This window comes from Vulpes lagopus, chromosome 6 (genome assembly GCF_018345385.1).
Source record: "Vulpes lagopus strain Blue_001 chromosome 6, ASM1834538v1, whole genome shotgun sequence".
Taxonomy (NCBI): Eukaryota; Metazoa; Chordata; class Mammalia; order Carnivora; family Canidae; genus Vulpes; species Vulpes lagopus.
In genome coordinates this window covers 25,055,824-25,127,059 of record NC_054829.1, presented here as the reverse complement: position 1 = coordinate 25,127,059, position 71,236 = coordinate 25,055,824, and the positions used below count along the sequence as shown (strand labels likewise).

General features: G+C 46.9%; 1 protein-coding gene and 2 non-coding genes across 3 annotated transcripts; 2 read left to right on the top strand and 1 right to left on the bottom strand.

Annotated features, from left to right (window-relative positions):
• Positions 1-37,126: 37,126 nt before the first annotated feature.
• FOS (Fos proto-oncogene, AP-1 transcription factor subunit) lies at positions 37,127-40,508 on the top strand. The gene is made up of 4 exons (XM_041760072.1): positions 37,127-37,470; positions 38,134-38,385; positions 38,828-38,935; positions 39,061-40,508. The coding sequence occupies exons 1-4, from the start codon at positions 37,330-37,332 to the stop codon at positions 39,700-39,702; spliced, it is 1,143 nt and encodes a 380-aa protein (XP_041616006.1). The 5' UTR covers positions 37,127-37,329; the 3' UTR covers positions 39,703-40,508.
• A 21,530-nt stretch (positions 40,509-62,038) lies between these two features.
• Positions 62,039-62,169, top strand: LOC121494106. The gene has a single exon (XR_005988743.1). It is a non-coding gene; the product is annotated as a small nucleolar RNA SNORA17 (small nucleolar RNA).
• Positions 62,170-67,550: 5,381 nt separating this feature from the next.
• LOC121494097 lies at positions 67,551-67,618 on the bottom strand. Its single transcript, XR_005988734.1, has one exon. It is a non-coding gene; the product is annotated as a small nucleolar RNA SNORD52 (small nucleolar RNA).
• Positions 67,619-71,236: the final 3,618 nt, after the last annotated feature.

The following is a 71,236-nucleotide window of genomic DNA, read 5'->3' as shown; positions in this document are numbered from 1 at the left end:
CCCATACAGGTTGGAACAATTACAGAGTATGAAGCTGGGAGGCAAAGAGCCTTTTCAGAAAGGGAGTGGTTGCAAGACTCCCAGGCAGAACAAGGGGAAGGGGGGAGCCCGCAGGACAACAGCCTGGGTGCCAGCTGCAGAGAGGAGATAGAAAGGAGAGCATCCAGTCAAGAGAGACTAGGGAAATAGGATTGACAGAAGTTGGGAACCATAATTGGAGGTTTGCTTAGGCTTCTGGGTTTGCACAGAGTGTCATTTGCTGGGGCCCAAAATATAGAAGAATTAAGGGAGTGTTGAGAGGATTGAGTCTGAGGGGCTGGAGAACCCTGTGGAAATGTGCCAGGGGCAGCTGTATATACATATCTGTGGTCAGAAAGGGAGTGTGAATGGGGCCGTGGATTAGATGGGGAGATGTGGTGGTGATGGCCCCTGGGTGAGATCACCCAGGGAACATGTGGAGGAGGATGAGAGGAGGGCTGAGGGTGGAACCCCAATTGCAACACTTAGATGTGCTGAGGAAGAGGAACTGCAGAGAATCCTAAAGAGAAGCCTGGGAACCACAAACATGGTGGAGGGAGGACCAAGCAGAGTATTTATACAGAGGTTGGAGCCTGGGCACTCAGGATTTTTCAAGGGGGTGTGTATTACAGGTACATGCATACATATACATTTTTAAAGCAATTCCTTCCCCAGGGCGCCTGGGTAGCTCAGTCAGTTAAGCGTCTGCCTTCAACTCAGATCATGATATCACGGTCCTAGGATCGAACCTCCCGTTGAGCCCTGAATTGGGCTTCCAGCTCAGCAGAGAACCTGCTTCTCTCTCTCTCCCTCTGCTCCTCCCCCCAGCTCATGCTCCCTCTTTCAAATAAATAAAAATCTCGAAAGTAGTTCCTTCCCATAAGTTTGGAGTATTAAGCAGAAACTTTTTCACATCAGTCCCGGTGCCACCATGCGACCTGGCCCAACCCTTCATCCTTGTCCAAGTGCAGCAGGAGAAGCCACCTGGCAGGAAGGAGCCAGGTGGAACAGAGAGCAGCAGGGTATTGCCGTCAATAACTGGTGATAAGGCCAGATGTGCAGCAATATCAAATAATCAAGAACTGGCGTCATCCTCGGTAGTAGGTAGTGGTCAACTGTCTTTAGCCAGGAGACAAGGAAGGGGTGGAGCAGTGTCCCAGACACCTGGGAGGGGTAGTGGGAGGGAGCACACATTTATGGAATGGGCCAGGCCCTGTGCTAGGCTCTTTGCATGTTATCTCAATTAATCTTCCCAAGGCCCTGCCTCTTTCAAAGATAAGGAAGCTGAGGCTCTGAGAGGTTGAATAATGAGCCCAAGGTCACATAATAACAGAGTGACCCAAGATCTGAACCCAGAAGGCAAAAGCCTGTGCTGTCTCAAATGAGCCCTTGGTCTCCAACTAAATCTATTTCCCTGGTGACCATGTTCTTTAACTTTTGGGCACTGATACAAACTTCCCGTTGAGGCTTGAGCCGAGTGATGGCTCAGTGCCCAATCAACGGCCTGAGTTGGGTATTCTCTATTCTCTGTGAGTGGTTTTCTGCTGGTACTTGCTTCCAAACCAGACTTCCTGTTTCATCATTCACACCTATTGTCTCACTCCTGGGTTTCTTGCCCAATGCCTTCCTTGCCACTCCCAGTGTGGGGGTGAGGTGACAGGGGAACAGCCTATAATGAGGTGTCCGTCAGACCTGCTCACCTTCCAGAGACCCTAAGAACCAACAAACAACCACTAACTCTGGGGGCAGGCCAATTACCACCCAATGTCTGAGACCCTAGAAGACTCCCTTTGAGACTGATGACAGGCCAAATGATGATAATAGCTAAAGGGCATTGGGTGGCTTTCTGTATGCCAGGCTTGTGGCTGTGTGCCTTAAGCACACTGTTTCATGCAATCCTTTGAACAATCCCGTGAAGTAAATGATTATTATGCCCATTTTGCATGCAAGGGAACTATTCAGAGAAAGGTGTGTAAGCATCAGGAATGTCTGAAATAAAGACGCAGAGTTTGCCTGCCATGCCACCCTCATTTCCCCTTCTGTCCCTGCCCCCAGAGTCCTTGGCTTGATTTCCCAATCCTGAGAAATCCTTCCTTCTTTTTCCTAAGGCCAAGGAATTTTTTTTTAAGATTTTATTTATTTATTTATTTATTTATTTATTTATTTATTTACTTATTAGAGAGAGCTCACATGCGCTTGTGCAAGAGTGTGAACAGGAGGGAGGGGTATAGGGAAAAGCAGACACCCTGCTGAGCAGGGAGCCCAATGGGGGGAGACTCAATCCCAGGACCCTGGGATCATGACCTGATTTGAAGGCAGACACTTAACTGCCTGAGCCACCCAGGTGCCCGGAAATTATTTTTTAAAAATTGTTTCATTTTTGGGAAGACTATTTATTTATTTATTTATTTATTTATTTATTTATTTAAGAAAGAGGGAGAGAGAGTGTGTGTGTGTGCGCACATGAGCAGGGGGAAGGACAGAGGGAGAGGGAGAGATTCTCAAGTAGATTCCACACTGAGTATGGAGCCCTGTGTGGGGCTTAGTCCCATAACCCTGAGATCACGACCTGAGCCAAAACCAAGAGTCAGACATTTAACCAACTGAGGCACTCAGGCACCCTGGCCAAAGAAAATTCTGGCCAGGATTGTAAAATGGTGGCAAAGGAAATGTGTGCCTTGGGTGTGCCCAGAGTCCCAGTGAAGAGCTTTTCACTCCATAAATCTTTTTATACAGAGAGAAATTTAAAGCTCTGTCTCCTGTTATAGGTATTTTATGTTATCAATGGAGCCAATAAAGAAGGGGTGTATGGGCATGCATGTCTGTCTGTGTTTACATGTGTTTAAGAGGCAGGGTAGGAATCAGGCAAATCAACCTCATAGATCTGTCCCTTATTTCTATAGTCATATGTGTCTTCCATGACTGTATTTTCAAAATCAAAGTTAGGATGCATTGATGGGCCAGTATAAGTGTCTTTTTGTAACAATGAGATCAATAACATGCACATGAGATACAGAGGCTGTTTGTTGGCTAACAGGTCAGCAGAGATGCTTTGGTGTGCTTTTGGGGATGTCCTAGAGGCCCTTGGGAGAGACGAGATTTGGCTAAGAGTTGAGACCTGAGTATTTAAGTATAATCTTGCCAGCTGCTCACAGCCCACTAAGGATTGGCACCATTATATGTGATTTTAAAGATGCTGTTATGGAGGATCTGATATTCCCAGTACACTTGAGAGAAACATGATAGCCTAAAAAACTACAGGGGAGCTCTGAGACAATAGATTGTTTTAGGGGCTATTACGAGATGCATTACATTAATAATTGAATCTTTATATACTTACAAAATGTCAAGGAGACTTGAGCCAGGCCTGCTCACACCTGAGGTATAAAAGATTGCCTCTGCTTCAAAGATTCGGTGAGTGGAGATAAAAGTGATCGGTTTTGTATGATGGGAATTCCACAAACATGTATTGCTTCCTACCACTACTACCTACTAGCTTCTAGATCCTGAGTGGGTGCCAGACCCAAAGAAGACTGAGACTAGGCTTATAGTGATAACAAAGATGACAGAAATGCAGGGAAGATCATGCTACAGTGTGAGGAGTGGTGATTCTAACAGTGGCGAGAGTGGAGTCCAGAGGGATGCCTTGGGTGGCTCAGTCAGTTGAGCATCTGCCTTCGACTCAGGTCACAATCTCAGGTTCCTGGGATTGAGCCCCACATTGGGCTCCCTGTTCAGCAAGGATTCTGCTTCTCCCTCTCCCTCTGTCCTTCTCCCCTGCTCCTGCTCTCTTTCTCTTGCTCATGCTCTCTCAAATAAATAAATAAAATCTTATATATTAAAAAAAGTGGAGGATGATTCATTCATTCTTGGGAGGGGACTGGTACTCGTTTTCTCCTAATTTGTCACCTAGCAAATTATTACAAACTTAGTAGCTTAAACAACAAACATTTATTACTTCATAGTTTGTGTGTGTTGGGAGTCCAGGCATTGCTTAGCTAGGTCCTCTACTTGGGGTCTCATTAGGCTGTAATCAAGGTGTACATCTTTTTTTTTTTTTAAATCAACGTGTACATCTTTCTGGAGCTTGGGTCCTCTTGCAAGTTCATGTAGTTGTTGGCAGAATTTATTTCCTTGTGCCTGTATGATTAAAGACACTCTTTTCTTTCTAGTTGTCAGTGGAGATCATCCTCAACAACCAGAGGCTGCCTTCAAATCCTTGTCACATGGTCCCTTCCATAGGCCCTCTCACAACATGGCAGCTTACTTCTTCAAGATGAGGTGGAGAATTTCTCTGATTTCAGGGAGTGTCCCAACCCCTCTTTTGAAGGGCTCACTCTAGGGGCACCTGGGTAGCTCAGTGTTGAGTGTCTGCCTTTGGCTCAGGTTGTGATCCAGGGTCCTGGGATCAAGTCCCAAATCTGGCTCCCTGCAGGAGCCTGCTTCTCCCTCTGCCTATGTCTCTGCCTCTCTCTGTGTGTCTCTCATGAAAAAATAAATAAAATCTTAAAAAAAAAAATGAAGGCCTCACTCAATTAGGTCAGACCTACCCAAGATGATCTCCCTTTTGATTAACTCAATATCAACTGGTTAGGGACCTTAATTACACTGGCAAAATCCTTTTTGTCAAAATCAAGGGGGTGATATTACATCATAGATCCTACCCACTGCACCCTCAAGGGTTAGGAAGCATGTTCACCAGAGGGCAGGAGTCTTGGGGGCAATCTTAAAATTCTGTCAACCAAGAGTGGGGGAGGGAGAAGGAAGAGGAAAGTGCCAGGGTGGGCAATCTTTACACCGAGTGCTAAAGAATAAATTTAAGGGCTGCAGGCTCTAATGCTTTAGTGATCCAAGGAAGGAAGGCTGTTGGGGAGGGCTGTGGGAGGGGTGGAAAGGACATTATAGAGATAGAAGACCACAAATAAAGGTACAAGTGTAGGAAGAAATCTGTTCAGTGGCAAAGGAATTGTCTAGTGGGGCCATAGATTGTGGTGTGGGGTGGGGTGGGATGTGGGGTGGAGAAAAGTAGATAGAATATTAAGTCATGAACACCATGTTCTTTCAATGAGTTCTTGGCCTCAATTCCTGAAACCAGACAAGATAGGCTAAAGATGAAAACTGTCAAAAAAACAAACAAACAAACAAACAAACACAAAAAACAAGTCTTTCCCTGGAGGTCTTTCCTCAGGGATCCCTGACCTCACTCATCAGTGTCTCATAGTCCTGTTGGTCTAACAAGTTGAATATCCACACTCTTCCTGAACTCTTATGCCCAGGCTTCTAAGGGGGCCAAATTCTTGCTTACTTGGTCAGTTTCTGGATGCTCCTTTTTATGTGTGTGGAGAAGCCAAATAGTGGGCATGTTGGAGAGGGCTAGAGGAAGCCCCAGAAGCTAGGCAGTCTACACGAAAATGAAGAACCGAGTGACAAGCAGCTGGGAGAAGAAGAGAAATACCCATGAGGGCTGGGTTTCTGGAGGTTTTAGGGGGCTCGGAGCAGCTCTGAGGTTTAGAGAGGAGAAGAAAGAGGATGTTCAGAAGTGTGGCTATGTTTACCGATCAGATCCCTTTTTCTCTTCTCAATATTTAAATCAAAATGGGAATGGATTTTTAAACCAGTTTTTAATTAGTTTAGATTATTTCTCCTGTGTATGTTCAGTTTTGTTTGGGGAGATGATACAGTGCAGATCCTGGGCCACGTAGGAGCTCCAGGATATATTCAGGTTACCTTAAGAGGAAAAGAATCTGACAAGTCACTGATACCTCAGTGTGAAATAGTTGAATACGTTACCTCTCTCTGTGAAGTATTTACTTAAAAGAGAGCGCAAAGGTCAGAAACACCCTTACCCCTCAGAAGTGAATGCATACTAGCAGAATTTCAGAGGTACTAGTAGGACAGGATGGTGACTTCCTTGAAAAAATCATAACCCAGTTTTATTCTATCTTATTCTTCTGTACTATTCATGTCATTTCTCTGGTCTCTGGTTCCTGGGGTCAGCTGCATTTCCTCCCTTGGAATTTATATATGATCCTCAGGGACCAAGATAACAAACCAGTAAATATATATATATATATATATTTTTTTTTTTTTTTGCGGGGATGGGGGAATCTTTTGCCCTGCCTTCCCCCAAGCAGAAAAAGAAAACAAATCGCTGAACTGCCTCAGTTGGGCAGTAGTTCTGCCCACCACACTTATTAGCAGTGATCACGGCTTCCATATGCAGTCAAGGCCCTGAAGAGGCCTACAGAAAAGGCAGCCAAATTCATTCAGCCTTGTCCCTTCTCTTGACTTCTTGGCACCACTTTTTTACCTCCAGATCATGTGTGTTTGGTGGAACTTACATAAACACAGTAGGATTTTGTTTTTGTCGTTTGTTTTGCAGAATGGGGCTCAACCAGGAGGGAATATCCTTGACCTCAGCCAATCTTGACCCTACACAGGCCAGACAAGAGGAGGTGTGGAAGGAAGCGAAGAGGTACCATGAAGTAAAAGAGGGTGTGGACAACGACTTCCTCCCCAAAGGCCTGGAACATCTTTCTGAAAGCCCCACATAGCCAAGCTCCTTGCACCAGCTCCTTGCCACTCTCTTGAAATGTTCTCTGAGTAGAGCTCCACATGGTGTGCATGTACAGCCCGTGCGCGCGCGCACACACACGCACCTCTCTGTCTGGTGACAGATGGGGCCTGAAGGATCTGGCAGTCTGCGTGGCCGATGGCAGAGAGTCGAGCCTGTTCTCACTGTCTCCCTGGAGTCCCACTTGCAGACGCAGGTGCGCGTCAGTGCCTGCTCTAATTTTATCCCTGGTTGATGGAGGAGACTAACCGAGCAGCAGGGAGGCTGCTATTTTGGGTCTCTCCATGGCTCTGGGTTATATAAAGCCTATTGCTGTGACCTGCATTGCTTTGTGGCTGTGCCTCACTCTTGCTCCTTCTGTCACAATATGTCATCAGTTCAGACATTCACACACACACCCCCGGGGCTCTTGGGGAATGAGGAGGGAGGTGTGTGCTGGCAGAGCATGTGTGCGTGTGCGTGTGCGCGCGCGCACACTCCTGCCAACTCCCTGGGGGAGGAGGGCTGCATATACTACTGGGAGGGGGGACTGTGCGTGAAGATGGTTTGTTTTGGAAGGAAATGGAGAGATCTTTCTGATGGAGGAGCATGAGCGTGTGTGCTCTGGGCTCTAGGACAGAGTGCATTTGTGAGATGATGTTATGGGTCTGCTGTTGGCACGGTGATGGGAATAACTTCTATTTCAGTAACTCTTTTCATTTTGAAGGAACCCAAGAGTTTCATAAATTATACACAAACAGCTCTGCCTCTGAATGGCAGGTTTTTTGTTTTTTGTTGTTGCTGTTTTTAAATTTTTTTTTATTTAAAAAAATTTTTTTTAATTTTTATTTATTTATGATAGTCACAGAGAGAGAAAGAGAGAGGCAGAGACATAGGCAGAGGGAGAAGCAGGCTCCATGCACCGGGAGCCCGATGTGGGATTCGATCCCAGGTCTCCAGGATCGCGCCGTGGGCCAAAGGCAGGCGCCAAACCGCTGCGCCACCCGGGGATCCCCTGTTGTTTTTTTAATCTGGAATTAGGAACAGCAGCTAGATGCACAAAAGTGAAAGCATGAATTTAGGGATGGGGTTGATGGCAGAAGATGATTATTTCCCACATCACTGGGGACACATTTTACCTGGAAAAAATATGCTTATAGATCTCCAAAATCCTTCCGGTGCTGGTAATGAGGCCATTGTATAAAGACAGGTGCTTGCAAAAGTTAGTCATGTATGATATCTAATCTACCTTTGCGTCTCCCAGTATTAAAACTTAATAAATATTTTTAGACATGTCGATTTTGAATAAGGAACATACAACGAAATTCTAATATAATATAGCATATTAGGCGATGATTTTGAAAGAGCCAGGTTTCCCAAAATATAAATTATTCACACAGAACAAGCCTAACAGAGCCCGATGACCTTATCACACAAGTGTTTGTCCTGTCCCCCAATAGAAGCCAGGGAGAGGAGATGTTCTGTACTCGGTGAGCTACGCGTTTCCCATATATAATCTCCAGGGTGTATTTTGGCTGACATGATGGGGCTCATCAGGCATTACCCAGGGGAGGGAAGCGCTGGCTTGTGTGCAGCTTGGCTCCTGGAGCCTGACAAAATGTGAGACCTCAGGCTGGCGCTGCTGCTTCTCATTCGGGTTTTCCTGTCACCAGCAGCTATCCTAGCAGGTGGGGCTCCCGGTACTAGCGACCTGACCGCCGCACTGTTTCTCAGCTGCTCTTCGAGAGGTGTTGAAGACCCTTCTGTTCCACTGGCCGAAGCACTTCTAGGGGTCTTTAGAGAGAAAAAGCTTAGGAGTTTTCCACGTAGAAGACTAGAAGGAGGTGGCAGCCTGCTGCCTGGGACCTGTACCTTGGAGTTTTCTGGCAAAGGGAGTGGCTAAGGAAACAGGAAAGGGAACTGGAGCAGAATCAGAGATGGGGATGGTAGGGGCCTGATGGGGAAATGAAGCCAGGAATGGGGAAGGTATAAATGAATCACTGTGTGTCTTGTTTGTTAATGATTGACTTAAGCAAAATTTCACCACTCGTGCCCCTCCTCTCTCTGCCCCTGGTCGGAGGCAGGAACTCACTACTTGGGCTCCTTGGTGGTCTCCTCACTGCGCCCCAACCTCCCCTACCTACCCCCGCCCCCATCCTCCACTGTCAAAGTGACCTTTCTAAAACCCGTATCTGGTCATCTTAGTGCACAAATCTCTTCAAAGCTTCTTCATTTCTCTCTCCAGAGAAAACACATATGAATTCACAGGCGGACAAGGTTCTCCATGATCTGGGCCTGCTTATCTGGCTTAGGTCACATAGCAACCCTCTCAACCCTATTGGAAGTGGGCCCCCTCTCACCTCCTTCATTCCACCCCTGACACCTGAAGCCTTACTGAACTGCTTGCAATCCCCTAAATGTGTGAAACTCTCTCATCTTCTGTGTGTTAGCATGGACCATTCCATCTACCTGGAATGCCCTTCCAGTCATTTTTTGCCCCCTGAGCTTCTTTCAGGCCTCAACTCCCGCATCCTCTTCTCTAGGAAGTTGTATTAACCCCTCCACACCTGGATCAGGCATCAGGCTCTGTCGTAGTGCTTAAACGCTCCACACTCTGCTCTGCCCAGACCAGGGGCTTCTAGAAGCCAGGGACTATACAGCTCCTGACCTGGCCCACTGCTCCACCTACAACAAGCATCTGTTAAAGGAATGACTGAATTTGGGCAGAAGCCACAGTTCAGAACTACAAGTTCCTCAAATGCCATGAGGTGGAGGGATAGAGGTAGTGTTGGTAGGAAATGTCAATAAAGTTGAAGAGAAAAGGATGGGTCCTGGGAAATCTGACCCAGAACACCACCAGCAGGCCTGCAGTGGTCTGTCTCCAAGGCCCAAGACAGAGGGTGGGTGGTGCTTCAGTGTCCGGGAAATGAGGTTGGGAGGTTGGGCTGCACTCAGGGCAGAGCCATCAGCACGCTGCCTCTGCTCTCAGTGCTTCTGGCCACACTCACCACCTATTTCAATAAATCTTAAAAAAAAAAAAAAAAAAAGGATGGTTAATTACCACCTAATTCATCTGTCTTAGTACTCACATTTGCATTTATTTGGCTTTCTTTCTTTCTTTTTTAAAGATTATTTATTTATTTATTTATTCATGAGAGACACACACACAGAGAGGCAGAGACATAAGCAGAGAGAAGCAGGCTTCCCATGGGGAACCTGATGCGGGACTTGATCCCTGGAGCCTGGGATCATGACCTGAGCGGGAGGTAGAAGCTCAACCACTGAGCCACCCTGGTGACCCTATTTTGGGCTTTCTTAAATCAGAGTCTACCTTTTCTATACTCTCAAGGCATCACTGCCCCAAATATTTTCATTTAATTCTGTGTTGGAAGCTGCCTACTGATCTTCCAATGACAGATCTGTGTGCGTGCACGTACATAGGTTCTCCTAAGTCCTTTGTCCCTGTTCTCAAAATTGTCCAGTGATAGAATAATAATGCTATTAATTCAGGAACAAGGTAGCAACATAACTGGCATTTTGGGGAAAACTTTTGGAATTTCAAACAGTGCCCTTTTTAGATTCCTGACACTCACCCTGCTGTGACAGAGGGTCAGCAAGAGCCTGCTCGAATGGGAGCCTGGGGAGTCAGAGAGAGAAGGCTGGCTGTTGGCATGCCCACAATTTTAGGACAGCTGCAGAGGTTTAGAGGAACTCCTCTGAATGAGACGATGCTGGGCCACTGAGGAGAAAGGGGGAACAGATTCTGCAGCTGATGACAAGGAGCAGAGGGGACTCAGTTTACATAGTGGGTGGGTAGGAAAGAGATTATCTGTTTTAGGCGCTATTATCATTACACAGAAAGGCATGTGCTTTCACTGCCAAGAAACAGATAATGAATTGGAACACCTTCCAGGGAGTAGACAAGTTAAAACAATATATTCTGTGTTCAGTATATAAGATATTTCAAAATCAGTAGCACATTGTGGTTTATGCAGGGCATGATAGGGAAAGATTGTAGAGGATCTCATATTTGTCATTTACTCTGGCTTCTTTTTAAGTCACATGACGGGCACACCTGGGTGGCTCAGAGGTTTAGTGCTGCCTTCAGCCCAGGGTCTGATCCTGGAGTCCTGGGATCGAGTCCCACATCGGGCCCTCTGCACGGAGCCTGCTTCTCCCTCTGCCTATGTCCCTGCCTCTCTCTCTCTGTGTCTCTCATGAATAAATAATTTTTTTTAAAAGTCACATGGTAAGGGCTCTCCAGAGTGACGATGCTAAGTTTATTGAGTGCTAACTGCATGTTTGTTGATCTTCTAAATGTTCTATATCCTTACAACTTCTTTCATTTTTAAAAATATTTGTTTATTTATTTATTTGAGAGAAAGAAAGTGAGAGAGAGAGAGTGGAGGGGGAGAAGGGAGAAGCAGACTCCGCCGAGCTTGGAGCCCAATGAGGAGCTCGATTCCATGCCCTGGAGACCATGACCTGAACCAAAATCAATAGTCAGATGCCCAAACAACTGAGCCACCCAGGGCCTCCCGTGATGGTTATTCTTTTTTTTTTTTAATGGTTATTCTTAATATCCCCATTTTACAGATGGGGAAGTGAAGCCACAGAGAGATTCAGTAACATGCCCAAGACCGCACTGCTAGTAAATGGAAGCGCTAAGATTTATTTTTAAAAATTTTTACTTAAGTAATCTCTATACCTAACATGGAGCTCAAACTCACCACCCTGAGACCAAGAGTTGCATGCTCCGTGGACTGAGCTGGCCAGGCACCCCTGGAAGAGCTAAGATTTAGACCTAAGCAGTTTAGCTCCAGCTCCCAGATTGGTAACCACTATCCTATACCACTGTGTGCCCTCATCAAATTGTCTTTGAAGACCTGCGAGGTGTGTGTTCTCGGTGCCTAAGAATGAGGGAAACTATGTGGAAATCCTGTATGAACATCAGCACAACATCATTATTAATAAAACTTATGGATCTAGGTCAGTTATGTTATTCAGGGCTCAGCAGCAACTCCACAGAGGACTCAGGGTGAGTCTTATTTCTAGATGCTGTGACCCAAAGTATTCAGCAAGTGATCCCTTTATGCACTCAGTATATGATTATCAAGCACTTATTCTGTGCCAGACATGCCACGCACACTGACGAGGCTCTGGAGATAAACTGGGCCTAAGGTCTAGTCCTTGCCTTCAAGGAACATGTCATGCATGGATGTCTCTCAGCTGATGGCCAATAGGTTAAAAGTATAACAGTATCCTAAAGGCTAATGATCACGTGTTGTCTACTTGCTACCTGCCCCAGATGTGTGGATATTTTCCTGTTTCCTGGAGACCTTCGGGCCAACTCAACATCTCCTCACTGGGCTGCCACACCTGAAAGTCACCCATGTCCAGAAGTATTCACTCAGCAGTTCTGAGAGTTTGAAGTTCTTCTCAGAGAAGTGACATGGAATGGTAGCGAAGGTGGTGGTTAAGACAGACAGTTTTGAAAAGAACCTGCAGCATGAACCCAGCATGGTTTATATATATAGACTAAATCTATAGAAAGGTTTAGGGCTGGTTTCTAGGGAGTAGTTCATGGAGCTGGAAAGTCCAGGGGCAAGCCTGTGTCAGGCAAGGTTTCATCTAGGAGTTCTAAGACCCAGCTATGGAGGGAGAGGTAGATTTAACTCCACAGAGGGCTCAGGGATTGGGAGTGGGGAAGGGGATTCTTGGCAGGGCAATGGGAGTGGGGTAGTGAGAGTGGTTGCCAGGAGAAGCAAGAATGAATGTTGGGTGGCCAAAGAAGAGGTCCACCCCATCAATTAAGGAAAATGTTACAGTTCAGAGGAAGATCTCCTCAACTGATTTGATCCTCCAGAATTTCCCTGTGGGTATCGATATGTCCCATCGAGACTTACCTTGGACTAGAGTGAAGAAATGACAAACTTCCTTATGATCTGGCTAGGGCAGATTATGAACAAGTGTCTATGTTGGGGTGAGGCAGGACTAGTGACCTGGAAGCAGAAGGAGCAAGGTGAGAATGAAGGGTTGCATATACTGGTGAGATTCAGGTGACAGAAACCTACTCCTGCCTCCCTGGGAGGGTCTCTGACTAACTGCCTTTCTACACAGGACAGAAGCCCCCTGGGCAAGCAGGGCAGGTAAGACATATGAGTGCAGTGGACTACCGCACAGAGCCAGAAACAAGTGCCCTTCTACAGGGGGCAGCTGTCCCCCGTTATCACCACTTCCCCCCCAAGGCGGGGCGTAAATCCAGATTGGGTGTGCATGCGACGAAACCTCTCCACGTTTAAACATTGCCAATGGGGCACATTTTAAAATACATGATGTGGGCTGAAACAGAAAAACATGTCCAGGGGTCAGATGTCCCATTGTGACATCTGGTAGGAGCCATATTGTCACAGAGCCAGTGAAAGTCCCATCTCCATTTGTGCAATTTCAAATCTGTGTGCGAATTTATGCCCAAATCAACAAATACCCGGTGACAGCCCCCTGCCCCTAGGTTCAGCCCTTTGATCTACACTATCTAACTAAAATCTGAAAAACACTGTGTGGGCCTTGAAAGGAGAGGGAACATCACTGTGAGAACTGTACTTTCATTTCCTGGCGGGGGTGTGGTTAAATTCACAACTTCGGTGTGACACTAACCGTCGGAGGGTTTTACATTCGATTTCCTGTTTCCTTTTCTTAATAAAGAAAGGAAAAGCAGCCCCCCCACCCTCCGCAGCAACCTTACCCTGAGTTCCATAGGAAGACACCACGGGGGTTCCGACTTGACCACAAGCAAAAACAAAACGTAACCGGTAACCCCGGAACCTGGTAAATAGCAATATGCAGAGGGCTGTGGGTCATAGCGTTGTTCAGGATTGTTTTGATCATCTCCTGCAGCAATTTTCCACCGCATACCCAGTAGACAAGTGACCAAAGTCCTTTATTTTTGAGTTACTGGAAACATTTCCTGTGGAAGGTTTAGTAAATTATCATAGTGGTGATGATAGACATGGGAGCTAAAGGCTCTGAAAGGACATGCCTCACTTGTCTCTGATCCAGTGTAAATGCTCTAAAAATTAGCCCCATTCTACAGGTAACGAAACTGAGACTTGGAGGAATTCAGGTAATTTGCCCAAGTCACTCCGTAGGTTTTTGTTGTATTCCCAAATATTTATTGGTCACCTATTTGTTGGGCCAGGCACTACAAAAGGATTGAGAGATGAAAGTAGCTGAGCTCAAAATGATTCTCACTTGCTGAAAATTATCTCTGGGAAGAAGCTCCATTTGGAATATTTACCTCGAGTTTTCTTTCATTTGCTCAGACACTTAGCAACTGCTGTGTCCACAAGTCTTAGGCTGAGTGTTGGGGGGAACAATGCAAAGCTTGTAATTTGGTTGGAGAGATGGAGCCTATGCAATACAGCACTTAAATAGTAACCAAGATAATGCATGTTTTAGGGTCAAAGTAAATGATCCAGATGAAATGTTCGGAGGGCGAGAGGCTGCTTTGGGCAGAATAGAGGAGGTCTTTGAGGGATGAAAAATTGCTGAGTGGACATGCCATTGCAGGTAGGTGTGCAGGAGAAAAGGGCAAAGCACAACATAAGTAAAGAGGTAGATGGGGGAAAGAATACGATGCCGCTGCCTAACTTGGTGTGTAAGGATGCAGTTTGGGCATGCAGTCACGTGGTATGGCCTCAGGTGTGAATCCAGGCTTGACACATTTCTCCTTGTATGACGCTGGGTTGATTATTTAACTTGTAGTAAGCCTCAGTTTCCTAAGCTGTGAAGGGGGCAACATGAATGAAATGAGGTAGATAAAGCAGTGTCTGGCATATGGTGAGCCCCTATATCTTTGGTCTCTTATGGTCTCTTTGTGGGGGTTCCTTGCTGGTGTTCCATCCGAATAGTGGAGAGAGATATGTGGCCAACCTGAAACCATAACGTAAGAGCCCTGAGAAGGACTGGAAACTCTACAGCCATGAACTAAATGCAGCAGGTATCAGCCCTAGAATCGGATAACACAACCAAACCACAGATGTGCTGCTCAGGTCTTTAAAGTTCTACGCCGGGGCAAGACCCACTGTAACTATGTGTGAGGGAGTCAAACCACACTTTTTTTTTTTTTTTTTTTTTTTTGTATTTTCTCATCAGACCTCACAGGAAATATACTCCTTGGTTTAGATTTGAGATAAGGTACCCCTTCACCTTGACTCTGCTTTGTGGCACTAACTCACCCACTGGGTCGCTCACTTTCTATCCTTGGTCTGTATCATCATCAGCTTATATTTAGTAGGGCACGTGGGTTTGTATTTGCCCTATGTTAGAAGTCAAACAGAAGTTAAATCTATTAAGACATGGTTTCTAGTCAGACTGAGATGATAATCTAAGAAAAGGAGGTGAGAGTCTCCAGGGGGACACAGCTGGGAGGGGGTGTTTTTTGAAAGGGTTATTTATTTTGCCATTAGTAATCCCCTACATTGCTGTTGCTCATTAATTATTTTAGGTTTCATAACTTTTGACCTAACTTCTGTGCCCAACAGAGAGGATCTATACCGAGGTGTTGACAGTGATTTCTCAGCAGCTGTTACAAATTAATAGCTTTGGCTGCCTTCCCAAGTTGAGCCATTAAAATTCTCAAGAAAATTGGCTTTAAGGAATTTCCCAAAGATCCTTGACCTAATCTAATGGGATTTCTTTCCCATTCTAAGAGCACCCATTCTTGGATCTCTTCAGAGAGGACTCCATAAGGATTGATAGCAAGAGGATATGGGAGGAGGAATATAAATAGTAACCCAGTAAGTGATAGCTTAGAGCCAATTTTCAGCAAATTTATCTCATATCCAGAGAAAAAAGGATGCAAAGAAGTAACAAGCTACCACAGCAATAACAACGCCTAACATGCATACACATACGTTATCTCATTGGTCTCTTAACAACTTTATAAGGAAGGTACTATTGTCATCCCCATTTGACAGATAAGGAAATTAAGGCACAGAAAGTTTAAATCATTTGGAAGATAAATACTTTGCAAATAAGTGGCAGAGGTAGGAGTCTGGCTCCAGGGCCAGTGTTATTAAATAATACCTGTGTGTGTGTGTGTGTGTGTGTGTGTGTGTGTGTGTGTGTGTTATTGGGAGGAGGTGGAGGAAAAGGACCAGGAATAGAAAGGTGTCTTCAGGGCTTTGGCTCTGGCCTTGCATGGTGCCATCCTAGTCACAGAACAGAACCCAAACCCAGAAGGACAAGCCTCACTCCCAGTCATAGCACAGAACCCAAACCTTGTCTGCACAAATATCCAAGGTATGACAAATCATAGTTTTATACTTAGTCTCTGCCTCCATCTTGTTCTGTTCTTATAGGAGCAACAAGGTTCCAGCCCAGTTTTAGATTTTTATATGGGATCTAGTTAGCCTAAGGGAATTACTAGAATTGTCTCGGGCCCATGTTGCTCTAGAATAGAGAGTGAGAACCTGAGGGCCCCAATAAGATGACACTTCTGGAGGCATGAACCCCAGGATCCCCAGTAAACTAGACTTTGAGGCCTTGAACCCCCCTAGTCTGATATGGAAATGTCTCAAGACTTCCCCCTGTTCACACGTCTCCACTGATTCAGAGGAAGGGCGTCCACTTTGCCTTAGATAGTTAAGAGCACAGGCTTGGAAGTCAGCCAGTCCTGGGTTTGAAAGTCACTTATTGCTGGGGCCAACTTGTGGAAGCCAACTTCTCTATGCTTCCATGTTTCATCTGACAAATGGAGATGGTAGCACGTACCTCAGAGGGTTGTTTTAAGGATTGAATAAATGAATCCATATCAGCCACATAAAGCACACTAAGAGCTCAATAAATGTGAGCAGTGGTAATTATCTACACCTTGCCTCCATTTAAGAAATAATTGTAAGTGTCTCACGTCCACAGAGTACATTATCACATCCGGTTGGGAGTGGCTTTGGTGAACAAAGCCTGTGGCCTTGCCAAGCCCTGAAGCCATGTGCTCAGGCCTCTCCAGTAGAGGAAATGGTTTCATCACCTGGCTGTCTAGGTCAGGGCTACTTTCTTCAGGGAAAGGCTCTGTGGCCTTGCCTGCTGGACATGCTTGGTTACATCTGGCACCCTCACCTGGCTCTGCCTGCCACCCCACCCCCAACCCCTTGTGTGAAGGAGCACGGAGAGGTACATGCCTGCCTGCCTGATAGAATGCTCTTTCCTGACAGGCTATGAGTGTGGCTTCCTTCTTGCTTCTGGGGCGAGTGAGGATCCCATGGAAGCTAGTGCACCTTTTAGTGACCTCGCTGGCTGACCAGGACTGTCACCTTCACCTAGGAAATGCCTGTCTTTCCGTGAGTGCAGAGTCCAGAGTGAGGGTAGTTTCTAGACTTGGTAGAAAGGCCCCTTCCAAGTTGACTTGGGCACCTCAGAAGTCAAGTGTAGAAATGTCAGGGTAGAGGCTGGGGGCTACATGTGCGCTCTGCTCTCCATGACATGCCTAGCCCCTCTAGGAACGGCACTACCACAGAGTGGTTAAGCACATAGGTTCCAGAACCAGACTACCTGCTGTGGAATCATGGGACTGCTCCTTATTAGCTGAGTGACCTTTGGTGATTTCTTTAACCTCTCTGTGCCTCTGTTTGTCATCTATAAAAGAAGATGATAATAATAGTGTCCACCTACTCACCTCTTTAGATTGTTTTGAAGCTACAATGAGTTTTAAAATGCATTTAAAAATGCTTAGAACAGTGCCTGGCATGTAGTAGCATAAGTATTAGCTGTTATTTCCCACGTGCTAAAGATTTTAGTTCTAGGTAAAGGCTCAGGTAAATAAGGAGGCAAATCCAGAGTTCTAGACCAAATCCAGAGTATTTGACCTCGACGTCTGTTCTCTTTGAATGTTACCACCTTGTATGAGAAGAATCCCTCTGGATGCTTTAGAAAAGTCCAGATTTCAACTTTGGGCGCATGAGCTCCCCAAAGTAGAACCCAATTGTCAGGCTTGGGATTTTTGTTTTACATCTGCGAGTTACAATGTCCATGGGCAGTAGGTACTCATGGTAATCTAGCCCAAATGGACACCATCAACCATCCACTGGTACTGGATCCCAGGACCTTTGACCTAAATCTGAATGACGTTAGTAATACAGGAATAGATGAAATGCCAACCACACCTGGCTGGTCCATAAAAAGGAAATACTTCCCACACCTTGCTTTAGCACACTGAGGGCCCCCAGGTGAAGGCATCCCCAGTGCAAGCCGCTGGCTCTAATGCCTGGGTGTGTCTGCAGGAACCACCCCACACAAACCGGAGTGAACCTGTTGCCCTTTCCCTTCCATGCTGCCAAGTCAAATAGAACACAGGGAGCACAAATAGAATCATCACAATAAACCGGTTGTTGGAGTCAGACACAGGAGAACCCACTCCCTGGCACTGCACCCCCTCCCTTCACGGGTCCAGACAGGATGGGTGCTAGGAGGGCTGAAGAAGGTGTGGCCTGTGGGCATTCTTGCCCGGCAAGGAACCCTCTGGCTCCTCTGGACTCACTGCCACCCACATGGAACTCCACTGGAGCTGCTTGCCAAGGCCAGGAGGGAGGAGGGTCTCCCCTTCCTTCCAGCCCTGGATCGCTGGGAAATGCCCTTCCCACCCACTCAACTTGACTAATGCCGCTTGTCAAGGAGGGAACTCTTTAGACACGTTAAAATCCTAAAGGCATCCGAGGTTTGGAGGAATTCGTGCTGGACGTGCTTCTCCGCAGGGTCGGCCGTGGGGGAGGAGAGAGGGGAAGGAGGCGGGGCCAGGCCCGAGCGACAGCTTCAGTTGACTCTGGCCGGCCGAGCTCTCCAGGTAGTGCCTCCCTAGCCTGCGGCAGGTCAGAGTCTCCCAGAACTCGCCCAACTTTTCTGCTGCCTGTGCTCTGGGGCATGTCTCTCTTTGTCTCTTGGATCTTGAACCAATGAGGAAATATAGGTTAATCCCAGGAGGCTGGGATGGATCCATGTTCTTACTTTGTAGTGTCAGCACCTTCTCATGAAGTTCTGGTAGATCTCACAAAAGAGCTTCAATCTCCCCTCTGCCTTTTCTTTTTAATAAATTTGGGAAGGAAGGGCTAGAGTCTATCTCCCTGTAGAAAAGTAAACTTGCAAAGTGGTCCAAGTAGAGGTTTTCCATGTATTCCACTTCATTGCGGGGTGCAGGAAGAGCAAAAGCTCTGGAAATTGACACCTGGGTTGGAAACCTGGCTCTGTGCTACATCTTTGGGCAAGTTATTTCACTGCTTGAGCCTCAGTCTCTTTGGGTGTCAAAATGGATACAAAAATACCTAGTGCACAGGGACGTAGGGAGCATAAAATGAGATAACATATACGAGGACACCCATCAAAGGACTAGAGAAGTCTTGCCTCAGTTTTTCCCTTTCCCTACATTCTCTGTCAGTGGTTTGCTGGGACCCTTGATGAGCCAGAGGGATTGGAAGAGAGGCCTAGAGAGAGGGTGAGAGAATCTCACAATTAACAAAGCTGTTTTATTCTAACTTTGAGTTTGAGGTAGGGAAGATAACAATGACTGCTCTTCCATCTTCTTCTAGATGGTAAGATAGGTTATTTATGTGCCCGGGGGTAAAGCATATCAATGCTTCCTTTCCCATCTGAAAGAAAACACAAGCCACTTCATTCCCATGCCCTAACTGATTCCATCTAATCTACCCTCAAGTCAGGCCTTCCCATTGCCTTGAACTTGAGGTTTCACTCTCTTCCATCTGTCTTAGGCTCTAGGTGGAGTATTGGGGGTGGGGAGAGGGTAACTGATGCTCCCAAAGGGATTTAGCTTGAGCACCAGTTGGCAGAAAAAAAGTAGAAATTATCGGACTTCCCTGAAAATGTCAGAATTAGTAGGTTGCTGCCTTGCCCATAGTCCTGTAATAAGCAAAATCTGCATAAAGCTTGGATATGTGGAATCTCAACTACTGTCTGGGGATTTTTTTTTTTCTTTTTTTAGGTGCAGATGATGACTTTTAGTTCAGCTCACTGTGCTCTTCTTCCTGTGTTTGGCCTACATTTACAAAAGGCTGCCGTCCTCTGTTTAGTAAGGACTAGACAGGAAAAACATTATGGTGGAGATGGGTGGATGGGGCAAGGGTTTGGGGAGTGCTGATCAATTGGGTAGAAACCTGGGGAGTGGCAACAGAGTGGGAAGGGAATTAAGGGAGAGCTGTTTAGAGAAGGTGTCGGGGGAAGTGAGTAATAGGTAGGTCAGAGGATGGAGCAAAGGAATATTGAAAGAGAACGGATATGCTCTGTGGGCAGGTGGTAAAATATCTGAATGGGAGCCCAGGGAGGGCTAGGAAGGAGTAAGAGGGAGGGAACCCTAAGGTGCTGATTTGTCAGAGATGGAAAATGGGATTGAATAGGCACTGGTGGAGGAATGGAGGGATCCCAGATCAACCCCCGATGCCATTCATTTTAATGAATCCTTCTTTATGCTTCTGCTATTGGAAACAGATGGATGCCATGTGCTTATCTTTATTATTTTTTCTAAAGCATTTCACTTTATTTTTACTTTTCTGTGAATACTACTGCTTTATTTATTTATTTTTTAAAGTAATCTCTACACTCAACATGAGGCTCAAATTTACCACCCCGAGATCAAGAGTGGCATGCTCTCGGGGCACCTGGTTGGCTCAGTTAAGCATCTGCCTTTGGTTCAGGTCATGATCCTGGGGTCCTAGGATCAAGCGCCTGGGACGGAGCACCTTGGGATCCAGCTCTGCCTGGGGTTCCCTGCTCAGTGGGTGAGTCTGCTTCTTCCTCTTCCTCTGCTCTGGCACTCTGTCTCTCAGTCTCTTAAATAACTAAAATCTTAAAAAAAAAAACAAAAAAAACCAAGACCAAAACCAAAAACCAAAACAACAACAAAAATCCCCAGAGTGGTGTGCTTTTCCGACTGAGCCAGCCAGGCGCCCCTCTGATGGCTTATTTTTAATTCAAGCAAATAATAGTTCTGCTTTCCCTTAAAAATAAGACACAATGTAAATTTGGCGAGGCTGGAAGATTGTGATATTTGGAGAAAATTCAGAGTCTCAGACTCTTCAGCTGTGCCTTATCATTCAAATGTTACATTCTGTTCAGGGCAGTTGCCTTTGCAGTCATCTCAACCCCTCAGTCTTCTTACTGGATCTGGTTTTGTTTGCAATTTGTCCGTGCAACCTTTCTATAACTGTTTCCAGGATTTCGTGGGGGGTGGGGATGGGGGGGGGGAGAAGGAGGCTGGCCCCCTGAGATTTCTCACACTACCAAGCAATACAAAAATCAAAGCTTCACTTCCTAGTGAGTTGGGTTCTTCAGGTTTTCCCACTTTTCAGTATCCAGTCCTCAGGGATTTCTAAATTGTCTCTCTCTTCGGGAGGCCCGCCCTGGACTGGGGTTATTAGGCCCCCTTCCCTCAAGTCTCCAACAAAAACTCTAAGGCGTGAATGTGTAACGTGCTGCTTTGAGAGTATAAGAGATCTCCAAACTTCTGATTCCCTTGGATTCGGGAGTTTACTCCAAGAGTGGGAAAGTTTTCCACGCTGGGTTTTGCTCCTGTGTCGCGGGCCAGGCAGTTTGGGCAGTGGTCGATCTGTGGGCCGCTGCTGTCTGGAGGAGACGGCGGTCTGGGAGGTCACCCTGACAATTACCGCCGACGAAGCGTGGAGGGAGTGGTCTAGGTTTGGCCCTCAGTCTGGAGTCCCAGGCAGCACACAGATCTTGGCTCAGGACCCGGGGCTGAGGCGTGCTGGGACAGCCGAGGGGGTGTCCTGGCTTTCCAGGGGCTGGGGAACCCTCTCTGGCCCGGGGGCGGAAGATGCTGTTCCAGGATCGGTCCTGGCTCCACTGCCGTCTCAGCGCTTTCTAATTCCAGCTCCAAACAACAACAGCCGCCGCAGCTGCAGCCATAGCAACAGGCCCCGCCCACCCGGCCTCGCTCGCGGCCGGCGGCACGTGACGGCGACGTCTGCGTCGCTCCCCCGCCCCTGGCGCGGCGGGAGGGCGGGGAAGTGCTGGGGGGCATGACGTTTACTCAGTCGTCTCCATGGATATAATGCACAGACGTCAACGTCGCCCGGTGTTTAGTGTGTAACGTTCCTCCGTCTCCATGGGAACGTCAGGCGGCCAAACACCAGGCCCCAGCAACAGGCTTCTGATTGGCCCGAGGCTTCCAGAGGCGGAGCTTCGCCGCCCGCGCCCGCTCGGCTGTGTTGCTGTGTTGGTTGTTTGTCTCCTATTTGTTTATTTCTCAAACAGATCCTGGAGGTTGAGGTCTGGATCCGTCGCCAAGGATAGGATCCAGGACAAAACGTGTTCAACGTGCAGCCTGCACCTACCGATTTTACAGCCTCAGGATGACACAGGTCCTGTGTGACCCAGGTCCATGGTGGGAATCACGGCCCTGGGGCCTGGCAGCTGTCACAGCCCAGTATTTGGTGTTACGCCCCCGACCCTACCCCACTTCACGTCTCGAAAATGCACTTCCCCTCTCAGCCTCATCCCAGGAACTGTGTGTTGCCTTCACAGCTACACTTGTTTACCCCCGAGCAGTCGGGGCCTTTCCTACCTAATGCCGGGATTCAGGGCTACCCCTTGCAGGATTTGGCTACATTTTTCCGTCTGGCCCTAATTCTGCTGAATGACATCATTTATCCGTATTCCTACCCAGAGATGCCCAGATTGCTTGTACCTTGAGCAAATACCAAAGAATCCCAAAGGACAAGGGTTGGTACTTCTATTCATGGACTCATTGAATCTTAGGCTCTTCTCTGTGCCTGTTTTAATTCAAAACGAGGGGGCCACGACTTCTCTGAAAGAAATAGAAATAAATTGAAGACAGGGGTGGATGGGGGGGGGGTGCGGATTCTGATCTGGAAATCCCAGATTTCTTGATATATATAGTGGTATACTGATGGAGTTAAACATTCTGAGGTACAGATAATGTCTCCAGAAACAGTTTTAACCTTACCCTGGGCTCCCACCAGTGAAACCGAGTTAACATCTGGCAAGAGATAGGGATCTAGCCTCAGGGGTTTCAGTCAAGTTGTGCTTGAAAGAATGCCTTAAAATCTTTAGTTATGGTGTCAAATATAATAAATCTTCACCAGCTCATGCACATACAAGTCTGAAATGTTTCATAAAAGGTTTAGATGACCTGATAATATGTTTTCAAAACCCAGAGAGAGAGAAAGGGACTGATGCAAACCTCAAGTTAAAAACAAGAAAGCAAAATTACTTTCATAGATTGGAATTGATAAGAAGGGCATCTGTTCTCTCTGCTGTAATCTTAGCCCATTACCTCTTTTCCCGTTTATCTGCTCTGGTGAATACCCTTGCTAGCTGTCCTCCCCACCACTCCTTGGCCGGCTTATAGCCTACAATTTCCTTCGGAGATGTGAATGAAATTGGGAGCCTGCTTAATGCAAATAGGACCAAAGGGCACAGCTCTTTATCGTAATGAACTTCATTCTGATTAAGTCACAGAGACTGCAAGTGCTTACTATTTACCCAGTAAATACATTACATTGCTAGGCAAGTCTCCCTCTTGTCCTGACACTGCCAAGGGATATTTGAAAGTCTGATATAAGATCATCTTTAGACCATCAAACATCCCTTTCAAATTCTAACATCTCTCTTTACGTTTCCAGGAATCCAGAATGTCTTGGTCTCTGAGAGCCAACGTATCTGGGTTGTATAGAAAGAGTAATCATGAGGCAATATTTACAGTATTCACCGAAGATGACCCGAAAAGCTAGGAGAGGTGACTGAGGGGATTTCTCAGTGTGGCTGAGGAAGAGGGGAGTGTGATAGAAGATAACAGAATCTCTAAGCGCCTAGATTTGATGCTAGCACACGAACTGGATTTTATGATTCTGTCCAAGCACATCAGTTGTAACCTCAAAGCTTCCATGTCCTTCTCCATCCCCCGCCCAGACTTAGTTCTTCCCTTTTGTTCTTTTGACCATCACCCAAACATGGTTGTGGGCCATGGTGTGTGGCCTAGGGAGTTTTAAATCCAGGAAATACCAAATGGATTATAGTTTTGATGGTATTGAAAACAGCCGTCTGTTTCCTATGTGCTTGCATGCACACACACAGGCGTAGACCCTTCCTGCCCTGGGGTTTGTCCCAGCCGCTCCATTTAGCTGACTAAATTCAACCTAAGGACCCGTGCTGTCCTGCTCTGCTGCTGATTTTCTCAAACCACAAGATGATTAATCTCCCCAGTTTATTTCCTCATCTATAAAATGGGATCTGGAGAACTCTCTGACCCTCCATGTTTGTGTAGACCTAAGAGGATTACAATGATAGAATGATTATTAGTTGGTACTATGGAAATACCAAATGGTGTATAAATGCTCAATTATTATTAATAGGCACAATTTCCCCCAACATCTCCTCATTTTAGCTGGAGCCTCCACCTACCAGGTTTCCACAGCAGAAAGGCCTTGTCTCAGGCCAGGAGGACCAGTGAGCATGGCCTACCTGGCCTTCTAACACCAAAGTGCACATTGTCCGTCTTGCCCATCCCAGCCACAACTGAATGCAGCTCTTCGACCACCACTCCTCAAGTATGGCTTTTCTTTAGTCATAAAAACAAAGGTACTGCTACCTGCCCTGCTTATCTTTCAGCACTGTTAGGAGGGATATATTAAGAAATGTTCATGAAAGGGCTTTGAAAACCATAAAGCAGAAAGCATTTACGTCTTAAAATGTTTTACTAGGCAAGGTGACCTATAAATGGAGCAGTGTCAAGGTGGACTTGGGTATAATTCAGGAGCAGGCCCACCTGTGAGATCTGATATGTCCCATGTCAAGGCATGCTCCCTCACTGTCCCTAAGATTTCATTGTCAATGGAATATGCCTTTGGAGTTAGCATTTACTACTCTCTTCAGGTCTCAGCTTTAAAATACAAATTTTCTGGGGCGTCTGGGTGGCTCAGTTGGTTACGCATCTGCCTTTGGTTCAAGGTCTGATCTTGGAGTCCTAGGATCCAGCCCCTGCATGGGGCTCCCTGCTCAGTGGGGAGTCTGCTTCTCCTTCTCTCTCTCTGTCTCTCAAATACATAAATCCTTTAAAAAGTACAAATTTTCTGACAAGTAGTAAACTAAAATTTAACCTAAATTAGGTTATCAGACACATTCCTCCCTGACAGGTGAGACAGCACCACAGAAGGACACTGGGCTCTTAGGTTGGTCTGAAAAACAGGATCCTGGGAGTCTAGAGAATGTGATTCATTTTACTCAAAGTCAGCCCTCATAGTTGTGCCAGTTGGTGACAGAGGATAGTCAGAGCCCACCCAGCAGATCTGGAACTCTATTCATACATGAAAAGGGGAGATTCTTTGCCCCATCCTCTCCCAAAGCCTCTGAGGACACTATTGTACAGTAATCCAGGGGTTCCCACACTGCTGGATTTTAGGGGCCAGCAGAGTTTTCTAAAGTTGGTAAACTGACATCGGTTGCCAGCTTTTAATTTTACCAATGACCATTTATTATCACCATCATTTTACAAATAATAGGACATTTTCACACTTTTAAAAAAGTCAAAAGGACACAAACTAAGACTAAAAGACTGGCCTTTTATTTTATTATTTTTAAAGATTTTATTTATTTATTCATGAGAGACACACAGGGAGAGGCAGAGACATAGGCAGAGGGAGAAGCAGGCTCCTTGCAGGGAGCCCGCTTCCCTGATCCCAGATCCCGGGATCACGCCCTTAGCCAAAGGCAGTTGCTCAACCGCTGAGCCATTCAGGCATCCCGGGACTGTCCTTTTATTTTATTTTTTTTTTTAATTTTTTATTTATTTATGATAGTCACAGAGAGAGAGAGAGAGAGAGAGAGGCAGAGACACAGGCGGAGGGAGAAGCAGGCTCCATGCACCGGGAGCCTGATGTGGGATTCGATCCCGGGTCTCCAGGATCGCGCCCTGGGCCAAAGGCAGGTGCCAAACCGCTGCGCCACCCAGGGATCCCCCGGGACTGTCCTTTTATTTTTTTTTTTATTTTTTATTTTTTTTGGGGACTGTCCTTTTAAATGGAATATATGTAGCTCTATGAAAAGTCCCTGCTTTGTCCTTTTTCCTCTAACCGTTCTATTCCCTCTTGGTCTCCATGGGGTGATGGTGACAGTGGTGAAGAGCAGACAGAGAAATCAAGAGGTAAAAATCTAATTCAAGGATTGTTTAATTTTCCTAATCAAACTGACCACTTCTGCATTGTGCACCTTTGGATCACCAGTTTCTTTGGTAACATAATCTCACCAGGAAGGGCAAGAATATTATACAATTGTGGGAATATCATACTTTGAGTACTTCCCTTGGAATTATTTCCACTCTGGGTTGGGTCATTCTATTTCTGGTTGGTTGGGTCCTTGCTTCCAGTGAGCCCCACCCACCCAAACACTTCTAGGATTACCTGGGATGGTGGGATTGTGACCGCCCTATGCCTCCATTAGCCAGATCAGATGGGGCTGAATGGTGGAAATTGGCACAGTTCCCAGAGGAGGGAACAAGCTTGCTTTCCAACTGGTGTCCCAGGCAGGTGCAGGAGACACTAGCAGAGCCAGTTTAACCAGCATCTTGGGCAAGGTTTGGCCCATACTTTTTTCCTCTTTGCAGTTTCCTCTGGCAGAAGTGGAAACACTCCGCTTGGCAGGTAAGCTCCGTTGGTTAGAAGTGGAAACACTCCATACTCTACATGTTTTGTGGTTGTATATGAGCCCAATGCAACCAGCATTATATAATTATATATATAACAATTATATATATATATTTATATTTTATATATATTATATAGAAATATATGGTATTATATAGAAATATATAGTATTACATATATAAATATATATATAGTATTATGTATTATATATATTTTTCCTCCTAAAGGTAAATAGAAATTGAGGCTATAGTTGAATTCAAATCAGTTTAAGAATAAGTACATGAGACTGTTACTCCCTGCTAGATACCTAGGAAAATAAATTCACTTATTCCGGTCAGCAGGGCACTATCTACCTACTATACTGGGGAGAAAACAGCCCAATTATCCATTGTGGATTAGTGAATTTTAAGATCATTATTTTAAAGAATGTATTGAAACTACTCAGCCAAAATGGCATATTAATATACCTGTATCATTGAATTTGGGTGAATATTAAATAACATAACAATATCTGTAAAATGCTCTGCATAATCCCTGAACAAGCACTCAATATATATTAGCTATTGTTCTTTCTATTCATTCTGGAAGAATTTTTCAAGCAGCTAGTACATGGCCAGACACTACATTAGGGGCTAGCAAGTCCATCATGAGTGAGCTAGGCAAGACTTCTCCCTTCCTGGAGTGGACACAGACACCAAACAAACTCAATCAACAGTTAACAGCTACTTGTGTTAGGTCTTCTGTAGGTGTTTGGGGGTTCACCAAAGAACAAGACAAAGATCCCAACCCTTGTGTAGATATTAGCCCAACTGTTTTCTAAATGATTATTTATTATTAGAAATGGTGTGAAGTGCTACAAATGCAAAGCCTGGGTGCTCAGGGAAGTCTTGTGTGAGGACCTGACATTTCAAGTTTGACATCTGGAGAGAGGAGGAGAGTGCAGGAGGTGGGGGCAGAGAATATATGATTTAACGCTAGTAACTCACATTTAATTCTTGCTTTCCAGGTTACAATGCCTTTTCACAAATGTGAAAAAGCCCTAGAGGCCAGGGCTGCCAAAGATGGGAGATGGTCTGCATCAGAAGTTTGGCACTAGACTGAGTTCAGTCTCAGCTCTAGAATACACAGCAGCAGCTGCCTACTTGGCTTTTTCCCAGGAAATCACTGACAGTTGACAGTTGCTGCCTCCGTTTCCCTTGCTCTCTGTTGCCTGGAACAGTTAGTATCACAGCGACAAGAATGACCTCTGAGAGCTGAACTCAGCTTCTTTTACTTGTTATAATGAAAGTCACCTTCGTGCCCCCAAGAATGTGCCAGGGTACATTCGCTGCTGGATTTAAATAATCAAGTGCAGTCCCTGAGGGGTGAGCTATCTTCTTTCCCCAAAACATACATAATCCTTTAGTCTACTTTTCTCTTTACTACTGAATTTTCTCTCCTTTAGGTTTTAATGCTCCTCTTATTTCATTCCCATTAGCAAGTTTCACAGCCTGGTTCATATTCCAGCTACGAAATAGTTCACATAGTTCTGGGTAGACATAATATTTACGGGAACTGAAGATGGGTGGATTCTGATAATGGCTTGTGGAATAGTCTTCAGTGCAGTCAAAATAACAAAGAATTCAAGGAACTAATGCTTTGAGACTTTAGGCCCTCATAAACTTCCCAAATGTTCCTCTTAAACCCTGTGTGAATATCAGCAGAATACAGCAGAGTGTTGCCCTGGGTGAGAAAGCGTGGTTTGTTCAGTGTTCTGCTGTTTTACAGCACAAATTCTAAGCTGAATTCTGTTTATTGTCAATAGCTCTCTAACAAAGGGCAAAATGGAATGTGCCTGTTTTCAAATTCTTTTGTGAAAGGGTCCTGGAAGACCTCAGAGCCTGGTTTAGGGCTCTTTACGTCACTGCTTTTCAGGGCTTTCTATTAAGACTCTAAGCTGTTGAGAAAGATCTTACCAACCACCAATTTTAGCATGGAGCCATTTATAAGAAGGATCCATATGGGTCGTTATTGCATAAAAATAAAATAGAACTGTCCAGGCCCGGTTTGAAGTCTAGTGACAGCTAGGGACAAAAGTAAATTGGGAATAGCTGGGACATTTCCGAATTTGGTAGCACTGACCCAAAATTTGGAGGAGAGATGGTTTGGTGGCAACTCAGAGAGTAAAGCTTGAGGTACACATTGCAAGGACAGAGGGTTGCTGGGTTCAGAGGTTTGGGAGAACCGAGAGTTACATTTCCCAGTACTTAACTCTACATTGGGAAGCATTTCCTCTGCCTAGAATGCTCTGTTCTTGTCCTTCCCTGGCTGGTTCCTTCTCATCATTTATTTCTCATGACAAAAGTCACCTCCTTCCACCTAATCTGAGATATCACAACATATCCCTCCATTTTAATACCCTGCCTGGCACTCACTTTCATCTGACATTTTTGTTTGTTTACTTGTTTATAACATTAGTAGACTGTGAGCTTCACTTATTTATATAGGCAGTTTGTTAATTTACTATGGATTCCAGTGACTGGCACATAGTAGATGCTCAGTAAAGGTATGGGATGAAGAATAAGGAATAGGATAATTGTGCCTGTACAATTTGAGTCATGAAAAAATTAACTTTGTAGAGGTCTTACCTAGTACCTGCAGGTAACCATTTGTTTTTTTCTGGCTCTTATGCAAGATAATAATAATTTGAGTCACATGAAATCCCTTTCTTCCCCGGAGGGGATTCTGAAGCCAACGGAAAAATAGAAAGTAGGATAGAGATATCTGATAAGACTACAACTAAATTAATCTCAAGCCAGATGTGTGATATAACACTACAGGGCTGCTCTTATCTGAACATATAATCTAAAATCACTTCATTTGGAACTCTTCGGTTTTCTCCATTATTTTTTAATGTACTTCTCTGGTCATGGGCCAGAAATGGGTAAGGAGTGTCGAAATACTCACTGTGGCTTGGAGCTGATGTTTGGTGAGCCTGCTGATCTTGCAGACCAAGGAGCAGAGTGCTATTTGAAGAACACCAGGTTTTCTCCATCTCCCCGGCCTATTTCACAACCCCTTGCTTCACTCTTTTCCAAGTTCCAAGCTCAGACAGACACCAGCTGGATGAAGACCTGGTTCAAAAAACTTGACTTGGATGGCAAAGTAATAGTAGCAAATGAACCTCCAAATGGACCCAAAGTCCCTCCTACTGTGAGGTGTCCCACTCATGGCAAACAGAGACCAGGGGACGACAAAGATTCTTCACCAATACCCCCTGGACAGCTTACCCACAATTTATTCCAAACCACCTAATTTTTTTAAATTATATTTATTTATTTATTCATGAGAGACACAGAGAGAGAGAGAGGCAGAAACAGAGGCAGAGGGAGAAGCAGGCTCCATTGCAGGGAGCCGGATGCGGGACTCGATCCTAGGACCAGGATCATGCCCTGGGCAAAAGGCAGGCATTAAACTGCTGAGCCACCCGGGGATCCCTTCAAACCACCTGATTAATCTGGAGGAAGGGATAGAATGATTCTGCAACAAAATGATGCAAATGAAGAATCCTGTGGGTTCCGATCCCATCCACTGGGCCAAGTAATCTGAATGGGGTAGGAGCACGTGATGCCCTGACGTAACCTTGCAGATCAGCTCCAGCCTAGATAGGGCTGATGTAGGTAGGTCCTGCATCCAGGCCTCAGGTGAGCCTGTGGTATGCGATACTCCAGTCCTGTCCAGTGCAAGTCTAATAATACCCAACAAATACTGACCTGGCCCTAGCTACATGTCCGATCATGGCTGGATTGCCCAAGAAGCCAGGCAAGCACATGCTGGGGCCAGGACAGGGGCAGGGATGGGGGTAAGGGCATTCAATAAAAAACTGGGAAAACTATAGCCCTCATTCTATTTATTGAGGGCTTGTTATTGTGCAAGACATGGTTCCTGGGGGAGCCAGAGACTTTTCCCTCCCTCACAAATTCGCATTCTGGCCTTATTTCAGCATACTTGTAAAGCTTTATTTTTTCCATAAAATTTTATTTTGCAATTTAATATTGTTTTTATTTTGAACCACTTGGGAGGGTACCATAACCATTTTAGTATTGGGGCCATAAACATTTTATTATGGCCGGATTCTTAGTGCTTTTAAACAAACAAACAAACAAACAAAAATTCGGTTTTTAACTTTTATGCTCAAATATTTTCTTTTGATTTTTTTTTTTTAATGCCCAAATATTTTCTAAGAAGTCGCTTGTGGTATTAACTTGAGGTTGTGAAAAAGAAAGGACTTGGGGGACTCACCTGCCCTAGATGGGATTTTTCTTGCTGTGCTGATCAGTGTTTCTGGATGGGGTCGTTGTATAACAGGTAGTAGAAGCATTTAGACAGCAAATGAGATGGGTCTGTACATTTCTCAGAATGGGTGTATGCATGGGGTTTATAAGCATCTAAATCATTATGCCTGATCAGGATTTTGGTTCTGCTCACTTGCGGAGGGTACAGGTCAGAAGTCGCCCATCAAGCTCCCTTATCCAAAGAGAGAATCTGTGCTGCCTTTTCAGCCACATATTCAGGACAATAGAGGATGAGCTTGAGCTTTCTGTTTAATGTTCATTCTTTCCACAAACATTTATTGAGTGCCTTCTAGTGTCAAGAAGCTAGGCACTGAGGATAGTTTCCTTCTGAAAAAGACAAATAAGGTCCCTGCTTTCGTGGAGATTATGGCCTAGTAGAGGAAGGCAATGAAAAAGTATATAAATGAGCCAACAGGGTCCCATGGTGAAAAGTCCTAGATAGAAAATAAAATCAGGTAATGTGACAGAAGGTGCTGAGGGATGCCACATTGGATGGGGGGCAGGATGGGCTTCCTAGAGAACTGGTATTTGAGCAGACATGAAGGAAGAGTCACCATGTCAAGATATGGGGAGAAGAGGAAACAATGGGTAAAAAGTCCTACAGACCCAGATTGGCATATTTGAGGAACGGAAGAATGGCCGGTGTGGCTGGAGTGGAGTAAATGAGGGAAAGTGGTTTAAGATGAGGTTGGAGGACTCGGCAGAGGCTGGGTCATATACTCGGTGGATCTCAGTAAAGAGTGTAGATTTTTTTTTTTTTTCTAAGTGTAATTCTGTGAATTGGCCACTAAACAGATTTGGAGGGATTTATGATTTAGTGATCAATGTTATGATTTAATTCAGAGCCCCATTAAGCAGGAAAGTGGACTTTTCAGTGTGCGATCTGTCTCTGTCTTAATTGATTACCTCTCAGTCTAGGGTGGGCCAGAGTCTGAAGGTAGAATTCTTCAGTAGAGTCATTTTTGGGGATTTTACCAGTGATATCTTATAGAACTCACTGCCACCCAGGTAAAATATTAGTGGGGAAAATCAGACTTCATCTGGGAGTTGCAACTAGAAGTTTTCTTGTAGGACAGAGTCAAATACTAAACTAGGACGAAAAGTGTTCATATCTGAGGATGAAATTCTACTCTAGATCAGAAGGCAGTGTAACTTTGAATTCTTACATAGCAGGCGGGATTTTCCTGGTTTAGACTAAGGATTTTTTTTTCTTTTTTGGCATCACAATTTATGACTGTCTTTTTTAAAGATCTTTCTTGTTGAGCAAGGTAGTGGATAAAATGGCGTAAACTATGCTTGAGATGTCTTAACACCTTGGAGCACGTCATGTGCCAGCCCATTCTGGCCATCCCTGGCCCTACCCTTTGCTGACTCCGAGATTTTTCCCATTGGATGGGAGTCATGCAGTCACAGTTTTAGGTCTGGGTGTGTTGTTGTCCTGTAGGTTTCATGACGTAGATGGGGTTCTTTTGGAATTCCAGGAGCTAAGTTCTCTAGAGCGGCATAAAGTCAGCTCAGGACATCTGAGGAGCTGAGAACCTGGAGGGGACTAGCTTGTCTGCCCATGGAGACATGTCAGAGTGACTGGCAATGAGGGTCTGGTGATGCTGATTGTAGTGAGAAATGCTGCAAGCTTGGGCTGAAAGGTGTCCTTCAGCACCATAACTCTTCCCGTTTCCTCAGCTCCAGACTGAGTATATCCTAGGGTCCACACGGAGCTTTATTTAAATGCTCACATTAGCAGAAGGACGGGGATCCCACTGAATCATCATCTCCTGTCAAAGAGCCAAGAGTTGTTCAGAAGGAGAAGTTTTTCCCAAAGAGGCTAAATCCCTAGTACTAATTAGTGGTGGTGGTGGCAGTGGTGGTAGTGGTGGTGGTGGTGGTGGTGTGTATGTGTAGATGGTGGTGGCAATCCTGTGTTCCACTGTTTTAAAATAGGAGCAGTCTATTTTGCTCACTGTCTGAGCCATAGGGTGAGTAACCTTGACCCCTAAAACCCTCCATGGGTGTCATGTGTGTGTGAGTCCTGCAGGAACTGTGGAATGCTTCTCTTCCTTGGGTCCAGACATTTAGAATGAATAAATTAGAGGGTGGTGGTAACATGGTGATTGTCATTGCAGACAATGTGGCATTTATATATGGGCACTGGCTGTCTTTATCATGGGGCTCAATAACAAGGGCAAGTCTGATCTTTCATCACGAACTGCTGGGATGTTCTTTAGAGCCTGCACCAGCTGAAAATAGCCCTAACATCTTGTTATTTTCTCTTTCCCAATTTTTGCCTATTCATACCCAAGAATAAAAGACTCAGCCTGTTCAGCCTTTCCAAAGATTCAAAGAACCTTCTCCATTGATTTCTAAGTACCCATAAAGAACAATATTTGCCTTGCTTAGATGAAGGTGTTCATTCATTCATTTGTCCATTCAAGAGATATTTATTGAACACCTACTATGGGCCAGGCACTGTGCTAGGTGCTAAGTGAATATCAGTACATGAAAAAGACAAAGGCCAGAAGTATGTAGATGTTAAACAAGTCGCTTGGGGAAGCGACTTCCCCAAGTCCCTGAAGGAGTTGATTTTGCTATACGCATCTTCCTGACTTCTGGTCCCGTGCTCTGACCACAACCCTTCACCGCTAGACCACACTTCCCCAAATAAATAACTACTTCTGCATGCTGGGGACGGGTTGTGTGCGGCAGCATTTACGTAGGCGGCACAGACAGCAGCCTTTCACTTAATGTTGCAATAACACCAGGCTAAACAATGTACAGTGACTTCCAGAGTTACTGAACAAATGCTTGATGTGGGTCAGGTCTCTTAATTCAAATGCCAGAAAAGTGCAAAATAGGAAAAGTCTCCATCTGATAAGGAACAACTGTAGAGGAAAGATAGATTTGTTTTCAATTGGGGTTAAAATCAGATACGGAATTCTATCCTCCTTTTCACTTTTGGATCCCCAAATAGGAGGAACTCTGCACACAGATAATCATAAACTGCGTAAGTTTTGGTTTTTATATGCTCAGACTTGTCCAGAACACAGAATCCCTGCCCTGCTGGCAGGCACCACTGCGCTCACAGAGGCACATGCACATCTGTCTTCAAAGTCACTCTGACCTTGGCAAATGGCAAAGATAATTTCACTTGTTGATTCTGACTTCCCTCTATTTTACGGCTACACCATGTGAGCTCCTTATTAAAGATGTGATTTTGCGGGCAGCCCGGGTGGCTCAGCGGCTTAGCACCGGCTTCGGCCCAGGGCCTGATCGATCCTGGAGACCTAGGATCGAGTCCTGCATTGGGCTCCCTGCATGGAGCCTGCTTCTCCCTCTGCCTATGTCTCTGCCTCTCTCTCTCTCTCTCTCTCTCTCCTCTGTGTGTGTGTGTCTCGTGAATAAATAAATAAAAATCTTTTTTTAAAAATGTGATTTTGGGATCCCTGGGTGGCGCAGCGGTTTGGCGCCTGCCTTTGGCCCAGGGCGCGATCCTGGAAACCTGGGATCGAGTCCCACATCGGGCTCCCGGTGCATGGAGCCAGCTTCTCTCTCTGCCTGTGTCTCTGCCTCTCTCTCTCTCTCTCTCTCTCTCTCTCTCTCTCTCTCTGTGACTATCATAAATAAATAAAAATTAAAAAAAATAAATAAAAATGTGATTTTGCAGTCCTGAAATGGATATCATGTGTAGATTGAGATGTGAGAGTACATTAGAATGATCACAGTTTCAGAGGCTCTGGCATTTCCATCTTTATCATGCCATTTCCCAGAGGACAGTGGATCCGGGTCCCATCTCTTGGACTACAGTCACTTCCTCTAATACTGGTCTTCAGGCCCTCTGCATTCCATTGCACCCTGTCCTTACCTCTGTCAAAGTACTTGCTTGCTGCTCTGCAATTCTCTATTGATTTTTCAGTCTTCTGCCCAAGACTGGAATCTCTCTGAGGATAGGAACAGGTCCACTCTGTTCATTACAGTAAATGCCAGCCCCCAGCACTCATAGGAGTGCACAGCCATAGGAGGTTCTCAATAGTTCTTTGACAAATAAAAGAATTATGAATTCATGGTTCTGTCCTTTCAGAGGATGGATTTATTAACTCTCCAACTCTCTGGTCATAATGGTGCCAGGAAGGAAAGAGTTAAGCCATCTGGAGGACACAGGCTCATCCAAAGACCGTTTTCCTTTTATTGACAAAGACAGTATAAAGTGAGATATGGGATAAATCCTGGATATAAAATCTTGACACAGTCTTTAGGTGTTGGGCTGAGCCGATTCAAACTCTAAAGGGCAAGTAAATGAAATCATTCTAGGTTTTCTCTTAAGTGGCCTGAGATCCATTTATGAATGGAAGGCAAGGCCAGACCCAGGAATTCAAAGCTTGACCTACTTTGTCGGAGCTAATCAGAAGAGAGATGGATTTGCTCTCAACTCTCATAACTTTTTTTTTTTTTAATTAAATAATCAAGGACAGCGAAGTAGCCTGACAGATATAGAATTAGGAGAACTAAAAGCCGAAGAATTGTTTTAGGATTCAGGGCACCTCGGAGAAGTCTGTGTTTACGTATTATGTGTTTTTCCTTCTCTCTCCTTTTTTAAGTGAGGAAAAAAAAAAAAAAAAAAGCGCCTGAATTCCCACCAACATAAACCAGTGACATACAATGATGAAATTCTGTTTTCACCTCTGCCTGTGACAGGGAATGCAAAAATAGCAAGTGGCCCAGTTCCACGAATCCCCGCCTCCCTGCCCTCCCAGCTCCCGCCGGGTTCTCATCTCTAAGAATGGAGGTTAGCGCACAGCCGCGCGCGAGCCGCACGCAGCCCCGGACCCGGAGGATGATGTCAGGCGGCGGGAGTGGCCGCGGCGGGGCCGGGGAGGCCGAGGCCCCGGGGGAGCGAGGAGGGAGGGCGGCCTGGCCGGGCCGACGGCGCGCCCGGCCGCGCGGCGTCGCCTGGAGACAGCCCTGGCGGCGCAGTGTTGCTGTAAACAGCCGCTTCCCTGTTACTATCTATAGCAGGATCGCCTGGCTCCGGGGTGCGGCGGCGGGAGGCAGGTCGGCCGTCCGGCTCCCCGCGCGCCCCGAGGGATCCGCCCGCCCCCTAGTCCCGCCTCGCCCCTTTCCAGGGGTCCACCGCGAGCCCCGGGCCCGGAAGAGTGGGGAAGGCACACGGGGGCTCCGCTGGGCTCTGCGACTTCGCGCCCGGAGGAGGCCGCGCGCTGGGCCCCGGGCAGGGGCAATGTGACCCCAGGTGTCCTTTGCAGCGGAGGAGGAGGCTGGGGGGTCTCTGGGGGCGCAGCGCGCGCTCGAGCCCCCGACCGCCCCAACCCTGTTTTCCAGGCCACAGAGCCGCGCCTGAGGTCCCACAGCGGCCGAGGTCTCCCTCCTGGGAGCTGCTGGCTACAGTCCTCCCAGCGCCCCCGGTCCCCCCCCCCCCAAGTCTGCACTGGAAAATCACCCGCTGGGGCAGCCAGTAAGCCCAGCTTCCTGGGGGAACCGCGCCTCGTCTAACTTCCCAGCTCGGATTTGCGCTCCCCCGGGGAACTCTCTCCACCCGGTACCCTCAACTGACCACCCTGTCCACGTAGCACCCCCGGAATCGCATCCCACTCCCCGGGCCCCAGCTCAGACTAGGCAAACGAACCCATCAGATATCCTTGCATGGAGGCTCTGCCCAATATTTACTGGCCAGCGTCTCAGATTTGACGGTATCGCTAATATCCCTAAGTATGGCCGAGAAAAAAAAATGCGCTTTTTTTCCCTAAAAATAAAAAACCAAAACAATTAAAATTAAAATACCCAACATCGTAGATAAAGTAGGTTAGCGTACGTATTCCCTTATTTCGGATTTCCCGACTTTTCTGCTTCCAAATGCAGTAACAGCCCTAGTGCTGCTGCGGACCGGGGGCTTGAGGGTCTGCTTCCACCGTGTGCACTGAATCCGGGTAGAATCCGGAATGGCCGGGGGCGGGGGGGGGCGGCGCATTCCTTCTGGGGCTGAGGCTTAAGCCCTCGGGCTGTGTACCTGTTTCTCCCATACCTGAGCCCCAGCACATTTCCGGGGTGCCGTATCCTGGTAAAAAGGCGCTCCCGGCCCATCCCCCCACCCCGCCCCGGGAACAAGGGTCCGCATTGAACCAGGTGCGAATGTTCGCTCGCGTTCTTCTCCCTTCCCGCCTCCCCTCCCCCGGCCGCGGCCCCCGCCTCCCCCCGCGCTGCACCCTCGGTGTTGGCTGCAGCCGGCGAGCAGTTCCCGTCAATCCGTCCCCCCTTCACAGGATGTCCATATTAGGACATCTGCGTCAGCAGGTTTCCACGGCCGTTCCCTGCGGTCGTGGGGGGAGCCGTCCCCGGGGTCCCTCACCTCGGGGGCTCCAGGAGACCCCGAAGACCCCAACTGCTAACCGCCCAGGAGATAAGGGACCACATTCAGGCGGGCAGCGGGAGGCGGCGGGGGCGGCGGCGGCGCCGAGGAGGCCGAGGCGGCGTGCGGGTCCGCCGGCCACCCCCCCGGCGCCGCGATGGTTGCGCCCATGACGTGGGTGGGCGCTCATTCATAGAATGCTGCTATAAATGCGGTGCTGCGGCGCCTCGTACTCCAACCGCATCTGCAGCGAGCAGCCGAGAAGCCGAGACGGAGCCGGCGGCCGCGGCGCAGCGAGCGAGCAGTGACCGCGCTCCCACCCAGCTCTGCCCGCAGCTCCGACCTGTCTCCGCCCCTCGCCCCTCGCCCCGGCCCAGACTCGCCGCGACCATGATGTTCTCTGGTTTCAACGCCGACTACGAGGCGTCCTCCTCCCGCTGCAGCAGCGCGTCCCCGGCCGGGGACAACCTCTCCTACTACCACTCCCCGGCCGACTCCTTCTCCAGCATGGGCTCTCCCGTCAATGCGCAGGTGAGGCTGGCTTCGCGCCGCCGCGGGGCCGGGGCAGGGCCGACCCCAGGGAGGAGACTCCGGCTGCGGACCCGGCGGAGCGCTCGCACGCCGTCCTGGCGAGGATCGGCTCCCCTCTCCCGGCAGGCTCGGGCCGCGCTCCCTGGCATCACCGGGGCACAGCGTGTCCCGAGCAAAGACTCGCGAACTAGCGCCCGGCTCCTCCGGGAGGCGACGGGAAGCGGCATCCCCCCGCCCCCACCCCTCCCCTCGCAGCCTGGAGCAGGGAGGAGGGGCGGGGGAGGAGGGTGAAGCCGGCGGGTGTGTAAGGCAGTTTCATTGATAAAAAGCGAGTTCATTCAGGAGACTCCGGAGCGGCGCCTGCGTCAGCGCAGACGTCAGGGATATTTATAACAAACCCCCTTTCAAGCGAGTGATGCCGGAGGGGTAACGGGGACGCAGCCGCGGGGTGGAGGAGAAACGCGCCGCGTCGCGGGTTTCTGGGGAGGACACGGAGGGCCCCTTGCCTCCAGGATGAGGGGCACATCAGAAGACCCGAGCAGTCCCGGGCGTGCTTCTCCTCCGCTCTCCCCCGCTGCATGCGGCACTGGACGCCCGGCCCGCAGCACCTGTGTCCGGAACCTGCTCCCTCACGTCAGCTCTCCCCGCTCTGTTCCGTTCTAGGACTTCTGCACCGATCTGGCCGTCTCCAGTGCCAACTTTATCCCGACGGTGACTGCCATCTCCACCAGCCCGGACCTGCAGTGGCTGGTGCAGCCCACCCTGGTCTCCTCCGTGGCCCCGTCCCAGACCAGAGCCCCCCACCCGTATGGAGTCCCCACCCCCTCGGCTGGGGCTTACTCCAGGGCTGGCGTTGTGAAGACCATGACGGGAGGCAGAGCTCAGAGCATTGGCCGGAGGGGCAAGGTGGAACAGGTGAGCGGTTCTTCGGGCACCTTCTCTCAGTAGGGGGCGTGGGTTGGCATTGGTGGAGATGGGGAGCACCGTGGGCAGGGTGAAGCCACTGATGGAAGTCACCACCCATCTGTCCTCCACGAGGAACCCTGGCTCCAAGCCATTTCCGTCCCAAGGCGGACTCTGATAGTCCTACCCCAAGAAATACTCTGGTAGTATTTCTTCCCTCATAGGCTCCTTCTCCTGCTTTTAGACCGGGCTCCTCTTTGTTCTCTTGCTAAGGATCTTATTTTAAATGCAAGTCACACCCAGCCCGCAACTGCAGGTTAGAAATGGCTTCCTCGCAGGGGTGCCAGGAAGCTGGGAAGCTGCAGGGACCAGTTTCACCCCCGGGGTGGCTGAACCGAGCTGATGGCAGACCTTGTTACTGACTGTTGGCCTTTTTTGGAAATTGTTTTTCTAGCTGTCCCCAGAAGAAGAAGAGAAAAGGAGAATCCGAAGGGAAAGGAATAAGATGGCTGCAGCCAAGTGCCGGAACCGCAGGAGGGAGCTGACTGACACGCTCCAAGCGGTAGGTGGACCCTGTGGGTCACTCCTTTTTCAAACTTAGGGGAAAAGTTGGAGACTGGGCATCCGGGAGCAGGGCCCTTGAGTAAGCCCGCGTCTTATGCTTTGCTCTTATCCCTCTGGATACAGGAGACAGACCAACTAGAAGACGAGAAGTCTGCTCTGCAGACCGAGATCGCCAACCTGCTGAAGGAGAAGGAGAAACTAGAGTTCATCCTGGCAGCTCACCGACCTGCCTGCAAGATCCCTGATGACCTGGGCTTCCCCGAAGAGATGTCCGTGGCTTCCCTAGATCTGAGCGGGGGCCTGCCCGAAGCTGCCACCCCGGAGTCCGAGGAGGCTTTCACCCTGCCCCTCCTCAATGATCCTGAGCCCAAGCCCTCCGTGGAGCCCGTCAAGAGCATCGGCAGCATGGAGCTGAAGGCCGAGCCCTTTGATGACTTCCTGTTTCCAGCATCATCCAGGCCCAGCGGCTCGGAGACCGCCCGCTCCGTGCCAGACATGGACCTGTCTGGTTCCTTCTATGCAGCAGACTGGGAGCCCCTGCATGGTGGCTCCCTGGGGATGGGGCCCATGGCCACAGAGCCCGAGCCTCTGTGCACCCCCGTAGTCACCTGTACTCCTAGCTGCACTACCTACACGTCTTCCTTCGTCTTCACCTACCCTGAGGCTGACTCCTTCCCCAGCTGTGCGGCCGCTCATCGCAAGGGCAGCAGCAGCAACGAACCCTCCTCTGACTCGCTCAGCTCACCCACGCTGCTGGCCCTGTGAGCGGGCAGGGAGGGGAGGCGGCAGGCACCCTAGGGTGCTACTGCCCAAGTTGGTGCATTACAGAGAGGAGAAACACGTCTTCCCTCGAGGGTTCCCGTAGACCTAGGGAGGACCTTATCTGTGCGCGAAACACGCCAGGCGGTGGGCCTCAAGGACTTGAAAGCATCCACACGCGGCCTCAAGTCCTTACCTCTTCCGGAGATGTAGCAAAACGCATGGAGTGTGTATTGTTCCCAGTGACACATCTGAGAGCTGGTAGTTAGTAGCATGTTGAGCCAGGCCTGGGTCTGTGTCTCTTATCTCTTTCTCTTTAGTCTTCTCATAGCATTAACTAATCTATTGGGTTCATTATTGGAATTAACCTGGTGCTGGATATTTTCGAATTGTATCTAGTGCAGCTGATTTTAACAATAACTACTGTGTTCCCGGCAATAGTGTGTTCTGATTAGCAATGACCAATATTAAACTAAGAAAAGATATGACTTTATTTTCTAGTAGATAGAAATAAATAGCTCTATCCATGTACTGTAGTTTTTTCTTCAACATCAATGTTCATTGTAACGTTACTGATCATGCATTGTTGAGGTGGTCTGAATGTTCTGACATTAACAGTTTTCCATGAAAACGTTTTATTGTGTTTTTAATTTATTTATTAAGATGGATTCTCAGATATTTATATTTTTATTTTATTTTTTTCTACCTTGAGGTCTTTTGACATGTGGAAAGTGAATTTGAATGAAAAATTTAAGCATTGTTTGCTTATTGTTCAAAGACATTGTCAATAAAAGCATTTAAGTTGAATGCGACCAACCTTGTGCTCTTCATTCGACCAACCTTGTGCTCTTCATTCGGGAAGTTTTGTAAGATTCTGAAAGGGATTGGAGACCAGTTCGTCCAGAAGGGTAGCTCCTGGAGGGGGACACGCCCCTTTGTTTGATCCCTTATCAAAAAGGAGAAGGAAACTCTAGAGCTGATGTTGGAATATCTGACAAATACATGTGTTCACACGGCCGTGCTAAGATTCTCTAGCAGACTCTGGGGTGGGAGTTGGCTGTGCAATAGCTCTGTGGGAACATGTCTGCCTGCTTCTCTGTTTTGCAAGTCAAAGGGGGAGATATTTAAATTTAGTTGTGCTTATGTTATGTTGAAATGTCTTGAACTTAATGGGGTACTTTTAGCAATCAAAATTTACTATTTTTTAAAGATTTTATTTATTTATTTATTCATGAGAAACACAGAGAGAGAGGCAGAGACACAGGCAGAGGGAGAAGCAGGCTCCATGCAGGGAGCCCGACATGGGACTCCATCCTGGGACTCCAGGATCACGCCCTGGGCCGAAGGCAGCACTAAACTGCTGAACCACCCGGGCTGCCCAACAAACAAAATTTAAGTTTTGTACAAACCACTTTAGCTTCCTATTCCCACAAGATTATGTGAGGGTTTGCTCCTACCTTCAGAGTGAGCAAATTGAAGAATGGTTAGAATGAATGACTTTCTCAATGTTGCACTAATGAGATTCAAGTCTTAACTTCCTCATTCCTTCCCCTATCCCTAAGGCCAAGCTGTCTCTGAATACTTGGTTTAAAAAAAGAAAAGTTTCTCAGGTCTCCATTTGAACATACACTTCCTTGGACTATTTTTATTCTCATAAGAAAGGGAGAGCTTTTGTCCTGTCCCTTAGTGATAAATGCCTTCCAATTTCTGACATTTCTTGATCATATACCTGCTGTTTAGTTTACACTGAGGGAAGAGAAAACTGGCTCTGAGAATCGGAAAGAGATCTCTCCAACAGTACAAATAATGGCTGATCTTTCGGTCAATAAAAAGTTACATAATAGCTCATTATGGAGAAGTCAACATGAGCTGTAACTTAGAACCTTTATCATCTTAAAGAAGAACATGACCTTTGTCTGGGGCACCTCTAGTAATGGGTCCCTTACACGCACATGCACAAATCATGAAGAGAGGAGCCTTTCTCCCCGCTGTTCTCAGATACCATGCTGGCCCCATGCTTGAAAGCCAGAGACCATACTTCACACCTGCCTAGTGGAAGAAGAGGTGCTTCAGTGCTAGCCTCCCAATGCTTTGGTGATAATGAAAATCCCTGGGTGGTTATGGGGTGTCACACTCAGTCAAGTTGAAAGTTTTTATTAAAAATGACAGCTCCGTTGAGGTTGATATTTTCACCTCTGATCTACCTAGGCCACACATAATTGACATTTGAAACCAACTTACTTTAGGCTCTTAAGAGCACTGATAGATATATGCCATACCACTTGCATATTACTCTTGCCCGTCTTACAGTAATGGAAGTGGCTTTAGACTCCCTGTTTGCTGTTCAGAGGGTAAGTTTTCTGTAGCCTTTATTTTATTATTATTATTATTATTTTTAGAGAGTGAGTGTGGGTAGGGGCTGGGAGAGAGAAAATCTAAAGCAGGCTCCATGAGCCGGAGCAGAGTGGGGTGTGGGGGTGTGGGGCCTGATTTCATGACCCCGAGATCATGGCCTGAGCCAAAATCAAGAGTCAGATGCACAACCAACTGAACAACCTCAGGCACCCCTCTGTAGCCTTAAATATGGCCGAGACTAATTAGAAAATTAGTGAAACTAACACCCAGATCTGAAATAACAAGGTGAGATACCCTGTAAGGAAGCCAGCTGGCTCCCCTTACAGGGTACAGGGATAACAACCCATGGAAGTGGAGAAGTATGACTGGACTTCAGCCCTGGACACTGAACTGCTCCCAGGACCTGGCTAATGGCCCCTGTCAATCCTGTGCTGACTATAGAGAAAGGACATTGCTTTCCCTTTGACAGCCTTAGCCTATGCCCAGACCCTTCCTCTAGTCACCATAACCCAGTGGAGACCAGGCTGCTCCATCAACAAGACCACAGTGCAGGTCCAGGGAGAGGTACTTGCACACAGGGAATCCTTTTAACAGGCTTCTCAGAGGCCAGAGTGTGCTCCATAGAGTTGACATCACACCAAGCTCCCTGTGGACTATTCTCATGGGATCAAGAGAAGAAGCCAAAGGGCTCTTTCCACATCTCCCTTTTCTGAGTCAGGATTTAACAACTCCTATGGATGGTGTACACTAGGAATGCTGACTTCCTTTTAGGAAAGATTGATCTTTACCCACAAGATATGACTTTGGGAAAGACTGATCTCTACCCACAAGGTATGACCCCCTGTTGGTCTTAACAAAACAACTACCCCAAAAGATACACATATAATAGGGATGGGAATATAGATGGGAGGGGTCATTTCCTTACAGGGAACATTTCTACTTTAGCTCATCAGTGGATCTCCAGACCTGTCTCAGTGTCTGGCATATAATACAGGTCAATAAATATTTACCTGGTAACCAAAAGAATACATTTTGCTCTATTTCCATGAGCAGAAATAAATTCCACACATATTCTCTAAATTCTCCTATTCCAAGGGCGCCTGGCTGGTTTAGTTGGTAGAGCATGTGACTCTCAAATGTCAGAGCTGTGAGTTTGAGCCCTACATGGGGTGTGGAGCCTACTTAATTAAAAAATAATTCTCCTATTCCAGACCCTTTTATGATATTAAGCAATGGGGATTTCACATCTTTTATGTCTGGTTTCAAACACAGGCCCCACTTCTGTCGTTGTCTACTGGAATTCATCTACTTGCCTCCTCTGATTCCATTCAATTTCGCCCATTCAATTCCAAAGTGAATACGCTGCCATTGTGCTTCTAGCTCCATATTAATTTTATTTTATTTTTTTAAGATTTTATTTATTTATTCATAGAGACAGAGAGAGAGGCAGAGACACAGGCAGAGGGAGAAGCAGGCATCATACAGAGAGCCTGATGTGGGACTCCATCCAGGGTCTCCAGGATCATGCGCTGGGCTGCAGGCGGCGCCAAACCGCTGCGCCACCGGGGCTGCCCCATATTAATTTTAGATGGACAAAGGGAAGGAGAAAAAAAAATACTTATCTTTATATAATAGTGAATTATAGATTCTGTATTGTCTTTGCGCATCCCTGCATCATGTGCAAATGTTAAAATTAAAGGGTAACATTTAGCAATTTGTTCTAATGACAGTCATTTCGTATCAACAACTTTCCATGTGTCAATGAAAGTAAATCAATTGCTATCTTTTTTAAAAAATATTTTATTTATTTATTTATGAGAAACAGAGAGAGAGAGAGAGAGAGAGAGAGAGGCAGGGACACAGGCAGAGGGAGAAGCAGGCTCCATGCAGGGAACCTGACATGGGACTGGATCCAGGGTCTCCTGGACCACACCTGGGCTGAAGGTGGTGCTAAACCACTGAGCCACCCAGGTTGCCCTGTCTTGATCACTTTCATATCTCCAGTATCTATTAGGATCTCAGATGCTTGTTAAGTGGATGAAGATGGATTCATAAGTGAAGGCGGCTGAAAATCACAAAAATATCTAAAAGGAGATAAGTCGAATTTAAAAGAGGAGGTATGTATTTCACAGACTTCTCTCTGAGTAGAAGAGCATGTCCTTTGGGTTTTTTTTTTTTTAATCCTGTATTAAGGATTTTTAAAAAAATCCTTGCATACAAGGGTTGTATAATATTAAAGTGAGGAAGTAGCTAGCGTGGGAAGAAATTTTAAGAGGTACCAAAAATACAAGCGTGCTGCAGGTCAGTGACACTTCCAGACTAATTACAAATTGAGAAATGTGTTTCAACATCAAATGAAGAATGGATGTATAGGTAAATATAGGTATAATCATCTTCAAAGAAACAAACAAACCTGTGTTTTTCACTCATGTTCCTATGAAGTTTTAGACCATCACACAAATCCATTTGAGTTCTTCAGTGCCTAGCAGTTGGTAAGCTAAATTACAAAGCCTACAATTTAATCTGCATTAGAATAGAAGAATAAGGGTTAGCTGTTATTACTGTCATTGCTGATATCAATGTCATTATCATAATCATTGGTTACCAAGCATATGCCCAGACCTGAAGAAAAGCAGTTGGGAGTGAAGTGTACTGAATCCTGACGAATGAGTTCAAAGTCCCTGAAGGGAGCTGGCTGGATAGATTTCCACTTTGTTTGCACGCAGGAGAAAGCAATTCATAAACTGGTTTAGTTCAAAGCAATTCATTTCAGTGGCTTTTACACACTCACTCAAGGACTAAAACTGAGTTGCCTTTCCTTTGCCCAAGGGCAGAAAGGGCTCTTGGCCATTGTCCCAGAGAGGCTGCCAGGCCTGATGGCCATCAGCTCTTCTTAATTAATAAGCCCTTTTTACTTTCAGCTCACACTGACAAGGCGCTTAGGTTTGGTTCAATCAGCTGATTAGGATAAGAACCCAGAGGGGTTTGATTGATGGTTACATTAGGAACAGGCCCCTAGGAAGGAGGACTTGTTAAAGGGTGAGGAGCAAACGGCAGCACCTCCCTCATAAGGGTGGATGGTAGAGGCTCTGCCTGCTGCCAAGTTCACTTTGGGGAACAATTTGTGGTTAGATCTACAGAAATGGTGATCGATTTTCAGGCTTTTTGATCAATTATGAGACTCTCATCACAGCTATAATTATCAAGATGATGATAAATTAATCTAGATTTGGATCCAACATAGCAGAGTGGTTCAGAGCATAGACACAGCTTTGAATCCTGGCTCCTTGACCTTGGGTAAGTTACTTTGCCTTTCTGCACCTTAGTTTTTTCATCAGTAAAAGAGGGGATAATTGTACCTATCTCTTGGGGTTGTTGCAAGCATTAAAAAAGTTATGTACTCGGTGCTTGTCACAGTGTAGATGTGTTAGCTATTATTTATTATCTCTGTAATTATGAGAGATGGGGGTCAGGGAAGAAAACATTTATCTTCTGGAGCAAGCATGGGCATTTAATTCAATAAAAGGTTGCCAAGTGTCTATTTTTTATCAGGTGCTGGTTTCAGATGTGAGCAAGACACAGTCCCATACTCAAAGAGTTCATGGTCTAGGAAGGGAGAAAGACATGTAAATGCATACATCATAATACCCTGTAACAATGAAAACATTAGGCGCAATGGTTGCACGGAAGAGTGAGTGATAAACCCTATATGGGGGAGTTTCTGAGCAAGTGACCTCTGAGCTGGGCTTGAAGATGGATGGAGTTTGCTAGACCAGCTAGTGGCAGGTTTAGGGATTCTAGGAGGCAGAGGGATAGCACTGTAAAGGCAGAGATCCATAAAACAGCACATTTGCTTTTGCTGAACTATACAATGTGAGTGGAAGGGGGAGGAAGAGAGGAAGGTGGATGTAAATTACAGAGCATCATATAAGTGCATTTGATTTCATTGACATTAATATTGCAGCATCAAAGTGGAGAGGGCTGGAGATAGGTCAAGAAGAGGTAACTGTGGCCAGATCATGAAAAGCCGAGTATTTACTTGCTTCAGTTGTGTGTAGGCTGAAGCGAGGCAGTGGTGGTGGGAATAGAGAGGAAGGAACAAGAGGTAATTGAGGGGTAGGACTGTTGGGGCTTGGTGATTGAGTGGATGTAGGAGGTGAGCGAGGGAGAGGAACCAAGTCACTCTCAGGTTCACTGGGCTTGACACGCAAGGAGGCTGTAATACTGTGAATATAGGAAGAAGGGGGAATAAGAAGATAAGGTCTATGTTGGACATGTGGAGTTTCCCATGCCTGTGGAACATCTAGAGTGGGGGGTGTGGGCAGTTGGAATTATACACTAGAGGTTCTATATGTGAGGTTATAGTGTTTGTCTGGAGGCATGTGGTGGGGACAGAACCTGGGGCCCTAGGGTATAATATTAATAATGGCTAACACTTTATGCATGCTTGCTTTGTGCCAAGCCATGCTACGCATTTCTCAGGCCATGCTAAATCAGGGACCGTCTTGCTTCACTTATTTTACCTCTGGTAACTGGCACATACTGGGCACACAGTAATGATTTTACTTTATTGAATGGAGACTCCCATTTAGACCTTACCATAACCCTATGGGGCAGATAGTATTAGGATCTTCTTTTTACAGATGAGGAAAGTGATCTAGGAAAGATTACATCGACCAAGGTCACACAGTTGTAAGCAGCAGATCTGAGATTTGAAATCAGCTCTTTGTGACTGTAAGTTCTGAAGTGCTTCACTGTTTTGCTAGAATGTTAAAATCTGCTCCTAAAAATGTACTTATGTGATCGACGGTGAGACTCAGAACCCCTCTGAGACTACCACAACAGGAGTGGGTCTCAAAAATCTCAAAGAGCTCCCCTTCCAGGTTTAAAACTCTGACATCAATGACTCCTGTGAAGATGCCCTGCAGGGGGCCTATTCCTGGCCCATCACTCAGGGTGGAAGGCCTGAGAAGTGTATGTAGTGCTACATTGCTACACCAGGAGTGGCGAGGTGGGAGCCGACTGTACTAGGCGCAGGCAAAGCAGGTGGATTAGGGTTCTACTTCTTGTTTTTTTTTAAGATTTTATTTATTCATGTGTGTGTGTGTGTGTGTGTGTGTGTGAGAGAGAGAGAGAGAGAGAGAGAGAGGCAGAGACACAGGCAGAGGAGGAACAGGCTCCATGCAGGGAGCCCGATGTGGGACTTGATCCCAGGACTCCAGGATCACACTCTGGGCCGAAGGCAGGCACCAAACCGCTGAGCCACCCAGGGATCCCAGCATTCTACTTCTTACGGCAGATTATCACATACTTAGCAGCTTGAAACAACACGCGTGTCTTCTCTCAGTTTCTGTGGACTCAGTGGTTTAGCTCCGTGTGCTGAGCTGAGTTTTCAGCCGGATGCTTGAATGGGGAAGAGTCTGCTTCTGAGCTCATTCTGGTTGTCACAGACTTTATTTCCTCATGATTGTATACCTAAGGCCTGACTTTCTGCTGGCTGTTGGCCAGAGGCCACTGTCAGGTCATGGAGGCTGCTTCCTCAATATGGCCACTCACTTCGTGAAGCTTGTGAGGAGAACCTACTAGTGTGTGCTGGTAAGATAGACAGATCTCCATTACATAGAAATAGATATAGGTAGATATATAAACATTGCATATTACATATCATAGGAGTAACATCCCATCACCTTTGCCATATTCTATTGCTGAGATGTAAGTCTTAGGTTCCACCTATACTCAAGGGAAGGGAATTCCACAAAGGCATGGACACCAGGAGATAGGGATTACTGGGGTCACCCAAGGGTCTGTCTTCCACAAAGGGTCACATTATCTGCTGAGAATTTAAAAGTAATAAAAAATCCAAATAAAGTTGGTTTGCTTTATTAATGCCACAAACTGCCAATTTTAGTTATGATGAAATACTCCTTCCTGAAAAAAGTCTTTTGTTTTAACAGTTGCTGGGAGGGCTGTTGAGTTTTCATAATGCATAGGTAAGCTTCATTTTAAAAATTACTTATCCTTTAACACCTTGTATTCTACATGTAAGTAAACTCCCAGTTATATTAAGAGTCGGTCCCCAACACATGGACTTAGGTATATGCCTTCACTTTAAGAGTAAGTCTGTGATGATTTAGAGTCATTTGGGATTGTTTTGGGTGCCAGGCCCATCTCCAGCGTTATGGTACTACACGGTACTGTGTTTATTTATTTTTTATTTTTATTTTTTAAAGGTTTTATTTATTTATTCATGAGAGACACAGAGAGAGCCAGAGACATAGAGGGAGAAGCAGGCTCCCTGAGGGGAGCCTGAGGCGGGACTTGATCCCAGGACCTGGGATCACCAGCTGAGTCAAAGGCAGATGCTGAACCACTGAGCAGCCCAGGCATCCCAGTACTGTGTTTAAAGAGGTCTGAAAAAAATGGGGGCAACAATGATTGGAAAGACTGAGAAACCGAACAGGAGTTCCTTCGGTTCTGTTATTATATATGACCGTGTGGAGTTTTTGTGTTTGAAACTTAATACTGTAAAGCGATGCAAACTGAGACGAGTGATGTTTTTATTTGGGAAATGCACATCACAGTTGACACAGGAAACACTTTCCTAAACTTTAATATTAACTTTAAGATGGAAAATTCCTTTACAGTGACTTACTGTAAAACTGAAAAACGAATCGAGAAGACAAAACATTACAACACTATGATTTAGCAGTTGCCTAATACTCGATGAGCTACTGTTTTGCTGCTCAGGAATAAAAATAGCTAGCACTGATTTGGCTCACCATGTGCTAGACTCTTCCAAACACACACGGACACACGCTCCTATTTGTATTAACTGGTGAAAACAACCCTAGCAGGTAAGTCCTGCTATGAATCTTACAAAAATAATCCGACGCACAGAAGGATCGTGATCTGCTCAGGATCATCCAACTAGGGTGGCCGAGCTGGAATGTGAGCCGGGGTCATGCGGCTCCAATCCCTGAATTCTTAGCCGCCGGTGAGACCAGACAAAGCGAAACCAAGCTCCCCAGCAACCCTGCAGGCCGATGGAAGCCCTTCCAGAAAGGACAGGAAGGCTTCTTTGCTTCCATCCAGGAGGGCTCCTTGCTATTCCAGACCGGCCCCTGCTGGCTCCCGGGCAGAGGGAGAGCCGGCTTCCCGCAGCCGCCCCCCCTCCTCTGCCCTCTCGGCCAGACCCAGGTCTCTCCTGGCCCTTCCCAGCTTCCGGCCGTCCGCTCCAGGCCAGGTCGCCGGCAGGGTCAGGCGCTGCCAGGAGCTCGCGAGTCTTCTATTTACTGTTTGGTTTCCATGGCGACACGTCGGGCGCCGTCAGCGCCTCCCGTCACAGGCCCCGCAGCGCGGCCCCCACCCGGCGCCGTGACGTCAGCCGCCGCTTCCGTTCTGCCCATATTTGGCGCAGCCGGCGAGTCGCCCGGGGAGGAGGCTGGGAGCCGGCCGCCCGCCTCGCCGCGCCCCCAGTTCCCGACCACGCCCCCGCGGGGTGCCGGCTGCGGCCCCGTGTCACGCGCCCCCCGCTCCCCCCGCTCCCCCGCCCCCGCCTCTCCTGCCCGCAGACCCCAGGTGTGGGGGGCGGGGGACGAGGGCGTTAGGGACCCCAGAGAGGGCGTGGCCGAAGGGACGCGCCCTGAGGTCCCCAGGCGCTCCGGGACTCGGGAGGCCGCGCACGAAGACTGAGGGCTGTGTCGTCCGTCCCGGGTGGGTGAGCTCGCATCACGATGTCCTCGCTCGGCGCCGGAAGTCCTGGAAACAGCCCTCTCTCGCCTAACTGTGTTTTATGTTTTACGGGCTCGAAGCTGACATCTTCCCGCCCGTGGCGCAGCGGAGAGCTTTGGGGCCGGAGGATCTGGGATCAGTGTTGTCCCTTGGGGGAGGAGTGACCTTGGGAAGGTCGCGTCCCTCGCCCGGCCTGGTAAAATGAGCTGCGGGCGTGGGTGGAGGGAGCGTAAGGCTGGCCGCAGAGTCGGGGAGGCCGGCGAGGGTGCGTGTGGGGTCGTCCGTGCCCTCCCACCTACCCCCGTCCCCGTGACCCAACGGGGAGGTCAGAGGAGCTCTCGGGGCCCCGGCGGTCCCGAGCCGCGTGCACAGTAGGCGCATTGGTGCGGCTCTTGGAGCCTTGCTCCTCCGAGGCGCTTAATGAACTCCGTCAACTGATTATTGAATGAATCCCGGGCCCATTCCCTCCGGATTTCACCTTCATAAATCCGGATCCCCGCAATTCCTCTTACAGGCGGAAGGAAGAATATTGCGATGATTAATAATCGCGCAGCAGGGTTGCTGATGTAAAGCGATTTGCAGATGTAAAGGGCAATAAGCATTCCTGGGAGGAATCCAACGAGATTCCAGAAATCTCCGAGGGAGGGAGGGAGGGAGGGAGGGAGGGAAGGAGCCGTGGGTGGGTGCCGCCGGCCGTGGGCCGTGGGGCCGGGGGTGGGGCAGGCGGTGCTGCAGAGGCCGCGGCTGGGGCCTCGGGCCTCGGAACTGGCGTCTGGGGCTGACCCTTGAGCGGCTCACCTGTGCCCCCCTCACCCCCCTCCTCCAATTCCTCAGTTTCCTCGGCCAGAGAACTGTGTGTTTTCCAGAATATCAGAGCTGGAACGCACATCAGGCATTTCCCCCTAATCCTGCCCCCCCCCCTCTTTTTTTAATCTCACAAATGGGAAAACAGAGGTTCAGAGGCGTTGGTTCATCCATCCAAACTTGCACAGCTAGTGCACTTAGGGACATAAAGAGGATTTCTGGCTTCAAACTAGAGTTCTTTCTGCCTCACCTCTAACCTCCTGTGCTCTTGTGTCTTGGGGACCCTGCTGCCTGGCTCAGATGAGGGGGGGTGTGCAGTAAAGCTAAATACTGACTGCAGGGGATCCCTGGGTGGCTCGGCCGTTTGGTGCCTGCCTTCGGCCCAGGGCCTGATCCTGGAGACCCAGGATCAAGTCCCTGCATGGAGCCTGCTTCTCTCTCTGCCTGTGTCTCTAACTCTCTCTCTCTGTCTCTCTCATGAATAAGTAAAATCTTAAAAAAAATAAAAATAAATGCTGACTGCAGGCCTCCTAAAGGAGGCCAGGGGCACACCTGCTGCTCCACACAGCCCACAGCCCCACAGCAGGGCCTGTGGCGCTGGCCAGGAGGTGTGTGCTTCCAAAGCCACAAGCATTCCTCCGAAGGTAGCTGGAATGGCTTCTTGTCTAGGGAGCCCGAGGTGGCTGTCCTGAAACCATCTTAGACTAGCATAGTTACCCAAGCCTTGCGTTAATTAAGCTTTTCTCAGCCAAAATAAACAGCAGAAGATGCGTAGCCTGAACCCGTGGGAACCCTTTTCTGCTCATTGGAAGGTCTTTTCATGAGGCTTAGAGGTTAGATTCTGGAGGGGGAATGCCTCTCGAACCTCTCTGTCTCTCTTCCCCTCATGTCTCAACCAACTTCTCTTACATCCTACATTCTATTTCTTCCCTAATGTCTAGACTGAGCAAGAAGGCAGCTCAGACTGAGAAGGCTGGTGCCCACGGCTGGCCTCAGTCACCCCAACCGGCTGATTGGAGGAGTCTGGGCCACAGCAGTAGAAGCAGCGGCTCTCCCCCCGGTGGACACGGGAGGCACAGTGCCCTTCTCCAGTTCAGAAGCAGCACCGTAGTGGTGCAGTAGAGGAAGTACTCTGTTCACTCTGATACAAAGAGCAAAATTTGGCAGAAGAAAAATAATCCCAGCCCTTGCTTTTTAAAAATATTTTATTTATTTATTCATGAGAGACACATACACACAGAGGCAGAGACACAGGCAGAGGGAGAAGCAGCCTTCCTGCAGCAAGCCTGATGGGGGACTCTATCCCAGGACAGCTGGGATCATAACTGAGCCAAAGGCAGACATTCAACTGAGCCACCCAGGTGCCCCAATCCCAGCCGTTTCGCTTTCTAGTGTATTTCTGAGGATCTGGTCAATTGGGATGCAGAAGAGACTTCTGTTGTTTCTCTTGCCCGGACTGTATTTTTCCTTCCTACTATCCAAACCCTGTCCCCTTCTCAGCCCCTATGTCAAGTTCTACCTCTTTCATAACAGCTTTTCTGACTCTCCCGTTCTGTATATCTTCTAAATACAGCTGTACACAGACCCAGCACACAGAAGGCACGCTTATCTATCATTAGCGTTTCCCTGTGGGTGGGAGCCACGTTTTCTGTGGCTTCATGTTCACAGACTCCATAGTGCCCAGCACAGGGCTGGGGACAGAAAGTGCTCTCAACAAGCTCTTGCTGATTAACTGATATATTAACCGATTAATCTATGCAAAAGCAAACTCTAAGCCTTCGCTTCGACAAACCTTCCAGAACTTAGTTCTTTGGGGGAATCTAGGTAGTGACCTAATCAAATATAGCCTTGCACAATAAGTGGTTCCACCAAACAATTTCACAAGAGAACACCACCGCCACCCAGAGAGGGATGTGGAAGTTTGGAGTGGACTCTCAGACACAGAGGAGGGTGACACTGTGGAAAGGTCAAGGGATGAAGGATTAGGAGGGAGGTCCTTGCTCCTGGGTTCAGACAGGCTGCAGAAGCTCTAGATCCAGGTTTATATCCAGATTGCGCCACCTGCTGTGTAGCCTCAGACAAGTTTACTCCCCTCTCTGTGTGTCACCTTCTCATCTGTAAAAATAAGTACCTAGCTTCTTAGCAATATGATGCGGATAAATTGAGTTGATATTTGCAAAGTGCCTGGCACATAAGTGCTAAGTGCTATGTAACAGTTTGTAAATGAATTTTCCAGCTCAGGTGCCTTGTAAATGGGATGGGGAACATGATAGGATCTCTCGATTCCTTTCTGCCCCAGCCTTCCAGGACAATGCATGCACTTTAGGGTCAGGCAGGCCTGAGTTGACTCTTGTCCCTGTCAGCAGTTGTGTGACTTTGGGCAAATCACTTTACTTCTTGGAGCCCCGGTTTTCTCATCTGTGAAATGAGGATAGTTGTATCTAGAATAAAATGCTGTCCAATTGCACGCTGATAAAATGCCCGGCATATAAGGAGCTTAAGAAACAGAAGCGATGGTTATTATTGATTAGAAGAGCCATATATAAAGGAGAACAGGGTCTCCAAAATCTTTGAAGTTTCAAGAATGAGTGAGCATATAGAACGGCGATGAGATCATCTCAACCGTGGAGCTCAGGGTGGAGGGGAGGCCCTGGGTCTGGGCCGTGACTGGATATCACAGGCTCTGAAGAAAGCAAGAATGGTTTTACTTGCACACAAGCTCTAGGAACATTTTCTGCCCAAGGGTGCACTGAGGGTGTGGACGCAGTGGGGCTAGATGCCAGCTCTAGGCCTTTCTACCTCCTTCCCAGGAGATGTGACTTTAGTAAGAGGGTGTGGGCAGGGTGGGCCTTGGAAACCTGTTGTTGTGGAGTGTGTGTGTGTGTGTGTGTGTGTGAATGGCCCAGGGACATCCTGCCCTGTGACCCGGACTTCCAGGACTGGTATGGCCTCCTTCACAGCAGAACCTGTTGGCACAGCTCCTGGAAGCTGCCATTCCCAAACCTGTCTGAGGACACCTGGGACAGATGCCGGCTCTTTTCCAAGGGGTGGGGTGGGGGGGTGATGATAGTCTTAAAGCCAAATTAACCTTACTTCCCTTCAGCTGCATGTGTGGAAAAGTACTAAGTGGGAGATGCAAATGTTGCTTGTAGTCCTTTGAGTTCTTTTCGAAGAGGGGGAAGGAGGGTTGCAAAATCCAACAATGATAGGGTGTTGCAATCCCAAACACGCTGGGAATCACTCTCATGGTCCTCACACTTGACGGCTCTTGCCCTGTGACCCACAAGGAGCTGTGTGCTCCCCGGTGGCAGGGTCTATACTAAGGGAGTCGCTATTCCGGATCTCAGACACAATCTGGGACCTGGACAATCTGCCTTACGGGCTGTTTGGGGATCACACAGGAATCTGTAAGCCCCCTTCCAGCCTCATATGGCTCGTGATGGCAACAGGGTGGGCCCCAGTGACTAGCGTCTCGAGCAGAATTCAAAGAAATTGAATTGAATTGTCTGTAAAAAAACAGGACCTATGCAGAGTCACAAAGGTGCTAGTATTGGTTGTCTGCGGGGAAGAGGGAATATGTTTTTGTTCTTTTTGCCTGTTTGTACTTTTAGATTTTTTTATTTTTGGCAAGCGCCCATTGCTTTTGTAAGAAGAAAAGATTTTTTTTTTTAAATGTTCCCAGCAGAGTGGTTTGTTTTTTTTTTTAAAGATAATAAATGAGAAGGTTCAAATACCTTCTGATTTTTTCTTTTTCCTTTTCCTCTCTCTCCAAAAGAAAAAATGCTCACGGTGAAAGCTTTGAAAAATCAGACAATCAAAATAAAAAATAAAAAATCACTTGTAGTCTCATCACAGAGATAATGACTGTTATTACTTTTCATTCTACCTTTCCTGTACACTTTAGTTTTATACTCTATAGTTTCTATGCTGTGGTTTTTATGGAAATAGGGTCGCGCTGTAATAATGTTTTGTAATCTGCTTTTTCTATACTGTAGATCATGAACATATTTTTCTTTTTCTTTTTTTTAAAGATAATTCATGAGAGACACACAGAGAGGCGGAGACACAGGCAGAGGGAGAAGCAGACTCCATGCAGGGAACCCAATACGGGACTCCATCCTGGGACCCCAGGATCACGCCCTGGGCCGAAGGCAGACCCCCAACCGCTGAGCCACCCAGGTGTCCCATGAACATACTTTTCTCCTTGATCAAATTTGATAGCTAGTTACATAGGAGTCTAGTTATAAATGTCCCGCAATTTAACCAATTCTGCATTGTTGAAATATAACCTTCAGGTGGTTCCGTACTTTTTTGCTATTGTAGACAAGGCTGCAAATATCTTAACGGCTAATTTTTTTGTGTGTACTTTTGGGGCGGGCCAAGGGTGCCCTCCTTCTTAAGGCTTTTGAATTGCAGCTGCTTGGTCAGTACAGACAGGGTCACATAGTAGAGTGCCCAGTGACAAATGGGAAGGTAGTATTGGCTCAACCAATTTACAGCTGTGTAACTGTAAAAATTATTTACCTTTTTGACACTTCAATTTCCTCAACTATAAAACTGAAATGATAGTAGCTATGTAGTTAAGACAGTTGTAAGGGCCGGCTGGAAAAAATGTGTGAAGTGGTGGGTGGCACAGCACTTGAGGATCCCTCCGTACGTGGAGCCCTCAGTAAACTTGTGGTTTTTGATGTATGGATTGTTGTTTCTTCTGGGGAAGAAGTTGTCCTGAAATCGAGGTCTGGTTGCCTGGAATGGTTGGAGGGGGGGATCTCAGGCAGGTTTAAATGGTAAATGGTGAACATGTTGGAGAGGGGAAGGTAGAGGTAGATGAGTAGCAGAGGAGTGGCTGGTGGAGAGGAGGGTGAGGAAAGGTTAGAAGAGGAGAGAGTGGGCTGTCTGTCGGGGAGAATGGGACTCTGTGGGCAGGGCTGAGATGTCCACATGGATGTTGGTAGCAGGGCTGTGCACCAGTCACTCTGGGGGGGAAGGAGAAGGAGGGGGGGATGCAGAGCCTCTACCCTCCACTCATCTCCCAGGCTGCTTTCTGCCTCTCTTGGAGCCCCACATTGCTTCACTCCTTGCTAGTCTTCTTTCAGTTCCTTGAGTGCGATGCTCCCCTCTGTCGTGTGACCTTTGTACATTTTCTTCCCCTCTGCCAGGAGCTCCTCCTCTCTGCCTGGCTAACTTTTAGGCAGCATCAGAGTGCAAGCTTAAAAGCTCACTTCCTCAGAGAGGCCTTCCCTGACCGTTTGGTATAAACCAGCTCCCCTCCCTCTGGTGACTGTCTCCTGGCCCTCGGTACCCACAACAATGATAGCAACATCAAGGTTTGCAGTTATGTGTGTGATGATTCTCCCGTAGCATCCCCACCAGGCTGAAAGCTCCACGAGGGTCTGTTTTTTGTTCACTATCGTATCCCTGATGCCCAGGACATAGTAGGGCCTCAATAAGTATTTATCAAAATGGAAGAAGCAACCCAATGCTTTGTGACCTGTAAAATGCTTTTATACCCCTCCTGTGGCTTCAGTCCCCTCTTGATTGATGCTGGCTGATTGGCTGAAAGAACAGGAGATATGGGGACTGAAAGGGATGCTTTTAGCCAGTTCCTCTCCCATCCTCCTTTCCCTGGAGGAAGTGGGCTTCTCTTTCTCAGACTAGAGACTTAAAATGAGTGCTTCTTGGGGATCCCTGGGTGGCTCAGTGATTGAGCGTCTGCCTTTAGCCCAGGGCATGATCCTGAAGTCCTGGGATTGAATCCCACATCCAGCTCCCTGCGTGGAGCCTGCTTCTCTTTCTGCCTATGTCTCTGCCTTTCTCTCATGACTAAATAAAATCTTAAAAAAAAAAAAATCAGTGTTTTTTAAAAAAATATTTATTTATTTATTCATTCATTCATGAGAGAGAAGCAGAGATATAGGTAGGGGGAGAAGCAGGCTCCCCATGGGGAGCCCATTGTGGGGCTTGATTCCAGGACCCCAGGATTACCCTGAGCCCAAAGCAGATGCTCAACCCCTGAGCCACCCAGATGTCCTTTAAAATCAGTGCTTTTTTAAGTTATGTTGTATATCAATTACCTGGGGATCTTCTTATGTGAATTGTGATCATGGGGGTCTAGGATCCTCCTTAGGCTCGGGTCTAAGATTCTGCATCTCTAACAAGCAACCAGATCAGGCCCCAGTTGTTGAACAGCGAGGCTTTCTATTCCGGGGGCCTCTGTGATGCCCAGGCTGAATGTTGAGTCTCTCTGCCCTCTGTTGGCCACTGCCGGGCATGGCAGTCCTTGACCAAGCAGATCAAGGGCGCCTACAGGAATTTCTAAGTCACACCAAGTTCTTGGGGGACAAGATCTTCTGCTAAAAGCAGATGGCACACAGATTCTGAAAGCATTAGGAAATGTACTGTTAATGCACCCTGGGGGTGCCTGGGTGGTGCGACTGACTCTTGGTTTCAGCTCAGGTCCTGATCTCAGGGTCATGGGATCCAGTTGGACTCGGCACCCAGCCCAGAGTCTGCTGGAGATTGTCTCTCCCTCTCCCTCTTCTCCTCCCCCTGCTCATGCCTGCACGCTCTCTCTCTCTCTAAAATAACTCAATCTTTAAAAAAAAAAAATTGCTCTCTGTAAAGGATCCTGCCATACTGAGGCAAAAGGAATTCCCTGAACTGAAGGATGTTAGTGCTAGGAGGGACCCTAACACTTAGCTAGTGACTTTCTTCTCTCACTACTGTTTGCTTCCCCCCCCCCTTTTTAATTAGCAGAGGCTTTTTTTTTTTTTTTTTTTTTAGCAGAGGCCTTTCTTCATATGGGCTGCATAAAGACTTCATGGGCCCTAGGTGCTTTTAGTCTCTGTGGGCTCCTTCCTCTATAAAAATTAATTGAGAATTGTATTTTATGATTGTATTGGTATAAAGATAAGTATGTTAACATATATATTATAATTTTTCAGTGTATTAATCTTTTTCTTCTGATTTTCAAAAGAAATTAAAACATTTCCTTGGATTTGTGAAAATATCATGGGCCTTCAACATCAGGCCTTTTGTATCAGACCTTTTCTCCCCGCAGTGCCCAGGTTATATCTCTCTACCAAGCCCAAGGCTGTAGGAGATGCCTCGAGGGCCAGGTTGCTTTTAAAGCAGGTGACAAGGAATGCCTGGATGGCTCAGTGGTTGAGCATCTGCCTTCAGCTCAGGTCATGATCCCGGGGTCCTGGAATTGAGTCCCACATCGGGCTTCCTGCATGGAGCCTGCTTCTCCCTCTGCCTATGTCTCTGCCTCTCTCTCTGTATCTCTCATGAATAAATAAATAAAATCTTGAAAAAAGAAATAAAGCGGGTGACCAGATAGGACATGTTAAAGGACTTATACAAAATATGAAGTGTTTACTATATACCAAGTGCTTGAAACATACTCTTTAAGTTTCAGAAAAGCCTTGTGAGGTAGGATAGGAGTTACTACCCATGTTATGCCTCCGGGGGGAAGTCAGAGTTGAGAAAGTGATGTCACTTTCTTGACATCACAGCCTAGTAGGTGGCAGATCTGGGATTTGAACTCCAGGTTGGTCTGATCCATCCAAAGACCATACAAAGAGACAGGATGTACATCGAAGTTCCTGCCTGGATATCTTACCACATGTATATTACAGTAGCAGGGATGCTGGAGGGTAAGATGTTCAGGGAGGGCCAGAGGCTCTTCGGAAAGAGGGAGAATTGAGACTGGCTTTGGAGCAATCACTGCAGTGCTGAAGTGGCAAGACAAGGCACTTGAGGCCACAGAGATAGACAGGTGGGGGCCCTTGGTTCAGGGGACCATGAGGAGATTTCCCAAGCAGGAGGGAACTCAAGGTTAAGAAGTAGAGGATGAGGAGGCAGGGTGTGGTTACAGAGAGTGAGGAATTTGGGCCTAATCTCATGTTCAGTGGGAGGTTTTTTTGTTTCCTTGAGCCCTAAAAACGAGTCCCAAATTATCAATAATGGGGGTGCCCTGGTGGCTCAGTCAGCTAAGCATCCACCTTCAGTTCAGGCCATGATCCTGAGATCATGAGTCCTGGAATTGAGTCCTGCATCGAGCTCCTTGCTCCATGGGGAGCCTGCTTCTCCCTCCCCCTCTGCCTGCTGCTCCCCCTGCTTGTGCTCTCTCTGTCAAATAAATAAATAAAATAAATATTTTGATAACGTAGTAAAGTTCTATCTGCCGACCCTGACTCAGTTAAGATCTTATCCTTCAAGGGCAGCCCTGGTGGCCCAGAGGTTTAGCGCCACCTCCAGCCTGGGGTGTGATCCTGGACCTGGGATCGAGTCCCATGTTGGGCTCCCAGCGTGGAGCCTGCTTCTCTCTCTCTCTCTCTCTCTCTCTCTTTCTCTGTGTGTCTCTCATGAATAAATAAATAAAATCTTAAAAAAAAAAAGATCTTATCTGTCAAGTGGGAGTTCTGAACTTTGCCCCACACTCTCAGAGATGTCAGGAAGTTCAAATGAGCATCAGCTCCATAAGGATGGGGAAGCCCATGTCTGATTCAGGTGGTATCTCCAAGGCCTGGGCACTCAGCCCTTGGTTCATGAAGGACTGGTGGACCTCGATTCTACACATCTCTCTCTCTCTCTCTCTCTCTCTCTCTTTTTTTTTTTACACATCTCTTTAAAAGCAGCAAGTAGGGAAGTAGCTGGCTGGAAAAAGGGAGAAGAAGCCAGAAGAGGGCGCTGTTCAGCGAAACAAGGTTTGGTATTAGGAGCTGCCTGGATCTTCAGGATTTCAGATGGAGAATTTGCATCTCTGGGTTTTGCTCTAAACTCTGGGATTTAGGTGATCAAATCATTCTACATTCTTATATTAACTCTTCTTCTTTTTTTTTTTTTTTTAAGATATTTTATATTTATTCATTCATGAGACACACACACACACACACACACACACAGAGAGACAAAGACACAGGCAGAGGGAGAAGCAGGCTCCATGCAGGGAGCTGGACTTGGGACTTGATCCTAGGTCTCCAGGATCATGCCCCGGGCCGAAGGCAGGCACTAAACCACTGAGCCACCCAGGCGTCCCTTAACTCTTGTCTTCTAACTAGGAAAAGTGGCTAAGATGCTGTTTAGTCCCTCTATTTCACATTCTCTTAATGCTTTAGGCACTTAATAACGTGAAATTATTTTTTTGGAGAACAGTACCTAAAACAGCAACCAGTTTATTATATCTCTAGATTTTGTGAGTTAGGAATTAAGACAGGCATTAGCTAGGAAGTTCTGTTCAGTATGGCGCAGACTGATGTCCTCTGTGGTATTTGGCTGGGAGGTGGGCTGGTTTGGAGGGTCTACAAAACAGATGTAATTTTACATTTTGTGTGATTATTTTTGTGTCTGTCTCCCTCACTAGTGCAGAAGCTACCGAGGCACTGGAACTGTGTGTGTTTCTATCACTTTATCACTAGTAGCTAGCAAAGCGCCTGGCCAGTTGAGACTTAGTAAATATTTGTTAAATAAATATTTGTTGAATCAATGATGTAATTTTTATAAAGAGTGTCAGGATCCTCAGAAAACAGGCATCGGTGGAAGTCGATGATGATAATTGCTCAGTAAGTGCCAAGACTAAGCTAAGTATTCTACAACCTGGTTAGCTGGCATAATTCACCCCTGTTTCATAGACAAGGAGCTGAGGCTGACCTGACACAGCTTCAAAAGGTGACACACGAGAAGCCCCTTTTATACCACAAATCAGAGAATCTGGGGATAAACTCAGGAACCCTGGAGTCCAAGCAAGTTACTAAAATGAGTTATTTGGGAGAGAATGACCTGATGAAATGGCAAAAGGTTAGTCAGTGTGGTTTCAGATTGGTCCCAAACAACGTTCCAGATTCCTGCTTCTAGAGTTATCCAAATAGTAGAAGCAAAACCACCCCAAATGTTGAGGGGAAAATTCACTTGGATGTCTATTGCTACATTCACCTTCCACTGTTCCTCAGAAATCCACATAACTGTTTCTTCTTCTTGGTTTTATTTATTTATTTATTTATTTATTTATTTATTTATTTATTTAAAAAGATTTTATTTATTTATTCATGAGAGGCACAGAGAGAGGCAGAGACAGGCAGAGGGAGAAGCAGGCTCCCTGCAGGGACCCTGATGTGGGACTCGATCCCAGGACCTGGGATCACACCCTGAATCGAAGGCAGATGCTCGGCCACTGAGCCACTCAGGTGCCCCTGGTTTTATTTATTTTTGATGTTAATGCATAATTGGATTGTTCTGTCAACAGGGTGTGCTGCTTCTTCAGTTTCATGAAACAATGAGCTGGCCTTTGGTCATGAGTGTGGCATCAGAAAGCCAAGATGAGTTAGTAGGAGTGTCCTTGATTGAAGTTGTCCCAAGGATCAGAGCATTATTGGATTATCTGATACCTCGGCTTCCTATAGGCTTTGCTTTGCCTGAAAGGCTCTTCTAGCTCTCCTTACTGTGATGGGGAAATACCCCAGGGTGCCAGGAAATTCCTGCCTGGGCAGGGAGCTGACTTCCTGGTTAGTAACCCAGGGAGTCTAAGCCCAGCCCCCTGCAACCAATCAGCAGCAGAGATGCCTCAAACTGACAAGCAAAACGAAGCCCAACAAAAGCAGCTGGAACTTGAACAAACAGATTTGGGTGAGGCTGGGAGGGGAGTCAGGCCTGGCGTCATCCAGGCTCTAGGCCAGGCCGTTGTCTTGGTGATAGCCAGCCCGTTTACCAGCGGGCAGCAGAGCCAGTTTTCTGAGGGTGAAGCCTAGGGAGGGGGGGCTGGGGTGCCCAAGGTGGCCTGCACTTCTCTAAGTAATGGTAATCCAGAGAAGGCAGGGCCACTTCCAGAGAGTAGTGCCTTCTCGCTGGACCTGGGTGGGTGACCTGGGGTGCCAGGGGGCAGTGGGCTGGGAGAGGCTGGCCAGCTTGGGAGGGAGGGAAGTGGCTACTGAACTAGCAAAGAGGCCTTTGGAAAGGCTGGAAGGCTTTCCGGGCAGAAAGGATTTGCAGCTGTTTTAGCTTTCTTGGCAAAACATGAATTGAAGTAGATCACAGAGTTCTCTAAAACAAAACAAAAACACAAAACAGCACAACAACAACAACACACACACACAGGCCACTGGATGGGGGTGTGTGTCTTTGGGAATCTCAGAGGTGAGAATGTCTTGTATCCCTCTCTAGGAGCTCTTTTGCTTTTCCTTTTTTTTCTCCCCTCCTCTCCCCTTCCCTTCCCTCCCCTCCGATCCTCCCCTCCCCTCTCCTGTGTCCCCTGTCATAACTACCTCCCCTGTTCTCCCCACCTCTTTTCTTTTTTGCTGATGTCCACAAGTCAAGTAATTACTCGGAGGGCAAGAGGAACGAACAGCATTCAGCGTAAAACAAATGTTAGCAAACATCTGCTTTGCAGGGCAGGGCCTGTGAGGTGTTTGCGTCCATGAGGGTAGGTTACTTTAGGGTAAAGAGTAGACACCTTCCTGCCCTCCGAGACATTGCAGATGTGGCGGCTGCTGTGTCACACTTGTGTCATTAGGTGGCAGAAAGAGAGGCTTGTCTACGCTGAGTGTTCTGGCCCATGAACATCTGGATAATTAATAGTCTGACACTTGACTAAAAAAAAAAAAAAAGGCATTCTTTCTGGCTAATGTGCAATATTAGCAAAACAAATGCAGTGGAGGAAAGAATCCTGGTATGTCCTCCTAGAAATCTTGCTGCTAAAGCGTCTGCCACACCAAAGGACAAGCACTGTGTGAGTCCTCTTAAGGGAGGGACCTAGAGCAGGACCTTTGCAGAGACAAGATGTAGAAAGGTGGTTCGCAGGGGTCAGGGAAGGGAAGGTGGGGGTTAGTGTTTCATGGGTCAGAGTTTCAGTTTGGGAAGGTGAAAGGGGTTGTGGAGATGGACGGTGGTGAGGGCGGCCCAGCACTGTGAATGTGCTTAATGCCACTGAACTGTACACTTGACAATGATTAAAATGGTCAATTCTGTGTTACTAGATTTTATCACAATTTAAAATGTCAATTAGAGGGGCACCTGGGTGGCTCAGTGGTTGAGTGTGTCTGCCTTTGGCTCGGGTTGTGATCTCCCGGGTCCTGGGATTGAGTCCTGCATCAGGCTCCCTCCAGGGAGCCTGCTTCTCCCTCTTCTATGTCTCTGCCTCTCTCTCTGTGTCTCTCATGAATAAATAAAATCTTGGGCAGCCCGGGTGGCTCAGTGGTTTAGCGCCGCCTTCAGCCCAGGGCCTGATCCTGGAGGCCTGGGATCGAGTCCCACGTCGGGCTCCCTGCATGGAGCCTGCTTCTCCCTCTGCCTGTGTCTCTGCCTCTCTCTCTCTCTCTGTGTCTCTCATGAATAAATAAATAAAACCTTTAAAAATAAATAAATAAAATCTTAAAAAAAATGTCAAGTAGAGATTGCCTTCTCATTGTATCAGGAGACAGGGGCATTTGTTTGAAGGCCGATGCCTGGGGCTTGCTGGTTTACCTCCTGTGCCTTGGCTGTGCCATCACAGAGAGGACTTTTGTCTCCCTTCAGCCAGTAATGAGGAATGGACTTGAAAACACCGAGTGAGCAGAAAGGCACCACAAGGACGTGAAATATGGCTAAGATATTATTTCAAAGCTCCTTGTTAAGGTACCCAAATGCCCCGGGGGGGGGGAAGCTGAAGGGGGGAAAGGGAAGCTTTGGAGGAAACGAAGGAAAGCATGATATTTGGCAATTACAGGGGCTGGAAAAAGCCCAAACACCATGGGAGAGGGAGAAGAGAACTTGAGGCTCCTTCTTCGGGACCAGAAGGTAGGACCGACTTGGGCTATCACAGCGATTTAAAACACTTCTCCCTTTTGCCGGGCCTAAATTGAGAAACAAGTTAAGCCCACCCATAAGGAGGAAATGAAACGAAATGAAACAATGTCAAAACATCACCTCTCAAATTTCATGAAGGGAAATGGTACAGTTACAAAACGATGCTGGGTCAAAGTTTATGGATCTGGAACCCAAATGTGCTGGTGGAACTCAAGTCACCATCGGTTTCATTAACAGTTAACAGTTTAGTCAGAGTGACTTTTTTTCATCCTGAAAGAAATACTCAAATTCATCACCACCACCATTTACCCACCACATGTTATGTTAGCATATATTAGGATGTGCTCAGCACTCCTCTAAATGTGGTTCATACCTTATCTTTTCATTTCTTATAACAACCATGCAAGGTACATCTTTGAGGATAAAAACATGAGAGTCCTGTTTAGCGTTTGTTCTTTCTGGTTCTTTGTTTCCTCATCTATAAAATGAGGAAACTAGCTAGCTAACAGCTAGAGTAGTTTAGCAGCTTGCCCCTAGTCACACAGTTGGTAAGTAGTAATGTCAGGATTTGAACTCATGTCTGACTCCAGAGCTCTCCACCAGAACACCACACTACACTGGAGAAGACACTATTGCTGAGAAGCTTCTTCTTTTATTTCTTTTCTTTTCTTTTCTTTTTTCTTTTCTTTCTTTTCTTTTCTTTTCTTTTCTTTTCTTTTCTTTTCTTTTCTTCTTTTCTTTTCTTTTCTTTTTTCTTTTCTTTCTTTTCTTTTCTTTTCTTTTCTTTTCTTTTCTTTTCTTTTCTTCTTTTCTTTTCTTTTCTTTTTTTTCCTTTTCTTTTCCTTTCCTTTCTTTCTTTTTAAAGATTTTATTTATTTATTCATGAAAGACACGCAGAGAGAGAGAGAGAGAGAGAGGCAGAGACACAGGCAGAGGGAGAAGCAGGCTCCCTGCGGGGAGCCTGATGTGGGACTCAATCCCAGGACCCCGGGATCATAACCTGAGCCAAAGGCAGATGCTCAACCACTGAGCCACCCAGGTACCCCTCTGAGAAGCTTCTGAAACAAACTGGTAATGAATATTTTTCTCTGGGAGCAATTTGAATGAGCAATTGGTAAATTGCTTTATCATAACATTGCATGATGTCACATTGACTTACAATGGGGAAGAGCAATGAGTACCATGAGTGTGTCTTCACAGCGATCTGGCTCTAAAGTTGCATGAAACCACCAAGTACAGAGTATAGAAAAATGCTTGGCTGTGTTATGTGTGTACATGTGTATGTGTTGTGGTGTCTTCTATGTGTTATTCTGTGTTGTATGTTGTATGTGTTACGTGTGTTATGCATGTATCACATGTATATGAGTGAGTTGTGTAAGTGAAGGAGACTTGCCTGATGCCTGATTTCTTCAACACTGAAGACCAGACGTTCCAGCAGCCAACACTTACTTGGTGCTTGCTATGAGCCAGGCACTCCTCTCAGTGCTTCACAGGTAATCACTCGTTCATCTTTGCAACAGTCCTGAGCAGTAGTTACTAATAGTATCCTCATTTGATGAATAAGGAAGTGGAGACACAGAAGCATCAATTACCTTACTCTAAACCACCCAATAGTAAAAAGTGGAGCTGGGATTGGAACCCAGGGAGATTGGCTTCAAACTGTGTGGTCTTTTTTTTTTTTTTTTTTTTTTTATCTTAACTGGTGCTCCCAAATCACCATGCAGAAGAGGACAGAATTATCCTCATTCTGTGGCGAAGAGCCTGTGGACCATGTGAACACAGGTTGACTGAGACAATCAGCACTCTCCAGTTAGACGTTAGCCGAGGTGAGACAGTCATTGCTGGCCTCGCAGTGCATGTGTGGTTGCTATCAATTTAATCATTATTAAGAATTGAGAAGGATTGTTGTCAAAAATCACACTTGTGAAATCTGTACAGACAAAATGGTTTCATTGATTTGTTTCCTCTTAAACTCTACCTAGAAATGACAAGTATCTATGGATCAGATGTTCTCTGGTTCATGAGGATGGACTGTGATTTATTTGAGATAGGATGGCATTTCTTCTCTTGTCTTTCTTCACTTGCCTTTCTGGGGCCTGTCACTTGGAAGTTGAGGATAACAGAAAAAGGTCTTTGGTAATGCCATTCAAAGTGGAGGAGGAGACGGAGCCTGTTATATAACAACACAAAGGCAGTGATTATCCATCCATCCATCCTTCGATCCATCGATCCATCCATCCATCCAACAAATGTCTACTGAGCACCTGTTTTGTGTCAGGTACTGTTTTAGGTGACAAACACTCAGAGATGAATGAGATAAAGTAGTTGCTTTTGTGGAGCATCTATTCTTGTGGAGAAAAAAGACATCAAACAACTGAATAAATATAAACACAAGAGAAGTCTAGACAGAGATAAGGGCTATGAAGAAAATAAAGCAGGGGAAGGGGAGAAGAGAGTATGGCACGTTTTACATAGTGTGGCCACGGGATTATCTGAGGCTCTGCAATGTGGTTAATCTAGCTATGTAAAGAATTATATTAAACATCCCAAGCCTAGACCCCACTCTCAGTGGACTGCTTTCTTCTTGTTTCCCTCCTCCCACAGGATCTGAGGGTAACCCATGTTCTAAGCCTTCAGTGGCAGAATGGAGGTAGACGAGGGACATTTAGGCAGGGAATGAGGAGAAGGAAAAGCTAGGCCCTAGCGAGGGGAGCAAAGCATTCGAGGGCTTGGGGCCCAGGGGTTGAAGCGTCAGTGGTTGTTCATTGATTGCCTACTCAATATCCATTCCTCTTCTCTGTAATTCCTACTAGCACTCATATCTGCCTCCTAGGTTTGGGCGGGATATCAAGGGGGTTCCTTCCTGTCCTAGTGATCAGCATAATCTCAATCCTTTTGCCTCCGTGATCAGTTCAGACTGGGAACTGTGACACTTGAGTCTTCTGATGGGTAAAGAAGTGAAGTTCTCTCCCCTCCTGGTGTAAGTACAGATACAGGTAGCCCCGAGACCATATTATGACCTTCATGAAAGCCACCTTGAGGACAAAGCCAACACATGGAAGAAGGCAGCAAGCAGAGAAGTAGAGCCAGGCTTCCAGTTGCTCTTGAAATGCATAGCATTGGATTTTTCTCCTTGTGAACCGATTCATGCATTCACAACATTTTGAGTGCTTATGATGTGCTCAACACTGTTCTACGTGTTGTTTGGGAAAAATCCCTGTCCAGTTTTTGTTGGTTTTTCTTTTATTAGCATGGGAGGGGGGGTGGGCAGATGATCATCAGAGTCAGTCTGCCTAGGTTTAAATTGTGGCTCCACGTCTCTGTGGCTGTGTGACATCAGACAAATTATTAAATCTCTCTGTGCATCAGTTTCCACATACAGAAAGGAGATAATTCTAGTGCCTACCTCATAGGATGGTTGACTATACTCTCACTTAATTTAAGTGGGGATTAAGTGAGAGAATGTGAAGGGTGTAGGACAAGACTGGACATGTAGTATGTGCTTGCTGTGGGGGCTCTGATGTGTCACCCAGTCCACACTTTGGGAATAGAAGACTTATTTCCCCCAACCACTGGGAGTCTTTTAGAAGTATTGTCCCAGGGGAAGATGACCTTGTTACCCTAAGGCCAAGGCCTCTTTTTTTTTTTTTTTTTTTTTTTTTATTTTAAAGTATTTTATTGGAATCCTTTTAAAAAAAACAAGTATTCATATTAAATAAGTCTAATTGGTCTAAAAGTATTTAAGCATCTCAAAATTTCTGGGCAGTTTCTTTCCTCCAGTAAGTTGACAGCTGCTCGCATAGATTAATGCAGGGAAATTAGATGGAAGTTCCCAGGATCTGCCCAACACCAACCAGATAGGAGGCATCCTCTGCATGAACAAAACCCATAGCAGCCAAGGAAAAAGGATGTGACTCTTCACAGACTGCAGGTTCGAGTGGCAGGAGCCATCCCAAGGGTACAGACATCTCAATAGCACTGATCCAAGAGGGTGAATTACAAACTTCAGCCCTTCAGTATCTGAGTAGTACCTAACCTTTGAAAGGGCACCGCCCGAGGTAGGCTTCCAGAATATAATCAAGCTAGAAAGATGAAAACAGGAACAGACAGCCCATGATAAGTACAAGCAATGTCAAGGGCCCCCGGTTGGGCCCTTCTCAGACTCACTATCCAGTTCTCCAAATGAGTCAGAACGTAATTTTTGACATCAAGACCAGTGTCAGAGACTCTAGTCTGAGAAATCATCATTCCCAGGCCAAGGCCTCTTTCCAGGAGCAGTCTACATCCAATGACTGATCTATGAGGAAGTATAAATGGCTAGACCCCTTGCCTCAACTTGGGACAATTCTGGAAGGTCACACAGGTCCTGGACCTCTCCCTGGGGTGGATGGAAGCCTTTGTTGGGCTTCCTTCTCAGCTCAGCTTCTCCCTCTCCCCAGTTCTGCTTCTTTTTCTTCCCTTTCTGTGGACATGGATCCAAGCAGCACATCATGCATGCTACTCTTTGAGTTTCTTCTCAGGAACCCAATGTCTGACTCAATAAATGTTAGCTGTTATCCTCACCCCTATCCTCATCTAAAAGCATCCTAAGTTATAGAGAAAATAAGAGAAAGTGTATAAAGGGGAAAGGCTTTCCTACCAACTAGGAAAGGGTAACCACATGGTGCGATGCAGAATGGCAAGAACAAAAACCCCATACCTTTTGGGGTATGAGCTGAGGGGTTGTGCCTGGAGCAGGGAGTCCTTCCCAATCCTCATCTCCAGTTCTGTGTGGATTGGAATTGGTGGCTTGAACCTCAACTAGAGCTCTGTGTATGAGCTAGACTGGCCAACAGTAAGATTTTTATTTCTTAATGGATTGTACCACCCTCTCCCTTCCAATATTAAGGGTGTAGTACAGGGTTACACTTTTACCTTGTTATTCAATTTCCTGCCACGGCTATTCTGGGAATTTGGCAAGCGCTTTTCACCTATAAAAGCTCAGTTTTTAGTGCTGTGATGGGTGGACCGGTTGGAAAGGGACAGAGGCTCCTGGTTTTATAGTCACACGGGGGCAGGAGTTTGCTTTCTTGAATCTGGAGAGCTATCAGGACACTGGTATTCACAGGCTGAATCTGGCAAATGAAAACCAGGATTTAGCACATACCCCATTCATAGCTTTGCTGGAGGGGGAAGCTTCTTTCTGTCCTCTGGATTTTTAAAGCCAAGTGATGGTGACACAGGAAAGCAAACTGGTTGTGCTCTCTCGAAAGTGCTAATGGATACAACTGAACCCCACAACATCTTTCAAGGGCTCACCATGGGCAAGCACTGTGTGTGTGCATGTGTGTCCGTGTGTGTGTGAGACAGAGAGAGAAGACAGGTCCCTACCATCTGTAGGGGAGATAAGCCATGTTGCTTAACAACATGTTACCCGGCACAATGGATTTAGAACCAAACAGATCAGTGCTCAAAACCTGAGTCGAACCCGAGTCGAGTTCTAGCTCTGTTATTGAAGGATGCAGTTTTATATTTGGGGCGACATAAAGCTCTGGAGACCAGTGGGTAGGAGATGTTAACCCTGGAGAAAGGAACTGTCTTGTTTGCCATGTTATTTATGAATATTCAATTTTGCTATAGAAAATGAGGGAAATTAAATATAGAAGCAAGTAGCTTATGAGATTTTTTTTTTTTAGACAGAGTTAAAATAAATAGAACATATATGGGCTGGATATAGATCAAATCAGAATGTTACTTATAGACAAGGGATGAGAAGACCAAGTAAACCTTAAATATTTATAAGGTGCGGATCACGTCTTCTCCAGATTGAAGCAATGTGACTCCTCTGTTGGCCGCTCAGTGGTGATGCTCCAAGAAACCTAGCTAAAACCCACAGCTGCTCAGCAGCTTACTTGGGGTGCTGTAGTGTGAACAGGTGTACTTGGCCCTGAGTCGTCCCAATAGGAGCTCTTTTGTGTGTTTATTTCAGGTGCCACCTGCAGCTGTTCCCGGGGCTTGCCCTCAACACTGACCTCCGTAGCCACACCAGCAGGAGAGAAGGCTGCTGTGGCAGAGAGAGAACAACATCTGTGGACATTGTGTGACCCAGGACTGAGGTAGGGCGGGTGCTTGCCCTCATCCTAAGTGTGTTCACCTGTCCCATCTCTTTGCCTTGCTTCTTTTCAGTGCATGCTCTAAGTTGATGAAATGAATGGTGTGATTCAAGCATCTTAATTTGGCCCATGAGCCTTTGTGTTCTGTGACCTCTGGCATAGGCGGCCTGGAAGGAGAGTTAGAAGCTATCATTGCCTTCAGGTATCTTCTCAAATGGCACAGGAGTCGTAGCTCAGGTTTTCTGGAAGCATTAGCTCAGGCTTCCTGGAAGCAAAGCCTAAGACATCAATTCTTGTGCAAGTGATTTATGAGGGGGCTCTGTCTGGAGAAAAAGTCTGTGAGGAAGTGAGAAAGACAGGGTGGGAGAAGGGAAGAGGTCACACAAAGATGAGGTCCAATTGAAGTATAACCTCAGTCTGGCCCCAGGGAGAGCTCTGAAGCATGGATGGCACTGCAGGTTTGAGCTTCCCTGAGGCAAGAAGGCCAGCCTTTTGTACCTCGTGTCAGGGAATGGATGCACTGGCCGAGGGAAGGAGGTTGGGGGGTGCGGCACACCAGTGGCATCTGCTACATGTGGTTGATCTAAACTCCTTCCCAGGTGGCTTCTGGTGGCAAGGGAGTGAAGAAAGAGCTTAGTAGGTTGGGAACGCTGTGGGAGAAAGGACTGGAGATGGATGGTACAATATGACTTGGAAGGGTCTGAAGCCAGAGGCAGGAGTCATGGGCAGGAAGCCATAGGGAGCCACGGTGTGTTCTTGAGCATATGTATGATTTGGAGCAATGCTTAGGAAGAGAGCCATGTGACATTGGTATGTGTTGCAAGGAAGCTGCTGGCAAAGAGGGCAGCTGGGCCTGGTCTGGGCACTACTACATGTAGCTTAAAAGTATCTCTCTCCTCTGTAGCCTTTGGGCAGCTCTATATGCTCAGAAGCCTACTTTACCAGGGTCTAGTTTTGCAGCCCACTTCCTGGTCTTAATCTCCCATGATTCCCTTGTCCCGAAGGAAAAGGGACAGATACCACATGCCCAGGAGGTGGGCCTCCCTAGACCAGTGTAGGGTGGGCGGGGTGGGGAGAGGTGCATTGCTGGAGGTTCTCCCTTGGAGAAGAACACCTCATAAAAAGCTCAGCAGAGATCTAGGCGGGCTACAGAGGGCTGATGAATGCTGGAGTCGTACAAACCGATCTGGCTCCAAATAAGGTTACCTGATCTCCAAGTAATACAGAGCTTTTACGCCTCTGGCTTTTGTCCGAGGCACTGTAGCCACCGATCGGCAGCAGGCTGGAGATTCTTGGCTTCAGACCCAGCCAGCCTCCAAGCAATGATCCCTCCTCAGGGCAGAGGTTTTGATTGTCTATCAAAACTTTAAGGGCAGTGGTCCCTCAACTCTAACATGCAAGGCACAGACTTCTGGGCCTCACCTGCAGAGATTCAGACTTGGTAGGTCTAGCGTGGGGGTGAGGAATTTGCAGTTGAAGTAGGCACCCCCGTGACCGGGAACAGGCTGTTGCAAGGGTCATCAGTGGAGAGGGGGGGAGATCCAGCACAGATTTACTCAGGAAACCACGCAGCCCTGTGAAGTAGGTGATATTATTTTCAGTCTTCTCAATTTATAGATGGATAAACTTAGGCTCAAAGGATTTAGCTAAGCTTCCCAAACTCTCAAAACTAGTAAATGAGAAAGCTCAGATTCTAATCCACTTATGTAGAGACTGTGCTGCTGTCTGAGATCTGGAGAAAGAATCATAGGGGGTCTAGACGCATCCACATCTAGGCT

Coding starts and splice junctions, on each gene's coding strand:
- FOS (XM_041760072.1), top strand. CDS start 37,330: ATGATGTTCTCTGGTTTCAACGCCGACTACGAGGCGTCCTCCTCCCGC. Junction 38,386..38,827: donor GGAGGGGCAAGGTGGAACAG/GTGAGCGGTTCT, acceptor TTGTTTTTCTAG/CTGTCCCCAGAAGAAGAAGA. Junction 38,936..39,060: donor TGACTGACACGCTCCAAGCG/GTAGGTGGACCC, acceptor CTCTGGATACAG/GAGACAGACCAACTAGAAGA.